The 72,089-nt window shown below is 41.6% G+C and overlaps 1 protein-coding gene across 2 annotated transcripts; it reads left to right on the forward strand.

Annotated features, from left to right (window-relative positions):
* The first annotated feature begins 343 nt into the window (after nt 1-343).
* LOC140204121 (chloride intracellular channel protein 2-like) lies at nt 344-60,038 on the forward strand. Of its 2 annotated transcripts, none has more exons than XM_072270492.1 (7): nt 344-413; nt 20,228-20,311; nt 24,103-24,212; nt 38,036-38,161; nt 39,637-39,743; nt 44,193-44,374; nt 57,147-60,038. In XM_072270492.1, the coding sequence occupies exons 2-7, from the start codon at nt 20,258-20,260 to the stop codon at nt 57,306-57,308; spliced, it is 741 nt and encodes a 246-aa protein (XP_072126593.1). In that variant the 5' UTR covers nt 344-413; nt 20,228-20,257; the 3' UTR covers nt 57,309-60,038. The 2 variants fall into 2 exon arrangements, with proteins under 2 accessions (XP_072126593.1, XP_072126592.1); XM_072270491.1 differs by lacking the exon at nt 344-413 and adding an exon at nt 20,040-20,135.
* The last annotated feature ends 12,051 nt before the right edge of the window (nt 60,039-72,089 follow it).

The raw sequence follows: 72,089 nt of genomic DNA on the forward strand, positions 1-72,089 counted from the left end.
AGCCTTATCAGAAGGAAACACATTGCTCATTCAATTATGCTCAATTTCCATTACTTAGTGTTAGGATGATACGACCAACTTAAAACTATTAGCATGGTCATTTATGGTACCATTTAAGTAATTATAAACCTATTTGATACTTTTAATCAACATTATCTCATATTTGTTTGCAGTTTCCTGTCAGACATGAACAAAGCTTCATTAAGCAAATCACTTTCCTTTGATGCATTATATCTAATATGTGGAGCACAAGTGCTGAGTTTATTTTAGAAAAATGCCAATTCCTGATTCATTTCTGGGAAAAACTATTTCTGTGAAGTGGCTGATAAATAGAATATTATTTCCCAAATAGTGGCATTGACCCTGAGGACAGGAGAGTTTTCTCTGGTCAACAGCTGAGAAAAACAGCATCTGTAAGTTTATAGATCTGTTCTATTTTATTTGTGTAATGCCTTGGTTAAAATTTTTACTGCTGTGCTGTACGTATTTCATTTTAGCAGTTCTGTAAGAGCAGTCTTTTCTGCTTTCAGTTTATTTGGGTTTGAGCTAAGATAAGAGGCTTGTTATTCAACTTTGAATTGTGCTGTCAGCCAATTGGGAAAGTGGAATTGGGAGAAGGTTCTGGAGAATGCTGGGTCTTTGTCTTTGTCGGTGGGAGCTGAAAGAAGAGAGGAGAATGCTGTCCCTATTGCACAAAGTGCTCTCTACTGAATGGCTTCAAGAAGGAACAACCAATACTCCTGTGGGAGACCTGTTTGTTTGAGATGGATTTTGAGTGATATTCAGAAGGTGGTGTGTGCTTTCACACAGACCAAGGGTTCAGAGCGTGAGTGACAGACGTTCCCGAGAGCTCCAATTTAAGTGCATATTTGACTGTTCAAGAGTAGTGCGTCCTTTTTGATGTTCCTTTCTTTCATTTAATAACTGTTTGTTTAAACTAACATTCTTAAATATACTACTTTATAAACTGTATGCAGTGTATGATCTGTTTTTTCTTGCCGGGGGTAGTAAATCACAACATAATTTTGTATACTTCTATTAAATCTCACCTCAATTTTCTACATTCTAACCGATTCAAGCTTTTCCTATAACTGGTCCTCTAGTCTTGCCAACATCCTTGTAAATTTTTCTTAGCATTTTTTCAATCTCCTTTACATCTTCTCTGTAGGTAAGTGACCAAAACTGGATACAATTCTCCAAACTAGGCCTCATCATGTCCTATACAATCTCAACATAATATCCCAACGCTTGTACTTAATACATTGATTTATGAAGGCCAAATGTGCCAAATGCTTTCTTTACAACCCTATGACACCACCTTGAGGAATTATGGATCTGTATTCCTAGATCACTCTGTTCTTTGGCATTCCTCAGTGCCCTACTGCTCTCTTTGTAAGACCTGTTGTAGTCACTTCCCCAAAAGTGCGACACCTCACATTTGTCTGCATTAAGTTCCATCTGCTAAAGGCTTTGATAGTCTTCCATGCTACCCAATAAACCTCCGTTCTTGGTGTCATCCACAAACTTGTTGATTCAGTTTTTTGTTGGTCCAGATCATTGATATATACGAGGGGTAGTTGATAAGTTCGTGGCCTAAGGTAGAAGGACTCAATTTAAGAAAACCTAGCAGATTTATTTTTCCTACATTTACACACTTAGTCCAGCAGTCGTGGAGCATACAGATCCCTTCTTTGTAAAAGTCGGCGTCTTGGACCTCCAGGAAGTGGCCCACAACAGGGGTGATTGATAAGGTTGTGGCCTAAGGTAGAAGGAGTTGAGTTATTAACTTCAAAATTTCTGCATTGTCACTCAAAGAGTTGAACTGCACATGCATGTAACGAGAGCTGTATAACTCATCTCCTTCTACTCTGGGCCACGAACTTATCAATCACCCCTGCCGTAGACCACTTCTACGAAGAAGGGATCCATATGCTCCACGACTGCTGGAGTAAGTGTGTACATGTAGGAGGGGACTACGTTGAAAAATAACTGTGCTAGGTTTTCTAAAACTGACTCCTTTTACCCCAAGCCACAAACTTATCAATCACCCCTTGTATAATAAACAACAGACCCAGCACTGATCACTCTTCTGCACACCACTAGTCCAGGCCTCCAGTCAGAGAGGCAACCATCTACAATTACTCTCTGGCTTTTTCCACAAAGCCAATGCTAATTCAATTTACTACCTCATTTTGAATGCCAAGCAACTAAACCTTCTTGACCAAACTTCCCATGTAGATGCTTCTTGACACCACCCCCCTTGTTAAAGGCCTTGCAAATCTCCATGTAGACAACATCCACTGTCTTCCCTTCATCAACCTTCCTGGTAACTTCCTCAAAAAATTCTCTGAGATTGGTTAGACTCAACTTACCATGCACCAAGTCATGTTTGCTGCCCCTAACAACTCTCTCTCTATACAAACATTGGACTCCTTAGAATACCTTACAATAACTTTTGCACTACTGACATCAGGTTCACTGGTCTATAATTTCCTTACTTCCGCCTATCTCCATTCTTGAAGAGGGGAGTGACATTTGCAATTTTCTAGTCCTCCATAACCATTCCAGAATCTAGTGATTCTTGAAAGATCTTTACCAATGCCTACATAATCTTTTCAGCCACCTCTTTCAGGACCCGGGGGTGTAGACCATCTAGTCCTGTCATGGAAACACTAACTAAGAACATCAGAGTGACTTCAAGTTTTACTTTAAGAGTTTATTAACATGATATCATAGCGAGTCTGCTACAGACTCTACCACCACCAGAACTCTGATTTTAGGTTGTACAGAGTTCATATTTATACAGCAAGACAAACAACTTCACGTAACTTTGTTTGTTTTCCCACGGTCAGTACATGATCAATCATTTAAAAGACATGTCAATGATCTCTCAGTGCGAGTCTAACAGTTCTTCCTGCTTCCTGTTATCAGGACTCATAATTTACTACCAGACGCATCCTCCCTCCTGGTTCCAGGGGCCAAGTATCTTATTTATTGAAGTTCCTGGTACCGCACTTATCACCCAAGGTTACTCTCTACACGCATCAGCAGTCTGAAACTCAGCTGTTCCAGAATGGTCAAGTATCCCATCATGGACTACTTTTAACCTTTTATACCACAAGTTCAGGTGATTTATCTACCTTCAGACTTTCAATTTCTCCATAGTATTGGCAACTTCACTCACTTATGCCCCCTGACACTTTTGAACTTCTGGCATATGCTAGTGTCTTCCACAGTGAAGACTGATGCAAAATACTTATTTAGTTCATCTGCCATTTCCTTGTTGTCCATTACTACCTCTTCAGCATCATTTTCCAGCGATCCAATATCTACTCTCACCTATCTTTAATCCTTTATATATCTGAAAAACACTTTTGGTATCCTCTTTAATATTACTGGCTAACTTAGCTTCATATTCCATCTTTTACCTCTTTATGTCTTTTTAGTATCCTTCTGTTGTTTTTTAAAAGCTTCCCAAACTTCTAATTTCCCACAACTTTTGCTCTATTATATGCCTTCTCTGTGTTTTATGTTGGCTCTGACTTCCTTTGTCAATCATGGTTGCATCATCCTGGCAATTGAATATTTCTTCTTCTTTGGGATTTATCATTCCTGTGCCTTCTGAATCGCTCCCAGGAACTACACCCATTGCTGCTCTGCCATCATCCCTGCTAGTGTCCCCTTCCAATCAACATTGGCCAGCTCCTCTCTCATACCTCTGTAATTCCCTTTAGTCCACTGTAATACTGATACTTCTGAATGTAGCTTTTCCTTTTCAAATTGCAGGGTGAATTCTATCATTATTATCACTGTTTTCTAAGGATTCCTTTACCTTAAGCTCTCTAATCAATTCCAGATCATTAGACAAAAACCAGCCCAGAATTATTAATCCCCTACTGTGCTCAACCATGAGCTGCTCCAAAAGGCCATCATGTAGGCATTCTACAAATTTCTCCTTTTGGGACCAAGCAGCAACCTGATTTTTCCACTGTATCTACATATTGAAAATCCCCATGACTATGATAACATTGCTCTTTTGACATCTGTTTACTTTTTCCCATTGTAATTTGTAGCTCACATCTTTGCTACTTTGCTACTGTTTGGAGGTTAATATATAATTCCCATCGGGCCTTTTTACCCTTGCAGTTTCTTAGCTCTACCCACAACAATTCTACACCTTCTGATCCAATGTTACCTCTTTCTAAGCAACTGATTTCATTTTTTACCAGCAGAGCCACCCTATCCCATCTGCCTAACTGCCTGTCCTTTCAATACAATGTATCTCCTTGGAAGTTTAGCTCCTGGCTATAATCTTCTTTCAAACACGATTTAGTAATGCCCACAATGTCATACATGCCAATCTCCAACTGTGCTACAAGTTCATCTACCTTATTTCATATACTGTGTGATTCAAATATAACACCTTCAATCCTGTATTCATTACCCTTTCAATTTTGTTTCCATTTTACACAGTAACTCATCCCATTGACTGCAATTTTGCCCTGTCATTAGCCTGTCCTTGCCAGCAGTCTCACTGCACACAGCTACAGTTTGTAAACCTACAGCCCCACCCTCAACCCTATCACTCCAGTTCCCATCCCCCTGCCAAATTCGCTTAAACCCTCTCAAACAGCTCTAGAAAACCTGCTCACAAGAAAAATGAGGGAAGTGGAAGACAGATATATTCCAAATGAGAAGAAATTTTTGAATGGAAGAAGGACACTACCATGGTTGACAGGTGAAATCAGAGCCAAAGTAAAAGCAAAAGAGAGGGCAGACAAGGAGCCAAATCTAGTGGGAAGATAGAGCATTGGGAAGCTTTTAAAAACTTGTATTAGGAAGGAAAAGTTGCATTATGAAAGGAAGCTGGTGACTAATATCAAAGAAGATACCTAAAGCTTTTTTAAGTATACAAAGGGTAAAAGAGAGTTGAGGGTAGATATAGGACCAATAGAAAATGATGCTGGAGATATTATAATGAGGGACGCAGAGATGGCAGAGGAAATGTACGCATATTTTCCATCAGTCTTCACAATGGAAGACATCTGCAGTATACCAGACATTCAAGAGTGTCAGGGGAGTAAAGTTTGTGCAGTGAAAATTACGACTGAGAAGGTGCTCAGGAAGTTTAATGGTCTGAGGGTGGATAAATCTCCTGAACCTGGTGGAATGCACCCTTGGGTTCTGAAGGAAGTAGCTGGAGAGACTGCAGAGGCATTAACAATGATCTTTTAAGAATCAATAGACTCTGGCATTGTACTGGATGACTGGAATATTGCAAAGGTTACTCTGCTATTTAAGAAAGCTGGGAGGCAGCAGAAAGGAAACTATAAACCTGTTAGTCTGACATCAGTGGTTGGGAAATTGTTGAAATCCATTGTTAGGGATGAGATTACAGAGTACCTGGAGGCACATGACAAGATAGGCCAAAGCCAGCTTGGTTTCCTGAAAGGAAAATCCTGCTTGACTAACCTAATGTAATTTTTTGAGGAAAATACAAGCAGGGTAGACAAAGGAGATGCAGTGGATGTGGTGTACTTGGATTTTCAGAAAGCCCTTGACAAGGCACCACACATGAGGCTGCTTGGCAAGATAAGAGCCCATGGAATTACAAGGAAGTTACTGGTATGGGTGGAGCATTGGCTGATCAGCAGAAAACAGAGAGTGGGAATAAAGGGATCCTATTCCAGCTGGCTGCCGGTTTCCAGTGGAGTTCCACAGGGTCGGTGTTGGGACCACTGCTTTTTACAATGTATGTCAATGATTTGGACTATGGGAATTATGGATTTGTGGCTAAATTTGCCGATGATACAAGGATAGGTGGAGGAGCGGGTAGTGTTGAGGAAACAGAGAGACTTATGTACAAAGTAGTTTAGGGGAATGGGCAAAGAAGTGGCAAATAAAATACAATGTTAGAAAGTGCATAGTCATGCACTTTGCTGGAAGAAATAGACGGGCAGACTATATTTTAGATGGGGAGAGAATTCAAATTGCAGAGATGCAAAGGGACTTGGGAGTCTTTGTGCAGGACACCCAAAAGGTTAACCTCCAGAATGAATTGGTGGTGAAGAAGGCTAATGAAATATTGGCATTCATTTCTAGAAGTATAGAATATAAGAGCAAGGACGTGATGTTGAGGCTCCATATGGCACTTGTGAGACTACACTTGCAGTATTGTGTGCAGTTTTGGGCTCCTTATTTTAGAAAGGATTATACTGATATTGGAAAGAGAAGATTCACGAGAATGATTCCAGGAATGAAAGTGTTACTGTATGAGAAACATCTGGCAGCTCTTGGGCTGTATTCCCTGAAGTTCAGGAGAAGGGGGGAGGGGGGTGGAATCTCATAGAAACATTCTGAATGTTAAAAGGCCTGAATTGATTCGATATAGCAAAGTTATTTCCCATGGTAGGGGAGTCTAGGACAAGAGGGCAAGACTTCAGGATTGAAGGATATCCATTTAAAACAGAGATGTGGAGAAATTACTGTAGTCAGAGGGTGGTAAATCTATGGAATTTGTTGCCACGAGTGGCTGTGGAGGCCGAATCATTGGGTGTATTTAACCATATAACCATATAACAATTACAGCATGGAAACAGGCCATCTCGGCCTTCCTAGTCCGTGCCGAACTCCTACTCTCACCTAGTCCCACCAACCTGCACTTGGTCCATAACCCTCCATTCCCTTCCTGTCCATACATCTATCCAATTTAACTTTAAACGTCAACATCGAACCTGCCTCAACCACTTCTGCTGGAAGCTCATTCCACACTGCTACCACTCTCTGAATAAAAAAGTTCCCCCTCATTAACCCTAAAGGTAGAGATTTAAGGCAGAGATAGATAGGTTCTTGATTAACCAGGGCATCAAAGGGTATGGGGTGAAAGCAGGGCAGTGGAGGTGACTGGAAGAATTGGGTCAGCCTATGACTGAATGGTGGAGTAGACTCGATGGGCCAAATGGCCTACTTCTACTCCTATATGTTATAGTCTTATGGTCTGATGATATTATTCCCCCTCGGGTTCAGGTGAAATCCATCCCTTTTGTACCTCCCCCAGAAAATGTCTCGATGATCCAGAAATCTGAACACCTGCCCCTTGCACCAGTTTCTCAGCCTTGTAATCATCTGCCAAATGCTCTTAATCCTACCTTCACTGGTGCGTGGCTCGGGCAGCAATCCAGAGATTACTACCCTGGCAGTCCTGCTTTTCAGCTTTCTACCTAGCTTCCTAAAATCTCTCTTCAGAACTTCACCTTTCCTACCTATGTCATTGGTGCCAACACGTACCAAGACCTCTGGCTGCTCACCCTCCTCCTGTAGAATGCCATGGACCCGATCTGAGACATCTCTGACCCTGGCAACTGGGAGGCAACGTACCACCCGGGTTTCTCTTTCACATCCACAGAATCTCATCCCCATACCTCTAACTATGGAATATCCTATCACTACTGCAGTCCTCTTCACCTCTTCTCTCTCTGAGCCACAGCATCAAACTCAGTGCAGGAGGCCCCCTCGCCATGGGTCCCCTATTGGGAACATTTGACTGCAGCAGTGAGAGATTGAAGTTGTCCTTGAATACTCCCACCAGTTGTTTGGCACAGTTTTTCAGTGCCCTACCTGGTACAGCATCAGGGCCTGATACCTTGTGAGGGTTCACGCTCTTGAAAGGTGTTCTGACGCCGGCCTCTGCGATGGAAATCACAGGGTCACCAGATGCTGCAGGGATTTGCACAGGTACAGGTTTATTCTCCCCTTCAAAGCAGGTATAAAAGGTGTTTAGCTCATCTGGGAGTGAAATATCACAGCCGTTCATGATGTTAGGTTTCAGCTTGTAGGAAGTAATGACCTGCAAACCCTGTCAGAGCTGACATTCATCCGATTCCATCTCTAAATTCAATCGACTTTGTTTTCTTGCTCGTAAAATAGCCTTCCATTGGTTGTACCTGGACTTCTTGTATTGCTCTGGATTACTGGCCTTGAATGCACAGAACTAGGCCTCAGCAGACTATGAATCTCCTGGTTCATCTATGGCTTTTGGTTTGGGTATGTCCGGTATGTCCTCAAAAGCACACACTCATCCACACAGGTCTTGATGAAGGTGGTGACAACTGTGGTGTCTTCACTCAGATTCAAAGGTGAGTCCACCAACTCAAAGCAGTCCTCTGCCTCCCTTGGTCCTTACCACTGGTGCTGAGGTCTCTTGTCTCTGCTTGTACACTGGCAGTAGAAGTGCAGCCAAGTGATCAGACTTTCCAACGTGCAGGCATGGGATTGCACAGTAACCATTTGTCATGGTGGTATAACAGTGGTCAAGTGTTTTGGCTCCTCTGGTTCCACAGGTGATATATTGGTGGTAGTTGTTTGGAGACTTTTTCATGCCAGCCTGGCTGAAACCCCCTGCAGTGATGGGGAAGGCAACAGGGTGTGCTGTTTTGTGACGGCTGATCATGGTGCTCAGCTCCTCTGGTGCCTGCCTGACGTTGGCTTGAGGTAGAATGTACACCGCTACCGGAATGATGCCAAAAACAATGGATGACACTTGACCACTAGATGTTCCATGTCAGTGAGTGGGTTTGAGACAGAACCATCATGTCTGTACACCATGATGAGGTAATCGTGCAGCACACTCCACCTCTTCTATCTTTAAAAGACTCAGTTGTCCTGACTTTGTGGTGTTTGGTGAAGCCCTCGGGCTACAGTGCTGTGACCAGAATGGTGGGGGTGAGCCAGCTTTTTGTGAAGCAAAGTACACAGCAGTCCCTAATGTCCCTCTGGTACTGCAATCCTGCTCTGAGTCTTCAATTTTATTACCCAGAGAGTTCTAAACTTCTGGCCCGTATCCTTCTAAACATTTCTTGTTCACATACTGTACCTCTCCAAGTGCTTTTAAAATATTTTTAATGTACCTGCCTCAACTACTTCCCCGGCAGTTCATTCTATATATCGCATTTATTTCAGATTTCCAGCATCCATTATTTTTGTTTTTCTGTTTGACATAATTACCATCTTATCAGTGTGAACTTATAAATCTTGTAAATCTTGTAAGCTTATTTATAACACACACAAAAGTTGCTGGTGAACGCAGCAGGCCAGGCAGCATCTGTAGGAAGAGGTGCAGTCGACGTTTCAGGCCGAGACCCCTCGTCAGGACTAACTGAAGGAAGGGTGAGTAAGGGATTTGAAAGTTGGAGGGAGAGGGGGAGATCCAAAATGATAGGAGAAGACAGGAGGGGGAGGGATGGAGCCAAGAGCTGGACAGGTGATTGGCAAAAGGGGATACCAGAGGATCATGGGACAGGAGGCCCGGGGAGAAAGACAAGTGGGGGGGGACCCAGGGGATGAGCAAGGGGTATATTCAGAGGGACAGAGGGAGAAAAAGGAGAGTGAGCGAAAGAATGTATGTATAAAAATAAGTAACAGATGGGGTATGAGGGGGAGGTGGGGCATTAGTGGAAGTTAGAGAAGTCGACGTTCATGCCATCAGGTTGGAGGCTACCCAGACGGAATGTAAGGTGTTGTTCCTCCAGCCTGAGTGTGGCTTCATCTTTACAGTAGAGGAGGCCGTGGATAGACATGTCAAAATGGGAATGGGATGTGGAATTAAAATGTGTGGCCACTGGGAGATCCTTGCCCATCCTCTGGGTCCCCACCCCACTTGTCTTTCTTCCCGGACCTCTTGTCCCATGATCCTCTCGTATCCCTTTTGCCAATCACCTGTCCAGCTCTTGGCTCCATCCCTCCCCCTCCTGTCTTCTCCTATCATTTTGGATCTCCCCCTCCCCCTCCAACTTTCAAATCCCTTACTCACTCTTCCTTCAGTTAGTACTGATGAAGGGTCTCGGCCTGAAACGTCGACTGCACCTCTTCCTAGAGATGCTGCCTGGCCTGCTGCATTCACCAGCAACTTTTGTGTGTGTTGCTTGAATTTCCAGCATCTGCAGAATTCCTGTTGTTTAAGCTTATTTATAAGGTAACTTTTTTTATTCTTTCTTACTTCTCTTCTAATATTATATCTGTGCACATTTGACTGCAAGCTTCTCAGTCTCTATCTAGCTGTTCGCATTTTTGTTTCCTTGTGTAGGGGTGGCATTTCACAGCATTCGTTGACCACAAATCCCTTGTACACGTAAAGCCCAAAATATTAGACCCTTGGTCTGCGTGGCAGCAACGCTATCTGGCCTGCATATCTGAGTTTACAGTCGATATACAGCATATCTAGGGGAAGAATAATGCTGTGGCTGATTGCCTCTCACGGCCAGCCATTGAAGATGTACATATAGGGGGTTGACTATGCCGGCATGGCAGCTGACCCGGAGGTCTAGACTTACCGAACAGCAGTAATGGGTTGGTTGACATTAAGTTTGGGGAAGCTGGGGTTTCACCCCGTGCGATTTCTGAACTGGTTGCCTGTGCCCCATTATGCCCACAAACTGGGGATGGGCTGTTTTCAACTCCACACATGGCCTCTCACATCTGAGCTGGAACGTCTCACAGAAATTGGTTAAACTGAAATTTGTTTGGCATGTCCTCAGAAAGGATGTGCGTGATTGGACTGCAGCCTATGTGGAGTGCCAGCGGGAAAAAATTAAGCATCATGTTCAGGCGCCATTGGCACCCTTTGAGGTCCCTGAGCGACAGTTTGACCACCTCAATATGGACTTTGTTGGTCCTTTTCCCCCCTCCTGTGGTTTCACACACCTTCTTACCATGGTGGACCATACCACCAGGCGGCCAGAGGTCGTCCCTCTAACATCAGCAATGGCCGCAGACGTGGCTCGGGTGTTCATCAGCACCTGGGATGCACGGTTTGGCACCCCATCTGATATTTCCTCTGACTGTGGTCCCCAGTTCATTTCAGAACTCTTGCCTGTGATGGCCCAGAACCTTGGTATTAGGCTAAATCACACCACACCATATCACCTGTCGTCGAGTGGCGTATATGAGCGGTTTCACCATTCCTTAAAAACTGCTCTGCAGGCTTCCCTGACGGATGGGTGTTAGCATGTTCATCTGCCCTGGGTCCTGCTGGAGCTCAGAACTGTTTCAAAAAAGGACCTGCAGTCGTCTGCAGCTGAATTGATATATGGGCAGCCTTACGAGTGCCAGGTGATTTCATTCCTGATGCCACAACCACCTGGTCGGCCTCTCAACGGTATTTCACCATCCTCACTAAACTTGATTCCTCTTCACCTATTCCTACCTCACATCATGGTGTACAGCACTCTGGGTTCCTGTTGACCTACATTCTGCCTTGTTTGTTTTCGTCCACCATGGTGCACACCAACATCCCCTTAGGCCCTCTTACGATGACCTGTTCCATGTTATCATAGATAAGAGGAGTAAACTTGAATGTATTTCAGTGGATCGTCTTAAACTGGCCCATCAAGATTTGGAGTATTCTGCTACCAAGCCCCTGGCATCACAATGTGACCATGAGCGTATCAACGCCAGTCTGGATGAGGCTGAGACAGCTGCGATTCGCCCACTCCTGGAACACGAGCTGAGCCCCAGACAGGCTCACAATGCCAGTTTTAATGAATTCTGAGGGGGGCTGTGTAGGGTAACGTAATTGGGAGAAATGTACAAAATTTACAACCACTGACATTGAGTTGGGGTCTTGCTTTAAGAGGCCGGTCTGATCTGGTGACATTGTTAGCATAAGGGTTTTTAGTGCACTTTTGTGTTTAGGTTTCGGAGTTCAATAAGGTGTATTATCGGTTTCATTTCACATAAAATGCCCCATTTCATTTATATTTGTGAAAACCTACACATACAGTGTGTTGTGATTCTTTCATCATTGCTGGGTCAAAGCGAGAGTACTTTTATCAGAAGAAATGCAGTAAGTTCAAGAAAATGGTTATCATCACATTTGCAGGACAATTAGGGAAGAGTAATTTGCTGATCTTGCTGACAATGCTCATACCTGAAAAATAATTGAAAAGAAGAATGAGACTAAAGGATTTAGGAGTAATAAGTACATGTGGGAGAAAGGATAAATATGATGTACACATTTAGTGAGATTAAATTAAATGGGGAGGAGGCTTATGTAAAGCACAAATATCCATTTAATTCAATGAACAATGTTTTTTTTGTTCTGGAAGTGGGATAATTTATGAAACTAGGCATTTGACAGCAATGTTACCCACCCTTTTTTACAATCTTGGATTATATTGCCAATAGATCTTGCAGATTCTCAATTCTATGTAATTGTTTTCATAATTGTAAAGCTTCTGATATGAATGTTTTTCAAAACAGCCTTTGAATTACAGGAATCATACTTCCTGCAGCTTTCCAAGTTTTCTTCATTAGGATGCACATTTTCCAGTTGCTAATTCCCAAAGCCCCCAAGCACATTGTTTCATTGTTCATCGTCTGTGGAGAGAATTGGTGGGAGGAGCTACCATCCCGCTTGCATGTCATTGCTCCTCTGACAGTTATGATTTATATTTTTTTCATCATTAAAAAACCCTGAGTTCATAAAATTTGAAATTACTGAATGCAGTTTAAAAGAAATGATGCATAAGTATCAATATGTCTTGAGCAGGTGGAGTGAGCCTTGATCTTAAATCATGCACTGGAATTGGTCACAGTATCTTTCCAGGCATTCAGTGACATTGATCCAGTAACAATGAAGGAACAGTGAATGTATGGTGCAGACGCAGGAACAAGCGATTCACTATTTAATAAGGTTGTGGTTGATCTTTTACTTCAGTGCTCTTCAGAACATTTAGGAATGAGATCTACCAGTTAGTTGAGTGGTGACGCAGCAACAACATTCCACTCAGCTTCAGTAAGACCAAAGAAATGATTTTGGATGTTAGCGAGGGTAAGATGAGGGAACACACACCAGTCCTCATAGAGGGATGAGGAGTGGAAAGAGTGAGCAATTTCAGGTTCCTTGGTGTCAACATCTCTGAGGACCTAACCTAGATCCAACATATCAATGCAACTATAAAGAAGGCATGACTGCGGCTATATTTCATTGGAAGTTTCAGGAGATTTGGTACGCCACCAAAAACATTCGCAAATTTCTACATTTGTACAGTGCAGGGCATTCTAACTGGCTGCATCACTATCTGGGATAAGGGTGGGGGTCTACTGCACAGGATCGAAGTAAGCTACAGAGAGCTGTAAAATTTGTCAGCTCCTACTTGGGCACTAGCCTCTGTAGTATCCAGTACATCTTCAAGCAGCGTTGCTGCAGAAAGGTACACTCTCTCTTCTCATTGCTACCATCAGGAAGAAGGTAAAGAAGCCTGAAGGCACACACTCAATGATTTAGGAACAGCTTTTCCCCCTCTGCCATCTGATTTCTCAATGGACATTGAATCCATGAACATTACCTCACTTTTTTTAATACATATCATGTCTGTTTTGGCATTACGGGATCCATTGAATCACTGGGGCTTCTATTTGTCTTTTCTTGACACTGATCACCAGAAAATACTATTTTGTGTCAAAGTAAAAACAGATCTCTGCAAAGTGATCTAAATTAATTACAAATATAAAACACAAAATATTGCATAAGTATTCACCCCCTTTAATATAACACACCAAATCATCACTGGTGCAGCTAATTGGTTTTAAAAGTCACATAATTAGTTAAAAGGAGATCACCGTGTGCATTTGAAGTGTTTCAATTGATTGAAGCAAAAATACACCTGTATCTGAAATGTCCAACTGCTGGTGAATAAGTATCCTAGCAAAAATTACACCATGAAGACAAAAGAACACCCCAATCAACTCTGAAAAAAAGTTATTGAAAAGCATAAGTCATGAGATGGATACAAGAACATTTCCAAGACACTGAAAATCCCTTGGAGTACAATTAAGTCAATCTGTAAATCTGCCTTGAGCAGCCCGTCCTCAAAAACTGAGTGACCATGCAAGAAGGGAACTAGTGAGGGAGGCCACCATGAGACCTATGACAACTCTGGAGGAGTTACAAGCTTCAGTAGCTGATAGGAGAGACTGCATTTTGCATCCAAGCTGTTGTCTGAATATTTCACCAGTTGCAGGTTTATGGGAGAGTGGCAAAGAGAAAGCCACTTCTGAAAAAATGTCACATGAAATCACGGCTAGAGTTTGGCAGAAGGCATGTGGAGACTCTGAAGTCAGCTGGAAGAAGGTTCTATGGTCTAATGAAATGAAAACTGAGCTTTTTGGCCAGACCAAATGCTGTGTTTGGCATTAGCGAAACACTGCACATCATCAAAAACACACCATCCCTGCCATGAAGCATGGTGGTGGTTGCATCATGCTGTGGGGATGCTTCACCACAGCAGACCCTGGAAGGTTTGTGAAGGTAGAGGGTAAAGTGAATGCAGCAAAATACAGGGAAATCCTGGAGGAAAACTTGATGCAGTCTGCAAGAGAACCTCAACTTGGGAGAAGATTTGTTTTCCAGCAAGACAAGGAATAGCTTGAAATCAACAAAGTTGATGTCCTGGAGTGGCCAAGTCAGAGTCCAGACCTCAATCTAAATAGAATTTGTGGTGTGGCTGGACTTGAAAAGGGCTGTTCACTCATAATCCCCATGCAATCTGACAGAGCTTGAGCAGTTTTGTAAAGAAGAATGGGGAAAAATTGCAGGGTCCAGTTGTGTAAAGTTTATAGACACCCATCCACACAGGCTGTAATTGCTGCCAAAAGTGCGTCTAATAAATTATTTTGTGTTTTATATTTTTGTAATTAATTTAAATCATTTTGGAGAGATCTGTCTTCACTTCGACATGAAAGAGTATTTTTCTGTTGATCAGTACCATAAAAAGCCAAATTAAATCCACTGCGATTCAATGTTGTTGAAGAATAAAACATGAGAACGTCTGGGGGGCGGGGGGGGGCGGTGGTGAACACTCCATTTGGCTCAAGGCACTTCCCTGAAGTTTGTGGATTTCAGGAAATCTCAGCAGGGGGCAGAGTTGGGTCATTCACTTCCCATTTTTTGGTTGTATATTGTTCAAATTACTCTTCTTTTGCACACACATGCTGTTGCTGTTGAAAATGGGAATGCTCATGGAACTTTTCCTCCTGTTAGTATTTGGCACTGTTCACAACTGAATGCAGAAGGACTGCTGCACTTTGTTTGATCTTATTGGCTGGCGATCAGTTCATTGGCTGTTTCGTGTTACTTCCTCATGTCTGTTGCCTATTGTTGTAGATTCATCTAGGTGGCACGTTCTTTTGATGCGTACTTAGAGACCCTCCTGCATACCTTTCTTAAGTTCCTTATTGAAACACAACCCTTCATGTGTCATAATGTTATGGATAAAGACCATAAGACCATAAGACCATGAGACATAGGAGCAGAATTAGGCCATTCAGCCCTTTGAATCTACTCCACCATTCAATTATGGCTGATCCTGGATCCCACTCAACCCCATAAACCTGCCTTCTCACTATAACCTTTGATGCCCTAACCAATTAGGAAACTAGCAATTTTCACCTTACATATAACCACAGTCTTGGCCTCCACAGCTGTCTGTGGCAGAGCATTCCACAGATTCACTACTTTCTGGCTAAAAGAAATTCTCCTTACCTATGTTTTAAAGGGTCGTCCCTCAGTTTTGAGGCGGTGCTCTCCAGTTCTGGACACCCCTGCCATAGGAAACTAAAATCAACCTCATCTAGTCCTTTCAACATTTAGTGGGTTTCAATGGAATCCGCCCGCATTTTTCTAAATTCAGGTAAGTACAGGCCCAAAGCTGCCAAATGATCTTCATATGTTAACCCCTTTATTCCCAGAATCATCCTCGTGAACCTCCTCTGGACTCTCTCCAATGACAACACATCCTTTCTGAGATATGAGGCCCAAAACAGTTGACAAAACTCCAAGTGCAGCCTGACTAGTGTCTTATAAAGTCTCAGCATGATTCCGCTTGAAATGAATGCCAACATTGCATTTGCCTTCCAGTCTCAACCTGTAAATTAACCTTTTGTGAGTCTTGCATCAGGACTCCCAAATTCCATTGCACCTCCGATGTTTGAATTTTCTCCCCATTCAGATAATAGTCTGCAATTTTGTTCCTTTTATCTAAATGTATTATCATACATTTCCCAACACTGTAATCCATCTGGCACTTTTTAGCCCATTCTTCCAAATTGTCTCAGTACTTCTGCAATCACATTGCTTCCTCAGCACTACCTCACCCTCCACCTATTTTTGTATCATCTGCAGACTTTGCCACAAAGCTATCAATTCCATTATCTAAATCATTGACAAACAATGTGAAAAGTAATGGTCACAATACTGACCCCTGGGGAATACCACTAGTCACCAGCAGCCAATCAGAAAGAACCCCTTTATTCCCACTCACTTCCTCCTACCTAACAGCTATTCCTCTATCCATGCCAGTATCTTCCCTGCAATTCCATGGGATTTTATCTTGTTCAGAAGCCTCATGTGTGACACCTTATCAAAGACCTTCTGAAAATCCAAGTAAATGACATCCACTGCCTCTCCTTTGTTCACCCTGCTTGTTATTTCCTCAAAGAACTCCAACAAATTTGTCAGGCAAGATTTCCCTTCACAGAAACCATGCTGACTTTAACTTATTTTGTCTTTAGTCTCCAAGTATCCCGAAACCTCGTCCTTAGTAATGGACTCCATCCAGTGAGGTTAGGCTAACTAACTTATAATTCCCTTTCTTTTGCCTTCCTCCCTTCTTAAAGAGTGGAGTGACATTTGCAATTTTCCAGTCCTCCAGGACAATGCTAGAATCAAGTGATTCTTGAAAAATCATGACCAATGCATCTGCTCTCTTCAGCAACCTCTTTCAGGACACTTGGATGTAGTCTATCTGGTCCAGGTGACTTATCCATCTTAAGACTTTTGAGTTTGCTCAACACTTTTTCCTTTGTAATAGCAATGGTACTCACTCCTGCTCCCTGACACTCACAGACCTCTGGCACACTGCTAGTGTCTTCCACAGTAAAGACAAATGCAAAGTACCCATTAAGTTCATCTGCCATTTCTTTCTCTCTCATTACTATCTCACTAACATCATTTTCCAGTGGTCCAATATCAATGCCCTTTTACTCTTTATATAACAGAAAAAAATTTTGGTATCCTGCTTTATATTATTGGCTAGTTTCCTCTTGTATTTCATCTTTTCCCGTTCTATGGCTTTTTTAGCTGTCCTTTGTTTGATTTTAAGAACTTTCCAATCATCCAACTTCCCACTCACTTTTACTACATTATATGCCATTTCCTTGGCTTTTATGCATCCCTTAACTTCCCTTGCTAGCCACGGTTGCCGTTTGAGAACTTCTTCTGTGAAACATATCTATCCTGCGCCTTGTGAACTATTCCCAGAAACTTCAGCCACCTCTGCTCTGACGTCAACCTGCCAATATCCCTCTTCAATCCACCTAGTCAAGTTCCTTTCTCATGCCTCTGTAATCCCCTTTATTCCAGTGCAATACTAATACATCTGACTTATGCTTCTCTCTCGAATCGCAGTATGAATTCAAGCATACTATAATCACTGCCTCCTCAGGATTTCTTTACCTTAAGCTCCCTAATAAAATCTGGATTATTACAGAACACCCAATCTAAGATAGCCTTTCTTCTAAAAGGCTCAAGCACAAGCTGCTCTAAAAAGCCATTGCTTAAGCATTCAACAAATTCCCTCTCTTGCGATCTGACACCAACCTGATTTTCCCTATCCCCTTGCATATTAAAGTCCCCCATTACAATTGTTACATTATCTTATTACATTCCTTTTCCAGCTCTCTTTGCAATCACAACCCCACATCTTGGATATTACAGTATTCGGATGCCTAATATGATCCCCATAATTTGTTTTTTTTTACCCTTGCAGTTTTTTTAAACTCCACCCACGAAGATTCAACGTTCTTTGCCCCTCTGTCACCGCTTTCTAATGATGTAATTTCACCTCTTACCAACAGAGCCACACCGCTACCTATGGCTTTCTGCCTGTCCTTTCAAAACAAAGTATATTCTTTGATTTTCAGATCCCAACTATGGCCTTCTTTCAGCCACGACTCAGTCATGCCATGACATCATACCAACCAATCTATAATTGTGCCATGTCTTCATCCACTTTATTCCAAATACCACATGCATTTATATACAGCACCTTCAGACTTTGCCAGGTGAAGGGTCTTGCTCCAAAACGTCGACTGTACCTCTTCCTATAGATGCAGCCTTACCTGCTGCGTTCCACCAGCATTTTGTGAGTGTTGCTTGAATTTCCAGCATCTGCAGATTTCTTCATGTTTGCATCCTCAAATCTTTCTGTATTCTGTTTTCAGGAGCTTCTCCCTTTTTCGGCCTGTGTTGTTGGTATCAATATGTACCACGACTTCTGGCTGCTCGCACTCCCTTTTTAGGATACTGTGGATACTTTCAGAAACATTAAAGACCCTGGCACCTGGGAGGCAAACTACTATTTATGTTTCTTGTTTGCATCCACAGAATCGCCTAACTGTACCCCTAACTATAGCATCTCCTTTTACTGCTGCCATCCTCTTCTGTTCCCTACCCTTCTGAGCCACTGGGCCAGACTCAGTGTCAGAGGCATGTCCGCTATTGCTTCCCCCAGCAGCATTCAAAATTGAGTATTTATTGTTAAGGGGGAAGGCCATGGGGGTGCTCTCCACTATCCGATGTTTTCCCTTCCTTCTCTTGACAGTCACCCATTTGTCTATGTCCTGTAACTTTGTGGTGACTACCTCCCTGTAGTTCCTGTCTATCACCTCCTTACTTTCCTTACAAGCCGAAGGTCATTGAGCTGCAGGTCCAGTTCTCTAACATGGTCTCTAAGGAGCTGCATCTCGATGTAAGTCATGCAGATGTGGCCCTCAAGGAAGCTGGAAGTCTCCTGGAAATCACACATCTGATATCCAGATCAGAACACTAGCCCTGCAGGTATACCATCTAGATTAGAAAAAGAAATAAGAAATAAATTTACCTACTTACCTTGCCTCTACATGTTCTTGCTGAAGTGTGTTAAGCCAAAGCCTTACCACTCTGACTCAGACCACTCAGACGATGACCACTCCACTAGATGGTACCTCTCTTTTATGGAGGTTGGGTTTTTCAAACTCCAGTCTGGACCAGATTTATTGTGTCTGCGCTGCTGTCCAATCACAGGCTCCTGCTGAAAACTGTCTGCTTTTTCAAGCTCTGCTCTGGACCTGAGTTACTATTCAGGGTGAATACATTCCTGTTATTGCTGATGGTTTAATAAAGTCTTGGATACCCTGATTTGAGGCTTTAGACGTGTGTCTGTCCCATTTAACCCAAAGGTGGTGCCACAAATTGTTTTAAAGGGCATTCACAGTATTTCATCTTCATTTCTGTTCCACCAGCATGGTTGAGTTTCACTCCTGCCAATATCATCATAAACCTATGTGCTTATAAAGGTAGGTCAGTGAGGACAGGACCAGGTCCTTGTTTTATCAGTTCACTTATTATGTGCCAAAACCCCATTCTGGTGGTTGTACTTTAGGGTTCAGTCTTTGGCAGTGCCATCAAGTTACTCTTGGTCACTGAAGAGTACAACTCAATGCATTTTCAGTGTCTATGCTCTTCTCTAATCGGTGTTTTACATGCAGGGCTACTAATTCACCAGAAGTGTTAAACGTAACCATGTGATGGTTTCGCTGAATTTGTTTGATCTGTTGCCATGTCAATTTTGATCATTCCCAGGGGCATTTCTGTCTGGCTGCCTATTAGACTCCCACACCCTATGAGTCTGGGCTCGGCACACTCAACAGGAATGTAATAAAGTACAAATTTCTATTTTTAGTGTCATATTTCTCAAATAGAATATAATATAATTAGGCTTAATGTGCCTAGAGTTCATATGAGAGTTTCCATTCTAAATATTAATGGCTAGTTATGGTGATCCTGTAAGGTTAAATGGTATTAATAGAAAAACACATTAATTAAATGATTGTGCTTTTCCTAAACTGCTCTATTTGCTCTGTTACTTTACTGTAAGTGATGCTGATGTATTGCTGTGTCATAGTTGTTGTTTTCTTTCTTGTAAATTAGAGGCATTGGCCACCCTCTGATTACAACTGAGGGAAGTGTTAAGAGAGGCAGGATGTTACACCCCAGCGTATTGCTAGTTCTCTGTGATCTATACCTCAAGGAGAGCTCAAGGGTAACTGGCGTTATCCAGAAAGTCTGCTTTTACTTGTTCGGAACTTCTAATTTCTTTTGAAATTCATGAAAACTTTACTTACATTTGCACAGCTTGTTTGATATTCTATCTTCGTTCTGACAATGGCCAAACAAGGATCTGGCAATAAAGCCCCAAACGTTGAACTCTTCATTAAGGTAAAGAGCCGAAAATTCTTTTTTCCACAAATTTATTCAAAATCTTTGTCTGTTGGTTGAATCAAAAGTGGATTCATTTTTCTTAGTTTATGCAGTTAGTTTTTGTTTAATTTTAATGTTATTTATTCAGATGCATTAATATATTTTTTTTACTTTTATTGCCCCTAAATTTTACGATATATTTCAAAGGTTCTGCCTAATAATCAATAAAAAAAGAAATGCCATATTTACATTTTGGATCTGTACAGTGCCAAGCTTTAGATTTCTTTCACATTCTGTATGGATTGGGAAGCTGACAGCGACTGGTAGTGAGAGTGTGGTTTTAGATGATTAATGCAGTGATATTACACGAATATATGATTGCTCACCCTTATTTTCTTGTTGAAACAGAAGTCTTAAAAACAATTTGGACACTGGCAGAGATGGTTGAAAAACTGAAAGAAGTGATCGGGCAGGGTGAAAGCTGGATTGACTTTGTGAACCAGCCCATAACAAACAACAGAAAGTCTCATTATGGTTCATTACCACCATCGTGAATAAACTAGCTAAGCCAGGATTTTTCATTTCCCATTTCCTATTTTAATTTCAGTGTTCGTTGACCACACCCTGTTTTTTTCCGTACATTCCTTACAAGTTCCCTGAAGTTTTGAGTGCATAGCTGTTTATATTCAGGTTCCAACGGAACTGATCAGGTCTCTGATATTATTATTGATCTTCCCTGTCTGTAAATAATAGGGGTTTTAAAAAGCATCACTGCTGAGGCCAGAGCTTCAAATGATTCAATTACTCACGTCATCACAAAGACGTTAAATAAGTGCTGAAAATTGTAGCTCCTGCGTGCAGTATTAAACAATATTGAGAAGTTATAGTGGATCTTACAGTGGATTCCAGAAAATGCTCTTCCTGTAGGAATCTGAACAAATAAACTCTGAGAACAAATTATTGTCATTTTATTCTGGTAAAGTCTGCAAGTGCCCATGTTTATGTAAGTTATATTACTTATCAATAACTCAACTATTCTATTTTATATTTACTTAATGTGTACCTCCATTTAATGGTGATCATATCCAGTTTAAGCTCAATGTAATGTTTTAAAGCAATAAGTGTCAAAATGCTGTGAAGGCTTTAGATACAACTAAGACTAAGATTGTGAAAATCTGCGCATGAATTAAGTAGCAATGAGACCCTGGGAGGTGTTCAATAAAAAGAACTTACAGTTACACAGTACACATTCATTACATCCTCAGAGGGCATGAGCCTTACTTGCCAAATTAACTGTCTCGGTCAGAGAAGGGGATAAAGGACAACATAAAAAGAAATTTCAAAAAGACAAGCTACTGCACATCTTTGTGAATGAGAGGGATGGAGAACAAAAAAAAAGCAGCAGAGTAAGTTACCAAGGAGAATATTCAAAGAAAGCTCACAACTTAATATTTTAAATTACTTTGGAAAGACAATATTAGTCAGCAACATGGACTTACAAATATGGGCGATGGCGACACGGGAAATGAAGGGACGAACATTCGAATAGTAACAATCATAGAATTAGATGCTAATCAATTACACTGCATCGATATTCACAATTGAGAAGGCAGGATAACATTCCTGTCAATTCATTGAAACTAATGCTTCAAAACAGACTTCCATACAAATTAATGTAACTAAATTCAGGGTGATCCTGAAAAAAATTACACCACATCCTCAGGATTCCATAGTTTTAAGGAAGTAGATGAAAACAATGAAATTGTTCAAATAATAATTTTCTAGTGTTCTCAATTCCCACTTGGATTGGAAAATAGTGAAAGCTAAGAGAGGGTAAAAGGGGTGCCTTCAGTATTATTGGAAGCCATAAATAAGATTAGATTGAATAAATGCTTTGAAAGTTTTCAGTATAAAATTGTTTAGTGTAAAATGTTGCATTTATAAATTTGACGTCATGCTTGCCAAGTCTTTTTTTGAAAAAAAAAGTGCTAGAATTTTTGGCAACAGAACATAAATGAATGTCTTACATAAGCACTTCCAGAATGAATCTTTTGAGGAGCCCTCTGAAAAAGACTTAGTGAAAGTTGAAACTTATGCAAATGAAGACAAATATTTTAATGAGTTAAGGAGTTGGCTGAGGTTGATGAGACAGAAAACAGAGTATCTTTAATACTAATACAGTGTCTTTAATAATAATTTGTATGCTCTAAAATCCTTGTTTTACCAGGATGATAGCTGGACATTTTTATGAGGAGATTACACAATACTACACAATAATACTAATAAGAATAATAATAATAGATTGTAGTCAATGTAACTGAAAAAAATGTAAGGATGACTGAACTGAAATTCCCAAAACAGACAGATTTGATAGGGTAGATTGGAGTAAATTATTTCTGATGGAGGAGGAACATAGTCGAGCATACATGATCCGAACTTAGAGCCAAGGCTTTCAGTGCAGTGGGGTAATACTTTTGCATACAGAAAGAGCAGAGACTTTGGAATCCTATTTCAGAACGGAAACCAATGGTAGATCAATTGTTACATTTTAACCTCTGACACAAAATTAAGGAGTTGAAGTATATAGCAAAACTAAAGCAGAGAATTTGTTCACGTATCAGCCATGATCCCGTTGAGTAAAGAACTGATGTGACAGGCTAAATAATCTATTTTTAAAATATATTTCTATATTCTAAGATTTTTTTGCCCATTCTCTTAAAATTCCTATTCTTATTTCCAATGATCCATGGGGGAAAAATGGCTTTTAACCTGCACTGAGTGCAAAGTTAGACAACTTGATGTGTACATTATGATGGTGAGTACCACTTTCTCCTAAATGACAGCCAAGCAGCAGGATGCACTATCCGACGTAGAATTAATCAATAAATGTACTATCATTGTTCTTCGGAGTGCTGACAACAAAAATAGCTTAATCTTGCCCCCACTGGATACATGGCTTCCCATACTTTGAAAAGTCATTAGTGAATTTTATCAGCTTTTCCTGATGGTCTTTTGGCAGTTCCTCTTTGACACATACAGTACCTTATCTTGCAAGCCAGAGTGTCAGAATGTAAAACTCCAAGACCTTGTTATTTCAGATATACCTTCTCATGCCAAATGATAAAAAATTAATTCCAATGGTAAATTCTAGAATATGGAACATTATTTTTACTGTGTTAAGAAAAAGACATTTAAAATATCTGGTCTGTTGCGAGCCTTGATTATTAATACAATTGGAGCACCAGAAATAATTTCTACCTCTTTTGACTGGAATATTACTAGACGATTTTTATGTCAGTGAATTCGAAATTCCTATTAGGCCTAGCATTGTAAGAGAATGAAGTTTTATATATTTTGCATTTTGGTGAAGTTTCATGTATGGCATCTTCAGGCCTGGTTCTTTGAGTGAAGGCAATTTGAAGCCATTTTTATACCTTCCATACTCTGGCCAATTGACTCATTTAAATAACTAATTTTTTTAAGAAACAATAAGATTTCATGCTCTTGCAAATTTACCTTATATAGAGAACATTTCGCTGTAATAAACACAAATGCTATTTGTGTTTCATTGTGAAACACTTTAAGATATCTGAGTGTAATGGAAATTGCCAGTTCATCGTCCTTTCCTGTTGGACCTGTTGGTAACTACAAAGGAAGTTTGGCTGTTCCTGATGTTGAGTGATCATCACAGTTTTCACTTCAGTGAGTGGAATATTACTGACCATATTGCATTAACTGCTGAATTATAATACAGTGTAATACTTTACTGAGAACATGAACTTCATGTTTTCTTTTTCTCTTCCCATTAGGCTAGTTTTGATGGAGAGAACATTGGAAACTGTCCATTTTGCCAACGCTTATTCATGGTTTTGTGGCTGAAAGGGGTTAAATTCAACGTAACAACAGTGGATATGAAAAAGTAAGTGCAGGATGGGGGCAACTTTGATTCAGAAATTTACTACACAGAAGAAGACTATGCAACGTGACTGGTGATGGCATTCTGTTACATCCTGGTCATGACAGTACAATTTAAACTCACTTCCTTGGTCTTGGCCTTTTGGTTTTTAGACTATGACTCTTTAAGTGGTCTTTTGAACGCATTTAATGCAATGGGGCTTTCTGCTTCAATTAGAATTTCAGATGGTGAGTTTCAGTCTGCCTTTCATTGCTTTGGAGGGTGTTTCTTCTATTCTCCTCTTATTCTTTCATTAATTAAGATAGATTTATTACTCCTAATTATTTATCTGTCTGTGAAAGAAATAGGTCTGTCCTTCTTCTTCATCCGGTCCAGGCTTCTTAAGATTTTAAATGATTTCATCAAACCTCCCTCAAGCTTCCTCATTTCAAAGAAATCAACCTCAGCACCCAGCCTGTCCTCAGAACCAGAATTCTCCAACATCCTCACCACATTCTTGCATGGAATAACTGTGTGCAGAAATGTAGATTTGGCCTCATATTCCAGCATCACAGAAACACTGAAATCTGGAGCCTAAAAGGAAACTGCTGGAGGAATTCAACAGGTCAAGAAGCATTGGTGATAGTAGACTGGGTTATAACACTGCATCATGACCAAGAGTGTGGAGGGAAGATCACCGGTATAAAGAGGTGAAAGGGTGGGGTCAAGCATGAGATGGTAGCTAATAGGTGGAGCCTGGTAAGGAGGGAGGTGATAAGAAGATGGAGTCTGTGGAAGGAGGAGGAACTTGAAGGTTAAAAACAGAAGCCTTTAGTGAATAAATAGAAACATATAATAATAAAAACACAGAGCAAATGAAGCCAGGTGGAGGGAGGGAAGGGGAAAGATAGAGAAGTAGGCTGGAAGGTGATGTCAAAGTAGATAAGGGAAGGATGGCGGGCAGGTGGAATCACATGGTGGAGGGGATAGGGAGGGTAGGTAAGGGAAAGAAATTCAGGTGGATAGATGTGCCAGTGATGGAGAGATGGAAAACAAAAAGGCAAATAAAGGGAGAGAGAATCAAGGTGGAATGGTAAGAGCAGAAAAGGAACACAGGAGGTAGGTGTTACTTGAGATTGGAAAATTAAATGTTCGTATCACTTGGCATGGGCTACCCAAGCAGAATAATGAGGTATTGTTCCTCTAGTTTGTGTTTGGCCTCACCATGACAATGGAGAAGGTCAAGGACATACAGGATGGTGTAAGAATGGAAATGAGTTGAAGTGACATACAACCAGAAGCTCAAGATGGCTCTTGTGGACAGAACAGTTGCCTTGTCTGTCTTTGGTCCTGTTGATGTAGAGGAAGCTGCCTTGAGAAGAGTTGTTTTGACCCCTGAAGTGTGTTAAGGGATGTGGTGTAGGAGTAAGTGCCAGGGGATGGGTAGGGATATGTAGGAGGTTGAGAGGACCAGAGAACTATGGGGAGAGTGGTCACTGTAGAATGCAGATGTGGAGTTGCCAAGGAGGAGACATGATGGTTGATGGGATCACATTGTGCTAGCATCATCACCTGCCTTTTAATGTTTCAGTCAGTACAGAAAAATTATCTTGTATTGGTTCTTAGCCACATTACCTACCTGTTCTTCTAGTGATCTATCGATCTGCATTCTAGGATTCTCTGTTTCTCTGTAGTTGTGAATAACCCACCTTTTTTTGTTACTCTTTTGTCTTATTTCATCTCCTAAAGTGTATTTCACACGCTTCTCCAAATAAAGTGGCTACTTTTATGCCACCATGCATAGTTTCAATGACCAGTAATAACAATTGACCATGTTTTAAATCAAATATATTTTACTTACATGTCTTCAAAGACATTTATTGACCCCTAGAGATTGTGGGCAAGAAACAGAAGGTTAACATCGACATGTTGTGCCATTCCACCCTGAAAATGATTAGCAGATGTCACATTCTTTGTAAAGTTGCTCAGCACTGATAAAAGGCTGAGCAACTTTTCAAAGAACTCAGGCACTAAAGCGCATTTACTTTTGGCAGCCCGGCAAGCTACAATTAAAATAAATGTCTTTGAATTTCCACCAAATTCCTGCTCTGCAGCTTGTTTACCTGCACAGCCGATGTTCTCAGTATACTGAGATATGCTACTCCTTAGGATACTGTATGAACTGTATATGTGGTTTCAAACATCAAGGAAGGACACCCGAACTGAGTGAGGCATTAGCTGATGACTCCCTATTGAGTAGCATCAGTCCAGAGCAAAGCATAAACTTCAATTATAAAATGTCCTTGTGTTTCCAAATGCAAATGCTGGAAATCTGAAACAGAAACAGGAACATCTGGAAATGCTCAACAAACCAGGCAGCACTTGAGAAAGAGTCAAAATTTTTAGTTCAGCATTTACAGTTTATTATTTTGATAAATAAAACTCTCAATGTTAATTAACAAATATTTAAATCTGAGTACAAACTCGCAAACTGTCCCACTGGAATCAGAACTCACTGTTGGATAATTCGTACATTACATAGTATTGCTGATTGAATAACAAACATCAATTGATTCATAATTTTCACATTTTGTGAGTTCCCTATCCAATTTCTCATGTTTATCGTATATCCAGTGTTGGACAAGCAGTAACTTCCTCTAACTGGGTATTGGAAAGATCAAGGCCACCACCTATGCTCCCCGTCAGAAATAGTGTTCCCTAGCCATCTCGTTCCCTGACAATCTCTGAAAGTGATCCAAACTGTTCATAGCTTTGGTACCATATCTGAGATGAGCTTTGAAATTCATTTTCTTGCCATGACTAAGTCTGCCAGTTTCCACCCTGACAGAATAGTCTGGTGCTGCCTCAACATGAGACAGGGACAGACCTGTGTATAGGAGCAGAAATCAGAAGCAGTAGACTGACCTTTCAGTAGGAAAATGGTTAAGGAACAGAGATCATTACTCCATAAGTTTTAGATAAGGATAAGTATGGAGTTTGCAGGAGAATATTAATTTGGAGCAGGGTAATTACGAGAATTATTAGGGCTGAATTAGGGACAGTTAATAGGAAACAGCTATCTCTGAGGAAGTCCACATCTGATATGTGTAGAGCACTTAAAGACCACATGTAAAGAGTACAGGACAGGCATGTTTCATTAAGAAGGAAGAACAAAGATAGCAGGTAAAGGAAACCAGGATGTTGAGAGGTGATGAATTTAATCAAGAAGAGGAAGGATTTTTAGAGACCTAAAATCAAACAGAGCTCTTGAGGATTATAAAGACCAATAAAGCAACAGCATCAGCATAAAGCACGAGGATGCATCAGCAAGGGAGATGAGGCTGAGTACAGGGCTACGGTAGGAAACTTTGTCACATGGTGTGAGCAGAATTATCTGCAGCTTAATGTGAAAAAGACTAAGGAGCTGGTGGTAGACTTGAGGAGAGCAAAGGTACCGGCGACCCCTGTTTCCATCCACGGTGTCAGTGTGAACATGGTGGAAGATTACTAATACATGGGGATACGAATTGACAATAAACTGGACTGGTCAAAGAACACTGAGGCTGTATACAAGAGAGGTCAGAGCCGTCTCTATTTCTTGAGGAGACTGAGGTCCTTTAACATCTGCCGGACGATGCTGAGGATGTTCTACGAGTCTGTGGTGGCCAGTGCGATCATGTTTGCTGTTGTGTGCTGGGGCAGCAGGCTGAGGGTAGCAGACACCAATAGAATCAACAAACTCATTCGTAAGGCCAGTGATGTTTGGGGAAGGAGCTGGGCTCTCTCACGGTGGTGTCTGAAAAGAGAATGCTGTCCAAGTTGCATGCTACCTTGGACAATGTCTCCCATCCATTACATAATGTACTGGTTGGGCACAGGAGTACATTCAGCCACAGACTCATTCCACCGAGATGCAACACTGAACATCATAGGAAGCCATTCCTGCCTGTGGCCATCAAACTTTACAAGTCCTCCCTTGGAGGGTCAGACACCCTGAGCCAATAGGCTGGTCCTGATCTTATTTCCTGGCATAGTTTACATATTACTATTTAACTATTTATGGTTTTATTACTAGTTATTATTTATGGTGCAACTGTAACGAAAACCAGTTTCCCCTGGGATCAATAAAATATGACAATGACTATGACTAAAGAACTAAGAGAATTAGGAAAAACAGGAGGGGCCATGAAAAGTCCTTGCAAGTAGAATTAAAGAGAATCCCAAGGCATTCAATAAGTACATCTAGAGCAAGACGGTAATACAGGAGTGAGTGAAACCACTCGAGATAAAGGAGGGAACAAGTGTTTAGTGGTGGATGATGTGAGTGAAGTTCTAAATGAATATTTTGCATCGTATTTACCAAGGAGAAAGATGTGTAAATAGGGAGATTAGTGTGGACCATGCTAATTTGGTAGGACATTTCGAGTTAAAGAAAGAGGTAGTGTTGGATCACTTAAAGCACATGAAGGTGGATAAGACCTCAGGGCTGATCAGATATACGTCAGGTTATTTAGAGCGGTAAGAAATGAGATTGCTGGTGCCATGACCGATATCTTCATGTCCTCTCTAGCCACAGATGAGGTCCTTCAGGACTGGTGAATAGTCAATGTTGTTCCTTTTTCCAAGAAAAGATATAGGGATAATCATAGAAATTTTAGACTTGTAAGCCTCATTTCAGTGATAGGTAAGTTACTGGGGAGGATTCTTAAGGATGGAATTTTGAGCATTTGGAAAGCCATGGCATAATTATGGGGAATCAGCTTGGGTTTGTGCAGGGCAAGTTATGTCTTACAAATTGATGGAGTTTTTTGAGGAGCTGATGAAAATGATTGATGAAGGTAGAGCTGTGGAAGTTGTTTACATGGATTTTACTAAGACATTTTACAAGATCCCTCATGGGATACTCATCCTGAAGATTAAGATGCATGGGATCCATGGTGAATTGGCTATTTGGATTCAGAATTGGCTTCCCCATAGAAGACAGAGGGTAATGGTCAATGGGACTTATTCTGGCTGGAGGTCCACGGAAATCTGTACCAGGACCTCTGCTGTTTGTGACACATAAATAAATAACCTGTATTTTAGTAAGTTTGCAGATGATACAAAGGTTGCTAGTGTTGTGGATTGTGTATAAGGCTGCCACAGGATACAGCAAGATACAGTATACATCCGTTGCAGATATGGGCAGAGATATGGCAGATGGAGTTCAACCTGGCCAATTGTGAAGTGTTGTACTTTAGGAGATCAAATATAAAATAACAGCACACTGTTAATAGCAGGACTCTTAACAGTGTTGATGAGCACAGTGATCATGGGATCTAGGTATCCACTCCTTGAACGTGGCTGCACAGATTGATAGCATGGTAAAGAAGACATGCGATAAGCTTGCCTTTATTATTAAAGAAACTGAGATCAAGAGTCATGAAGTTAGGCTGGATTTGGAGTACTGTATTGAACTCTGGCTGCCCTGTTATCAGAAGGATGTCAAGACTTTAGAGGGGGTGTAGAAGAGGTTTACCAGATGCTGCCTGGACTAGAGGGCATACACTATAAGGAGAGACCGGACATTTATTGGTTGTTTTCTCTAGAGTGGTGGAGGAAGAGCAGAGATCTGATAGAGGTTCAAAAGTTCAAAGTAAATTTTTAACAAAATGCATATATGTCGCCATATACAACCCTGAGATTCATTTTCTTGTGGGCGTACTCAATAAATCCAAAAACCATAATGGAATCAATGAAAGACCACGCCAACAGGATGGACAATCAGTGTGCAAAAGACAACCAACTGCATTATATGCTGCGGGTTGCATTGAGACTAATTCAAAAGAGGTATATTTAGAAGTGCAGAACATTGCCTTGGTTCACTGGCACCATCTTGGAAGCAGTTGATACGAGTACAGGAGTCACAGATAAAGTAGACAGCCAGTATCTTTTTCCCACAGTTGAATTGTCTAACACTAGAGGACATGTATTTAAAGTGAAATGGGGTAAGCTCAAAGGAGATCTGTGGGGCAAGTTTTTTGACAGAGTTGTGGGCATCTGGAACGTGCTGCCTCGGTGATGGTGGAGGCAAATAGAGACGTTCAAGAGGCTCTGGGAGAGGCACATGTATGTGCAGAAAATAGAATGATATGAACATTGTGCTGGCAGGGTGGATTAGTTTAGTTGGGCATTGACTACTAATGTCATTAATTTGGCATAACATTGTGGGCTGATGGGTCTGTTCCTGCGCTGTATTGTTCTACCCTAACATCATCTGAAGAGGGCTGGTGTCAATCTTAGTTTGCTTGTGGTCCTGTGAAGCCCTTTGGTGCTTCTGCTATATTAAAGGATTTTTCTGAGGTCTCCCCGATCCTACCTGATCTAATCTAGATTTGACACATAAATATATGGGGTTCTTATCTGCTTCTCTTGAAGAAGTCTAGCATGTTGCTCATTTGAACTGAACTCCTATTGTGGTTTTGAAAAATGCATCACCATCTTCTTAAAGCAACCAAGGCTAGTTGCTTAATGTCGTTATTGATTGCCACTTCTACAAAAGGCAAACTTGATGGTTAAGATTAACCAGCTAGAAAAGATTTCTCCCACCCCCCAGAATGATAATTCAGTAACCAGTATAAATTAGCAACCATCTGGTGAGTTGCTGGGCTCAGATACAGATACACACAGCAGATTGCATATATTCTTTACTGGCTGTGAATACTCAGATACAAAATACTAACATTGAAAGTCAGTCAGAACTTTTTTGTTAAAAAACAGAATTCCATAAGGCAGTTAAGTGCTAAAGTGATTAGAGTGGGGTCTCAGTGCATTCACATCTATTGGTTACCATTTCCCCTCTACCCCCAGCCCATTCACTACCGCCCACTGCTGACAAAAGATTTCAGTTGGAGAGCTGGTTACAATCTGTTAAGGATCCGGCCTGAACACTGGGTCGAAGGGCCTCTGCTGGTAGCTCTGGATCACAACAGTCTTTAATTTTTGCTTTCTTTCACCTGGCCATGTGGGTTCTGGCCCAGCCCCTTTCCTTTTTGGACTTCCTCTAATTACCTGCTTGTCTCCTCATTTGCACTCACCTGTTTCTAATTTTCACTCATTACCCTGTCCATTTAAACCCTGCCTTGACAAGCATTCTCTTCCAGTTTGTCTCAGTTCTGACCTGTGTTGTTGTAGCCTGTCATTGCACTTCTGCCAACTGATTTTGCCCGTTCTTGGACCTGATTTTTGCCTGTGCACTCTGGATTGTTTGCCCTCGCCTGGCAACCTTTCCTGGTAAGACCTCTGCCTGCCATTTTGGATTCGTGCCTGCCTTCTGTTTTTGAAAGATTGTTGCTTTTGTGCTCCGTAATAAATCCTGGTGAAAGAGTATTCATTGGTCTGCACTTGAGTCCCACTGAAACCTGACAGAACCCGACAACAATCACCCAAAGTTATAAGAGCTATATTAATGAGACCAACAATGTAAAACCCCTAAACCTCGCATCTATCATGATAAGCTAAGTCTGCCATTGATTTCCAGTAATGAAACCAGGAAATGTTGGGAGGTAGAACAGGCAAAACTTAAGAATGTTTAATAAAAAACCTAAAGATAGGTCATTGACCTGAATAATTTTTCTCTTTTCTATATTGTCTGCAATATTGAGCATTCCCAGAATTTTCTATTTTCCTTTAGATTTCCAGTGAAAAAACTTTTTTTCTGTATAGGTCTCCCAGTTCTGCACTCAAGAGAAACAGTGTGTTATACATTTTAGGCTGCATTGAGGCTTGCAACCAGAATATTCTAAGGTTGGAGGAAATTGTCAGAACATGGAGTTAAGGACGACACGTAGCATCCATCTGTCAGTTGCTCTTGAGTCAAATGAAAATCAAGTGATCACTTCATTAAGTTGTTGGCAATGAAGGATAATCTCAGAGACTGATCTTGAAACCGTCTTTCTAAATAGTCTTTAACCATTCTCACATCAGAAATACTGGCCTTGATGACATTCCTGGTGGGAATCAGTAAGAAATGCTGGGCCAATTAACCATGAGGAGAGGATGAGCTGATTAGCTTGTGGCATGATCAGCCAGTTTGTGATAAGTAGGAACATAGTTCCATTGTCTCTTCTGGGTTCACCGCCTGATATGTTGAATCCTATTATGTACATGAACATAGAATATCCTTGTTTCATTAAATATATAATCAAACACAGCCTTACTATTGGTTTAAAAAAAAACTTGATCTCATTTATTTCCGTGTCCAGTTCTTTGGTTATCTTTGCCATCTCAACTACTAGAACAGCAGCATACAGTTCAAGTATTGGTATGTTGAGATCTGGTTTGGGAACAAGATTTGTCTTGCTAGGATGAATCCAACTTCATTATATCCATCAGTATAATCTTCAGTGTGATCTTCAGGTATCCAACAGCAACAGTTTTAATTGGTGTGTCAAAGAAGATGCAGACCTCTTTCCTTCAGGCTGCAGGTAGCAGAATTGCTGTATAGGTTCTTGGAATCTTCAAATCTGAAGGGAAGAACATCAGTGCTGCCACTTTTCATGTTTCTCTTTAGGGAATGAAACATCCCAACCACAAGTGGCTCAGGTCAACTCTCTTAACATGAAGTGTCTGGACAAGCAAATCCAAAAGAGTAAAGTAGGGCGTGGGTAGTTGATAGCACATCATGACACACAAAGGGTCTTTCGGCATCAGCAACTTGGAAAGTGAGGGTGTCGGTAATGAAACCCCACATAAGGCCCAGACTGTGCTGCATAGCAGGGAGGTCCTGTCCAAGATCAAGATCCTGTAGGCTGAGGGATTAGTTGATTCAGGTTCTGCTCTCTGTTATTTGGTAGAAGTTATCATAGAGAGCTACCCAACTGTTTAACTCATCTTTGCTAAATACTTTCTTCATGATTTAAAGGAAGATCTCATCTTCAATGGAAGGTGCTAATTTATAACCAACTTCCGAGTGACAGAAGACCAGGTTGCATTAATCTGGTTGAGCAGAAGTAAGTATGCCCGGGCATTTAGTTTGCTTGCCTACAATCTTTTCTTTCCTACATATTCTACTCTCACAGGGTCTGAAATGGTTTGGGCATCATTCTCCAGGACATTAGTCTCAAATGTGCTGACAGTGGGCCAATGAGCACCATCAAGTCAGACTTCATCCACTATGACCCAACCCAGGTCCAATCGTTGGGCATAAGGTGCATTGTGCTAATCATTGTCTTTCCTGATCTGGACTGACCACCAGAACTTCATATCCATTCAACAGACCCACCAACTCAACCCACATCGGGCTTGCTAGGCCCTCATCTTCTCACAAATCATCTTTAGCATCTCTTAACAACCCAGCTCCTGGAACACTAAGATGGACACCTTGTCATGACAGTTCAACCAAGCTGAAATGGTGATGGACCTTCAACCCATCATTCCATCCTTGCAGATTCTTGTTTTGATCATCTGGGATCTTGAGAACCAGATCTGCCAGTCCTTACAGCATTTTCCTGTTCCAGCCAACACACTAGAGAACTGCACGTACATGCCACCAGCCATGGATTCCGAGGCACTGCAGTGGGCTGACTCTTCATCCCTCTCTGGACATTTAGGAGCATGACTCTAGATTTTCTGCGATGCAGGGTTTAGTGGCCCAACATGATTGCTGATGTTCGTCAGTTTGTTGCTATGTGCCCAGTCCAATTCTTCCAACCATCTGACCCAGGCTTCTCTGGTCTCTACTGGTCCCTAAGTGCCCATAGTCCCATATTGCCATGGATATCATCATTGGTTTCCCTCCTTCTGATGGGGCCATGATGATCACGACAGTGGTGGACCAACTCTACAAGGCAACCCATTTCATTGCCCTCCCCAAATGTCTGTCAGCCGCTGAGACGGTAGAACAGTTCTCCAATGTGTAGTTCACCTCCATGGTTTTCCTCAGGACATTGTGTCGAACTGCAGCCCACAATTTGCCACTCGCTTTTGCTCCCTTCTCCATGTTTCAGCAAGTTTGTTCTCTCTGACATGCAGACCTATGGTCTGTCAGAAAAAAAAACAGTCAGCACGTTAAGAAGTTTCTGCAATGCTTTGTCACCACAAATCTTTCGATATGGAAGAAGTATTTTCCCTGGGCCAAACTGTCCCACAATCTACACATTTCCTCTGCCATGATATGTTACCCTTTGAAGTGCTTCATGGCTACCAGCCCCCATTGTTCTCCATAAGGAAACAGTGATGGAGGGCCCATCACCAGGGCCTGGTTCGCCACTGCTGTAATGCTTGGAAGAGAGCATGGAGGGCCATCCTAGTTGCCAACTGCACCTACTGCCACCAGGCCAACTGCTGGCAGTGCCCAGTCAGATTACCTCGACCTGGGGAATGAGATCTGTAACTGCACATCGACCCCGGCAAGCTCTTGCCCTGGTTTATTGGTCCCTTCAAGATCACCAATTTGCATCAATCCAGTCAGTTACCATCTCCATATGTCACCATCCCTCAGGATCACACCTCCCTTCCATGTACCCCACCTCGAGCCTGTTAGTCACAGACCTGCTAACCCACCTGAGCCTGCACCTTTGATACCTTGGATGGTGGAGAGTGGTCCAATGTGCAAGATACACCGGGTGATGGATTTATGTTGTCATGGATGGGGGGTGCAGTATCTGGTTGACTGGGAAGGACGTGGCCTGAAGGAGAGATCTTGGGTGCCATCTAGTTCGGGTCCATCACTCATGAAGATTTCAATCAGACCCACCTGGATTGTCCTGGGCCATCAAGTGCTAGCCATAGGAGGAGGTATCCTGTCAGGCCTGCACAGGCAGATACCTCCCAGTGTCCACATAGCTTACAGGAGTCACCTGCCACTCATTTCCAACTTGTCACCTGTAGCTCATCCACTCAGCTCTCATCCACAGTCCTTATTCACCCATCAAACCAGCCAGCCTCCTAGCCTTCTTATATCTTGTTGCCATGTCATGTTGAGTATCCATCCTCTCCTGTTTTGTGACTCCTCATGGTTTGTTATTTTGCAGTTTATTATTAAAGTTATTGCTCAACACTAAAGCATCTCTACTTCTCTGCGTCTGGGTCAAGCCACCTCAGCAGTTCCTGACAGGATAGGGGACATAATGCTTTATTTAATATTTGAAACCTTCAGTTATCCACTGCTGTGCATATTGTTCAGTAGCTTCTCCACTATGGGATTTATTCCTCTTGCTGTGTCCAAGAAACTCAGTACTTGTAGGTAACCCTTGTTTTTGCAGCTTGCTCTTCTGCAACAGATCCGTGAGCTCCTCTAACTTCTACAGTTTCTTGAGTGAGAGCTTTGGAAAATTATCGAGTCTACTGAAGAGAGATTCTTTGATTGCCTATGAAGAGCATTTGTCCAGTCTCTGCCACAGCATTTGTAAACCTGCAGCTGGATTACTAATGTGAACTGCCCTCGCCCTTCCTGTGTGTTGCAGTGACTCCCCATCAAGCCACCTACAGAGAAGATCTAGCTCTTCACTAGGCTTGATACTTGGTCCTTGGACAGCATTGCAAAAACTTGACTTCCAGGACAGATTGCTAGCAGACTGATTGATGAACACTTTCACTTCTGCTGTGACTAGGTCTCAACGAGCCAGATACCAAGACAAATCTAAAGCACCTGCATTCCTGAATGAGAGCATTGTGGAGACTGGTTTGCCAAATGTGTGTCCTGGGATGGATAAAAGTTCAGCCTATCCATGAGGTTGGCATCAGTAGCAACTCTTGTCTGAGGTCTTTGTTGTGGTGAAACTCCAGAAGGGGGTGCTGTGGCCTTTGCTGCTGTAGGCCTTGACTGTCAATACCTGGCCTATGTGAAAGGCATATCGGCCTCCTGCTGTGGACAGCTACTCCATGCAAAGCTGGAGCACTTTTTTCTAGCCAAAAAGCATTTGAACATATTCTTTACTAAGATGATTTGGCTGCTGTGATGGCAAAGCATAAATGATTCCAGGTACAGGCTCATCGTGGTCTAAATCAGCAGCTGCTGCTTCATACACTTTTGCTTCTGCTGAGGTGACCTCAGCTTTATGCTCTTCCTTGAGCACAGTTAATATACCCTCTACACTTGCTGTCTCCATCTCTAATCAATCTTTCTCCATTTCTATACATGCTTTCTCGATTTTGCATCTGAACTTTGTGCTTAGCATACGCTGCTTTCATTTAGCTGCTTCAGTGTGAGCTTCTGCTGCAATTATACAAATTGTGGTTTTGTTATGCAAATTGTGGTTGAAACGTTCAAAGATCAAGTTTAATGTCAGAGAAATGTATACAATATACATCCTGAAATGCTTTTCCTTCGCGAAACATCCACAAAAACAGAGAAATGTCCCAAAGAATGAATGACAGTTAAACATGAGAACCCCAACCCGCCCCCCAGCTCCCCGCCCCGCACGTAAGCGGAAGTGAGTAACGATCCCCCTCCCCCCACCAGCAAAAATAAACGCGCATCAGTACAATCACCGAGCCCAAGCGTGTGCTAAGCAATAGCAAAGACACAGACCAAAGTTACCCCAAAAGCTTCACATTTCATCTGAAATTTGACAACCCACAGGTTCTCTCCCACCCTGGCAAGGGAGAGGGAGGTGTCTCCCATTTTCACAGCGAGCGGGAGACATAACAACAACCCGCTGGTTTACGATCTTAAAAATCCGTTTCATTGCTTTTTTTGAGCTCTGTGTCGAAGGTTGCAAAGACCTTGGATCTTTGGGCCCACAGTGAAAGATTTTCTGGCCTCCCTGATGACACATGAGTCTCCTGCCATGACACCGATCCTCAATCCGCCCGTCTCCAGAGCTCCGAGATCTTAAACTGCCGAATATGATCGAGATTTTCAGGCCAAATCCTCGGCATGTTGAATAGCGGCCAGACATGGAACCCTGAGAACAGGTCCCATTCCCGCAAAGAACCAAAACCTGCATGTAACTCCAGGTCAGGGTCTTCAAAAGAAGCCTGAAAAGCAAAAATAAAGATATTAAAGGTAGAAATAGAGCTGTTAGGTGCCACCATCCCTCCTAAGCTCAAGCTTTGTTCAAGCTTTCCAAAGACGTGATCAATGAGCCACATTCTTTCCTGATTTCCAGATCTTGGTGATCAATATTGATTGTGTAGGAAGGTGACATTATCACCTGTGACATTCAGACGCATCTCCAGTCCATGGGTGACACCTTTGAAGATGAGTTATCTTTCCAGTCTACTGCCCTTATAGTGATTATGTACAGAACTATGCTGAGAGAGAAGTTTTCTTCAGGGTTTTTAACGGAACTTTTAACCTGTGATAAGATATTGCTGTTTCAAGGGCGTATAAAGAGGATGGAGATGAATGTCTTCCCAACGTGTGGCTTCAAGTCAAATCATCAAGAAATTATATTAAAACCTTTTTATAAACAGGAAGTGATGCTGATATAAAATGAGCTGTCCCACAGGAGGCTAGAACAACCTATGATTAACAATGTTAATTTAAGGCTAACCTGACATATGGGCTCTGCTTCTCTTTCTTTTGTTGCCACTTTTCTGTTTCAAGTTACCATGTTAGTTTAAGGGTGTCTGTAGCTTAGCACTTCTGGCCTCCTCAGGAGAGAAACTAACATTGAATATTAACTTCAATGTTAGTTCTCTTGCTTATACGGCATTTGGAACCACATGGATTGAGTATAAGTTGTACAATGTAGCACAGCATTTTGAAACTTGGCGCCTCAGAATATCGAATAAAATTTGTCACTGGCAATTAGCAGTGAGTAGGGACTTTTGTTCATATCTGAGGTATTTTGCATTCTTACCTTCACTCCTTACAGGAGTCACATATTTCAATCAACTTACACCTGTTCTAATTCTCATAGGAGACCTGCAGAATTGCTTCATCTAGCTCCAGGCACCAATCCACCATTTCTTATTTTCAATGGGGAATTAAAAACTGATTTCATCAAGATTGAAGAGTTTCTTGAAGAGACATTGGCTCCACCCAGGTATAAAATATAGAATATAATATAAATAAAGCTGTAAATAATAATAATAATACTTTAACTCAGTTAGATACTCTTGAAATTTGCTAGCAGTAGTAGTTTAGGGAATCACTAGAATATGGGATAAGAAATGGATTAATTTAGAACACATTTGGCACGTGGCCAAGTGGTTATGGCATTCGTCTAGTGATCTGAAGGTTGCTAGTTCGAGGCTTGGCTGAGGCAATGTGTGTGTCCTTGAGCAAGGCACTTAATCACACATTGCTCTACGACAACACTGGTGCCAAGCTGTATGGGTCCTAATGCCCTTCCCTTGGACAACGGTGGCGTGGAGAGGGGAGACTTGCAGCATGGGCAACTGCCAGTCTTCCATACAACCTTGCCTAGGCCTGCGCCCTGGAAACCTTCCAAGGCGCAAATCCATGGTCTCACGAGACTAACGGATGCCTATTAATTTAGAATTCATTTAAACTGTTATTTGGACCTGGCAGGCTGAAGGGCTTGTTTCTATTTTGTATTCCTCTGTGACTTTCACAAGGTTTCATCAGATAAAGCATAAAAATGTGAATGGAGTACAGCTATTATGATAATATGATATTCTGATGATATGCTATCTGATTATTTGGAAATTATGACAGTGTTAAGCTAGCTATTTTCTTATCCATTTTCCAAAATTACAAGTTTACTTTTCCTACTTTCCATGTTTTTGACTTTGGATTAACTTGGATTACATGGAATTTTGGCCAAAACTATTATCCAAAATGGCCTGATTGATATGAGAAAGGTAGAGATGAACAATGCCATCCATTTTCCTTTAACCTTTGTATCTAGTGAGTTCCCTACCATAGCCTCAAATCCAAACTGCAAGACTCTTCCGTCTTACATGGAGCTAGCTGAACTGTAATAGATAGTTAGAAAAAGCATCAGTTTTATGTAATTGCATTGTTTTCTATTGTATAAACATACTGAGTCTGTCAGGGTGTTGCATGAGATTCCTCAATAATGTAGAGTGAGATATCAATTATCCACCAACAAAGTTAACAGTGAGGAATACAGTTGTCTTCTTGACCCATTTGCTCATTTAACCTCAGCCAAACTGGTCCAGTTCTGAAGGAAGTTCTAGCAAATCCCCTTTTGCTAATGACAGGTTGAGCTACCAATTTACGACTACAGGGAGATAGCAAATATCTCTTCATTCATGATCAATTGCCATATGAGCTAAATTCTAGAGCAACCAGAAAAAAAAGAGTTTTCAAGTTTTCTAAATTACTTGTCAAAAGGATTTGTTTTCTGGATTAATAGGCGAGAAAGCATTTGGCTACTTACGTTGTCAATTGAATTACATAATTTTGGAACTGTGGCAAGTTTGAGCAAAATAACAAAGACTTTGCAAATAGGTACAGAATCTTTGAAATATATCATTCCAATTTTGATGTAAGATGAATTGTTAGTAACAATGAACTATTGTTTTCCATCAGATACCCACATCTCACACCACGTCAACCAGAATCGTATCATGCTGGCAGTGATGTCTTTGCCAAGTTTTCAGCATACATCAAGAACACAAGTAAAGTCGCCAATGAAAGTAAGATTCACTAGTGCAATTAATTAAGTTGAAACTCAGTTTGGATCATGAGGAATAGTTGCAGATTGTGTGCAACATACTGTATATTAACTCTTGAGAGTTTAACTTATGAAAACAGAAAGTTAAAATTTTCCTGTTAATCACATTTTTGAGGCTGAGTACTAAAGGAACATATAATCAAAGTAGGAATAGATGTAGGCCACAGCTCCTTGAAGTTGTTCTGCTGTTCAATAAAATTTTGTTTGATCCGACTGTAGCATCCATTCCAGATGCCCACTTATTCTCAATGCACTAGAACCCTTCAGCCTCCTCTTCATCAATCTTGGCCTGAAAAGTATCGAAAAGCTCCATTTCATCTATTCTTTAAGGAAGCAAACTCCAAAGATTCGCAACCATTTGGGAGAGAAAACATAAAATGTCCAACTCTGCTGCCAGTGGGCCATTGCTTAACAGGGACAGCTAATTCAATTCTGCCTTGAGAGACTGCTTATGAGGAAGAAATCAATGGGGGGAAGTGTCCTTAGTGTGCATACATACATTATATAAAAAAAAAATTCTAATCAAAATCAAACTCTCTAAAGATTAGCAGCAGAACTGAATAAAGAAAATACTTGAAAGCAGCCATCGGGGTAATGAAAGATAATACCTTCGGTGAAGACTGTAACCAGCTTGGTTCTATCTGTTGCAGGCTCACAATATTGCACCCACCTGCATTTATTGGATAAGGTCCATCAACTAGGCCATCGTGCTGTTGCCATAACTACATCCGCTTGCTGCACTACCCACAGGATGGGTTGCTATACAGTCATAGAGCAATATGGCACATGTACCCATGTTGACTACAGTGGCGACTTGGCCAGTTGCAATGTCTTACATTCAGCCCATATCCCTCCAAACCCCACACCTCCATGTACCTTTCCATGTGCTTCTTTAATGATACTACAGTATCTGCCTCAAACACTTCTTCTGGCAGCATATTCCATAAACTTACCACCTTCTGAATGAAAAGTTGTCCCTCAGTGCCCTTTTAAGTCTTTCCCCTCTCATAGTAAATTATTGTCTCCAAGTTTCAGTCGTATATCTTGGGGAAATGACTATTACCACCTCCCTTATTTATGTCTCTCATCATTTTAAGCACTTCTATAATGTCACCCCTCAATCTCCTACATTCCAGGGAATAAACATAGAAACATAGAAACATAGAAAATAGGTGCAGGAGTAGGCCATTCGGCCCTTCGAGCCTGCACCGCCATTTATTATGATCATGGCTGATCATCCAACTCAGAATCCCGCCCCAGCCTTCCCTCCATACCCCCTGATCCCCCTAGCCACAAGGGCCATATCTAACTCCCTCTTAAATATAGCCAATGAACTGGCCTCAACTGTTTCCTGTGGCAGAGAATTCCACAGATTCACCACTCTCTGAGTGAAGAAGTTTTTCCTAATCTCGGTCCTAAAAGGCTTCCCCTTTATCCTCAAACTGTGATCCCTTGTTCTGGACTTCCCCAACATCGGGAACAATCTTCCTGCATCTAGCCTGTCCAATCCCTTTAGGATTTTATACGTTTCAATCAGATCCCCCCTCAATCTTCTAAATTCCAACGAGTACAAGCCCAGTTCATCCAGTCTTTCTTCATATGAAAGTCCTGCCATCCCAGGAATCAATCTGGTGAACCTTCTTTGTACTCCCTCTATGGCAAGGGTGTCTTTCCTCAGATTAGGGGACCAAAACTGCACACAATACTCCAGGAGTGGTCTCACCAAGGCCTTGTACAACTGCAGTAGTACCTCCCTGCTCCTGTACTCGAATCCTCTCGCTATAAATGCCAGCATACCATTCGCCTTTTTCACCGCCTGCTGTACCTGCATGCCCACTTTCAATGACTGGTGTATAATGACACCCAGGTTTCGTTGCACCTCCCTTTTTCCTAATCGGTCACCATAATCAATTCACCTGTTTCTGTCTGTAGGGGACCTACATTTGTCTTTGCCAGTCTTTTCCTTTTTACATATCTATAAAAGCTTTTACAGTCAGTTTTTATGTTCCCTGCCAGTTTTCTCTCATAATCTTTTTTCCCCTTCCTAATTAAGCCCTTTGTCCTCCTCTGCTGAACTCTGAATTTCTCCCAGTCCTCAGGTGAGCCACTTTCTCTGGCTAATTTGTATGCTTCTTCTTTGGAATTGATACTATCCCTAATTTCCCTTGTCAGCCACGGGTGCACTACCTTCCTTGATTTATTCTTTTGCCAAACTGGGATGAACAATTGTTGTAGTTCATCCATGCAACCTTTAAATGCTTGCCATTGCATATCCACCGTCAATCCTTTAAGTGTCATTTGCCAGTCTATCTTAGCTAATTCACGTCTCATACCTTCAAAGTTACCCCTCTTTAAGTTCAGAACCTTTGTTTCTGAATTAACTATGTCACTCTCCATCTTAATGAAGAATTCCACCATATTATGGTCACTCTTACCCAAGGGGCCTCTCACGACAAGATTGCTAATTAACCCTTCCTCATTGCTCAAGACCCAGTCCAGAATAGCCTGCTCTCTGGTTGGTTCCTCGACATGTTGGTTCAAAAAACCATCCCGCATACATTCCAAGAAATCCTCTTCCTCAGCACCTTTACCAATTTGGTTCACCCAATCTACATGTAGATTGAAGTCACCCATTATAACTGCTGTTCCTTTATTGTACACATTTCTAATTTCCTGTTTAATACCATCTCTGACCTCACTACTACTGTTAGGTGGCCTGTACACAACTCCCACCAGCGTCTTCTGCCCCTTAGTGTTACGCAGCTCTACCCATATCGATTCCACATCTTCCCGGCTTATGTCCTTCCTTTCTATTGCGTTAATCTCTTCTTTAACCAGCAACGCCACCCCACCTCCCCTTCCTTCATGTCTATCCCTCCTGAATATTGAATATCCCTGAACGTTGAGCTCCCAGCCTTGGTCACCCTGGAGCCATGTCTCTGTGATCCCAATTATATCATAATCATTAATAACAATCTGCACTTTCAATTCATCCACCTTATTACGAATGCTCCTTGCATTGACACACAAAGCCTTCAGGCGCTCTTTTACAACTCTCTTAGCCCTTATGCAATTATGCTGAAAAGTGGCCCTTTTTAATGCTTGCCCTGGATTTGTCGGCCTGCCACTTTTACTTTTCTGCTTAGTACTTTTTGCTTCTACCCTCACTTTACACCCCTAACATGGCCAACTTCTCCCTATAACTCAGACCTTCTAGTCCTGTCAACATACTCGGAATTCTTCTCACACTCTTTCTGGTGTAACTATGCTTTTCTATAATAAGGAGACTAATACTGAACACAGTACTCCAAGTGCAGTCTACATAATGTTCCAGCTTCTATACTTGGTGTTCTAACATGGCCAGCCTCTCCCCACAACTCAGGCTGATGAAGGCCAGTATGCTAAGCACTCGTTTCACCACCTTCTCTACTATAATGCCACTTTCAATGAGCTGGAGACTTGTTTTACTGGGTCGCTCTGTTCCATTATACTGCCAAGTGCCCCACTATTCCGGTATAAGTCCTACATTGTTTTGACTTTCTAAAATACATCGCTATCTGCATTGAAATCCACCTCCACTCCCTGGCCCACCTCCCCAACTGATCAAGGTCCCACCGTAATCTACGATAACCTTCTTCATTATCAACACCACCTCCTAATTCCACATCATCTGTATACTTTTTGAATCAAGCTTTGCACATTTGCATCTGAATTATTTATGTAAACAATGAATAGCGACATTCCCTACAACAATCTGTGCCAAGGTCATTGTCCTGCGCCCTCTCACAAGGCAAGGCAGAATGCGAGCGGCTACCAGGCCACAGCCTGAAGCCCCAGAAACAGCAACACCCTGAGAGATTTTGACAACACACTGGGATCAAAATATCCTTCACTGACCTCAATTCATCTGGTATTTTGAAACATTTAGAAAACTGAAATGGAATAAGTTTGAAAATAATTTTTAAAAATAAATGATTTTAGTTAAAATCGTATTACAACACTGTTAATTAAAAGAATAAATATGTTGCAAAATAAAAAAAGAAGCAGCTAAAATGACACTTTAAAGAAAGTCCACAACCGTGTTCAACTGATTGGGGTTGTCATTGATTCATCAGCCATCTATGACTATGACTTTTTTCTAATCTCTCAACTCTATTCATTTCCAAACTACTATGGGGCACAGGAGGTCTAATGTGTCAGCAGCAAACATCAAGCACGTTCCTTATTACTCTATTGTAGTGCCCAGACACAGAAGTGGAAGTTACATTGAACAGCAGTGGCTATTCCCTGCAGAACCATTGCCCACCTACTACTGCCCAATCCATTATTAACATGCCCTGACTTGGATAAGTACAGCAGTTTTTAACAGCATACCCTCACATAGCTAACTCTCATCCTTGGCTCACTGTAGAATTCGAAACTGCTTTGCTGAAGGAGCTGAAAAGATTGGACAACTACCTGAAAGAACCTCTTCCTGATGAAATTGATGCCAACAGCACAGAGACGGTTCTTGTCTCCAAAAGAAAATACCTCGATGGAAATGAGCTCACACTGGCCGACTGCAACCTGCTACCTAAGCTTCATATTATCAAGGTAACATTTCAAATATCATTCTTGAATGAAGTAATGAGGGTTTTTTCTCTTTAATGTACAAATGGAATTACAGAATACAATAGATTCAATTTATTGCATAATACAATACCCACTTGCATAGTTTAAGAATCAATGTTTTCAAGGAACCTGTCAAAGGTATTTAATTTGTTAAATTTCTTCAAAAGCTACAAGTCATTATTCTATCTGTTTACAAAATTTTCATTCCTGTAAATATCCGAGATTGTTCAATAAAGCATTTATGGGTTAAACTCTATCTGGACTCACTGTGCTGAAGAAAGAAAAAACGTGGAAGCAGCTTCACACTACAGACATCCAGCTACTCGTCCTACAGGCACTATCATGGGTCAGCTGTCGAAGGGTCTCGGCCTGAAATGTCGACTGTACTTCTTCCTATTGATGCTGCCTGGCCTGCTGCGTTCCACCAGCATTTTATGTGTGTTGCATAAAAACATGCTCCATCATTTTCTTCATAGCTGTAACTGAAGATATATTAACAGCTTTCAAACCACAAGCCTCTCTCAACAACATCAGTTAGTGTTTGATAATTGCAAATGTTCAGTCAGATTTTGCAGCTCTGGACAAAATTGAAACGTATTTCCAAATTAAGAACAAAAGATGAACATCCTAAGGCACCACACAATGCGATTAGAGTAGATTATGAGGACACTTAGTCCTTGTTTATTGTCATCTAGAAATACATGCATTAAGAAATAATATAATGTTCCTCCAGTATGATATCACAGAAACACAGGACAGACCAAGACTAAAACTGACAAAAAACACATAATTATAACATATAGTTACAACAGTGCAAAGCAATTCTGTAATTTGATAAAGAGCAGTCCATGGGCATGGTAGAAAATCTCTCAAAGTCCCGATAGACTCATCATCTCATGCAGACGGTAGAATGGAGGAACTCTCCCTGCCACGAACCTCCAGCGCCACAAACTTGCCGATGCAGCACCATTGGAAGCACCCGACCGCAGCCGACTCTGAGTCCGTCCGAAAACTTCGAGCCTCCGACCAGCCCTCCGACGCCGAGCACCAAACATCATCTCTGCCGAACGCTTCGACCCCGCCCCGGCCGCCAAGCAACAAGCAAAGCCGAGGATCGGGGCCTTCCCCTCTGGAGATTCTGGATCACACAATAGCAGCGGCAGTGAAGCAGGCATTTCAGAAGTTTCACCAGATGTTCCTCCGTTCTCTCGCATCTGTCTCCATCAAATCAGGATTGTGCATGGCACCCTATTTGACAGATAACAGATATTCATCACTGGAGAGGCCGCTGCGCGCTGCGTCGTGCTGCCATCTTCTCCACTGCCATTACCTGCAACAAATGCTGAGGATTGACTGCTCAGTGTGACAGCAAGCATGGTCGTAAGGTCTTCTTGAAGAGGCCAGAATTCCTTACCGAAGGAACCTATCGGAAAGCCAGTGTGGATTGAAAGCAGGTTGCTCCGTGACCTTCTTTCACATCACACTCGCCGCATGGTAAAAAAGAAGTCATAAACAGACTCCTGTTTACGTAACCGTTGTTGGTTTCACTGAAAAGTTATGACACCGGCAGATATTTGGTCTATCGTATTCGTGCCAGCTAAAAGCAGAGCTACACAATTTGATCTGCAGCAATTGTTTTAAAATATAGGGATTTAAATTTTGCTTCCACTGCCCTTTTTGGAGTGAGATCCAGACCCCTACCTAGTCCAAATAAAACAAAAATCAACTTTCCCCTCCAATCCAATTACTTATAATCCTACAATTTATCCTATATCCCCCAATTTTTGATCTCTCAGCTAAGGTTAATAAATCTCTCCTTTTCACCTTATCCGACATTGATAATTTTAGACACCTCAGCCTTAACATAAGAACATAGAGCATAAGAAATAGGAGCAGGAATAGGCCATCCGGCCCATCGAACCTGCCCCGCCATTCAATAAGATTGTGGCTGATCTGTCCGTAAACTCAGCTCCATCTACCTGCCTTTCCCCCATAGCCCTTAATTCCCTTACCATGTAAAAACCTATCTAACTATATCTTAAATATATTTGTGTTGTTCATCCATCGTTGACGTCGATGAGGACCTCGACACCATAATGATAGTGTCGAGACTAGCGTGTGATTTGAATTTAAGTGAGGGAGAGTTGCGCAGCGTCAGCCTCACTCTCTCTTCCCAATTCCCATCTGGGTCCAGTGGCAAGACAGAGTCGAGACGGCTGGAGATGGGACTAGGTGCAGTGGATGACCAGGATGTCTTCTGTGTCTTGTCCTGCTCTACACGTTCCACGACGCTTGCAGAGACCGCCTCTTGACCGTTGGACCTTCCATTGGTCTTGTCCGCTCAATCCGCCAGAGTCTGTCTTCACATGCTGGGATAGACAACTCCCTATCTCACCGAGGGTTTGAGACCCGTCGGCTACCCTCACCTGGTTTAGCCGGCTTGTCGAAGCTGTTGCCCGGGGTGTGGCCGCTGTCGCATGCAAACAGCTACGAGGAGCCACAGGTGAGAAAGCCTCAGCTGCTTCCCTGGGCAGAGAATTCCACAGATTCACCACTCTGTGGGAAAAACAGTTTCTCCTCATCTCCATCCTAAATCTTCTCCCCTGAATCTTGAGGCAATATCCCCTAGTTCTAGTCTCACCTACCAATGGAAACAACTTTCCTACTTCTATCTTATCTATCCCTTTCAAAATTTTGTATGTTTCTGTAAGATCACCTCTAATTCTTCTGAATTCCAGAGAGTATAGTCCCAAGCGACTATACTCCTCATAGGTTAACCCCTTCATCTCTGGAATCAACCTGGTGAACCTCCTCTGCATTGCCTCCAAAGCCAGTATATCCTTCCTCAAGTAAAGAGACCACACAGTACTCCAGGTGCGGCCTCAGCAGTACCCTGTATAGTCGCAGCATGACCCCCCTGCTCTTGAATTCAATCCCTCTAACAATGAAGGCTTACATTCCGTTGCTTTCTTAATAACCTGTTGTACCTGCGAGCCAACTTTTGCAATTCATGAACAAGCACTCCCAAGTCTCTCTGCACAACAGCATGCTGCAATCTTTCACCATTTAAATAATAATCTGCTCTTCTATTATTCCTTCCAAAGTGGATGATCTCACATTTACCAATGTTGTATTCCATCGGCCAGACCTTGGCCGACTCACTTAGCCTATCTATATCCCTCTGCAGACTCTCCACATCCTCTGTACAATTTGCTTTTCCACTCAGTTTAATGTCATCAGCAAATTTTGCCACGCTACACTCAGTCCCCTCCTCCGAATCATTGATGTAAATGGTAAACAGCTGTGGGCTCAGCACCGATCCCTGCGGCACCCCACTCACCACTGACTGCCAACCGGAGAAACACCCATTTATGCCAACTCTCTGCCTTCTATTGGTTAACCAATCCACTATCCATGCCAATACACTTCCGCCGACTCCATGCATCCATATATTATTTTTAAGTCTCTTCTACATCACCTTATCGAACGCCTTCTGGAAATCCAAGTATACAACATCCACCTGTTCCACTCTATCCACTGCACTCATTATGTCCTCAAAGAACTCCAGTAAGTTTGTCAAACAGGACCTGCTCTTTCTGAATCCATGCTGTGTCTGTCTAATGGAACCACTCCTTTCTAAATGTTTCGCTATTTCTTCCTCAATGACAGCTTCAAGCATTTTACCGACTACTGTTGTTAAGCTAACTGGCCTATAGTTGCCCATCTTTTGCCTAATCCTTTTTAAAAAATTGGTGTGACATTTGCTGTCTTCCAATCTGTCAGGACCTGCCCAGAGTCTAGAGAGTTTTGATAAATGTTTACCAACACGTCAACCATAACCTCCGCCAATTCTTTCAGCACCCTGGGATGCATCTCATCAGGACCAGGGGACTTACCTATCTTCAGGCCCTCTAGTTTGCTCATCACTATCTCTTTAGTGACAGTGATTTTATAGGGGTCCTCACCCCCCACTTCATCCATAACATCCTTCTTTGGCATATTAGACATGTCCTCTACCGCGAAGACCGACACAAAATAGTTGTTCAATGCCTTAGCCATTTCCTTATCACCCAATATCAATTTCCCCTTCTCGTCTTCCAAGGGACCTACGTTGACTTTAGCCACCCTCTTCCGCTTTTGCTATCTGTTTTTATATTTTGTGCTAATTTACTTTCATCTCTATCTTCCCTTTCCTTGTTTCTTGTTTAGTTGTCCTCTGTTGCTTTTTAAAGTTTTCCCAATCCTCCAGTCTCCCACTACTCTTTGCGTCTTTGTACACGAGCTTTTAATTTGATACTATTTTTTATTTCCTTAGTTATCCAAGGCTGGTTCTCCCCACACTTACTGTCCTTACTTTTGACTGGAATATACTTTTATTGAGCACTGTGAAAAATCTCTTTGAAAGTATTCCACTGTTCCTCAACTGTCCTACCAAATAGCCTGTACTCCCAATCATGTTAACCAACTCCTCCCTCATCCCCTTGTAGTCTCCCTTGTTCAAGCATAATACACTAGTTCTCCATCTGTATGCAAAATTCAATCATACCATGATCACTCTTTTCAAGAGGATCCCTGACTACAAGATCGTTAATCTTACCTGTCTCATTGCACAGGACTAGACCTAAGATAGTATTTTCCCTTGTAAGTTCACTAACAAGCTGCTCAAGAAAGCCATCACGGATGCATTCTATGAAGACCTCCTCAAGACTTCCTTGACCAACCTGATTCACCCAAGTTATGTGGAAGTTGAAATCCCCCATGACAACTGCTGTTCCATTCTCACAAGCCTCAGTTATTTCTTGGTTAATCGCCTCCGCCACTGCAATATTTTTATTAGGCGGCCGATAGACAACTCCCACCAGTGATTTTTTTTCCCCTTTACTATTCTTAATCTCTACCCAGATGGACTCAACATTCTGCTCTGCAGATTTTATATCGTCTCTCACAATTGCCCTGAGCTCATCCTAATCAAGAGCGCCACCTCACCTCTGCCTTCCTGCCTATCTTTCCGTATGACCTGATACCCTTGGATATTTAATTGCCAGTCATCTCCAACTTGTAACCAGGTTTCTGTAAAGGCCACTAAATCATATGCCTTGATACTGATCTGTGCCACAATTTCATTAACCTTGTTTCCGATACTACAGGCATTTAGATAAAGCGCCCTTGTACTCATTGTCCTTTTAGAATCCAGTGACCTATGAGATTTTTGCTTTTTACTTTTATGCACTCCACTCTTACTTTTTTCTTCACTAGCTCTAGCTTTGGCCTCTGCATCACTTCCCTCTTTTTTGTGTGGGTTCCCATTCCCCTGCCATATTAAGAAAGAAAGATGGCGCCGGTAACTGGTGACTTTGCGTGTGCTCTCCCAAGCAAACTGCCCTCTCCGCTATCCTATACCCAAGAAACTCTTTTAAACCTCCAATCTAGCAAGATCAAGATCAACAACACCCTGGCGAAGCTACTGGCACAGCTGGAGGTCACCGCGCCAGAATTGCTTCTTAAACTCCGGACCACACCTGGACTCGACCAGCGAGGCCCACCACGTTCCCGGAGACCCGCGGTCTGCTACCGTGCCGGAGCGCTTGGAGACACGGCCCATTCCGACCAGCACCTCTCCGGAGCAGATGACCACACAGAAGTGACGGCGGAGACCTCAAGATGCCCCAGATGCTTCGCCGGAGCGACCACTGTAAAGCCCCGTTGGTGGCCATCCACAGCCGCCGGAAATGAGGCCTCCGCCGCCGACCTCAGAAATCGAGCCTGAGGCTCGACTGGAGCGGAGGCCTCCGCAACTGTGACTCGGCTTAAGGACTTGTTTCAGCAAGGAGCATGGCCATCCGGGATTAAGTGTCAGCTTTGGGGCCTGACCCAATCGACAGCCCGGGCCCCCGGCAGCTAGAAGTGGCAGCGGAGCCTCCCCCGTTACTTGGCCCCACCCGGAGCGCACGACGATGCGATCCGCCGATCGATCCCTGCGGGATGCGTCCATCAACCTCAAAGAGCTGACAACAACACACTGCATCGATGGAAACCTGGAAAGATGCACTACCTACTGAGGAAGTGTGGGAAAAGAGCTGGGCTGCTGGTCAGATTGAAGCTGAGGGGCTTCAGGGTCCCTCTGCCCACCATCCTACTAGAGAATGTGCAAGCCATAGAGAACAAGGTGGATGATCTTAAAGGGAGACTCACCTACTGCAGGGAGATGCAGAACTGCTGTGTATTCTGTTTCACCGAGACCTGGCTCTCCTCTGCCACGCCCGACTGTGCCATCCAACCGGGGGGATTTTCGATCCATCGGATGGACCGCACAGCGTCTTCGGGCAAGACAAGGGGAAGTAGTGTCTGCCTACTGATCAACACTGCGTGGTGCTCGGACACAGTGGCACTGACAAGCTCCTGCAGCCCGGACCTGGAACACCTGTAGGTGAAGTGTCGTCCCTACTATCTGCCATGGGAATTCACCTGGGTCATACTGACAGCGGTCTACATTCCCCCACAGGCGGACGTGGAGTGTGCTCTGAACATACTGTATGCCAACATCAGTGAATTTGAGGCCAGATATCCGGAGGTTTTGCTCATTACAGCCGGGGACTTTAACCAGACCAACCTCAGAAAGGTGCTGCCAAACTTATATCAACATGTCTCCTGCCCCACTAGAGGCCCGACTATACTTGACCACTGCTACACAGCAGTCAAGGATGCCTACCGTTCCGTCCCATGATCTCACTTCGGAAAATCGGACCATCAGGCTGTACTCCTCCTCTTGGCTTACAAACTGAAACTGAAGTGGGAGATCACGGTGTCAAGAGTAGTGTTGCGTTGGACGGAGGAAACGGATGAGGTCCTCGGTGACTGCTTTGGATCGGTGGACTGGTTAGTATTCAAGCACATGGCAGCTAACCTTGATGAGTATGCCTCAGCTGTCACAGGCTTTATCTGGAAATGCATGGAGGACTGTGTGTCTCGCAAGACGATCCGGGTATTCCCTCACCGGAAACCTTGGATGAATTATGAGGTCAAGTCCCTTTTAAAGGCTAGAGCTGCAGTTTTTAGGTCCAGGGATACCAGTCGCTACACGGAATCCAGGCGTGAACTCCGGAAAGCCATTAAGGATGCCAAGAGGCAATATCAAGCCAAATTGGAAGCCCAGGCTAACCAGAGGGATGCCAGTAGACTAAGGCAGGGTTTAAATGAGATCACGGGGTGCAAAGAAAAGGCTGGGAATATCAATAACTGTGGCACTTCTCTTCCTGACGAACTTAACGTATTCTACGCGAGATTTGAACAGAAGAGGAGCGTCCCGCCCCCTCCGGATGAACCGGACCTGGTGCCATTGAGATTCATCGTCACCGAGGAGGACGTTAGAAGGACCTTCCTGAAGGTAAATCCAAGGAAGGCGACTGGCCCAGAAGGTGTCCCGGGACGAGTTCTCCGGGCCTGAGCAAGCGAGCTAGCTGGAGTGTTTGCTGACATCTTCAACTGCTCCTTGCTTCAGTCTAAGATCCCCTCGTGTTTTAAGAAGGCAACAATAATCCCAGTGCTGAAGAAGAGCAAGGTGGCATGCCTAAATGACTATCGACCTGTGGCTTTGACATCAATTGCTATGAAGTGCTTCGAGAGATTGGTTATGGCACACATCAACCACAACCAACCAGTCAACCTCGATGCTTTGCAATTCCCCTACTGGAGCAACAGGTCAATGGCAGATGCCATCTCTCTGGTCCTACATTCCTCCTTAGAACACCTGGAGAATAAAGAAGCATACATAAGGCTCCTTTTCATTGACTACAGCTCTGCCTTTAATACCGTCATTTCAAATAAACTGATTCCTAAGCTCCGGAACCTGGGTCTTAGCACTCAGATCTGCAGCTGGATCTTCGACTTCCTCACAGACAGGACCCAGGCTGTTAAAATAGGGGACAAGCTCTCCTCTACAATCACTCTGAGCACCGGTGCCCCACAAGGCTGTGTATTTAGCCCCCTGCTGTACTCACTGTACACCCATGATTGTGTAGCCAAGTTTCCATCAAACTCAATATATAAGTTTGCTGATGACACAACAAATTGTAGGTCGTATCTCGGGTAATGATGAGTTTGAGTACAGAGAGAAAATTAAGAACCTGGTGGCATGGTGCGAAGGCAATAACCTATCCTTCAACGTCAGCAAGACGAAGGAATTGGTTGTTGACTTCAGAAGGAGTAGCGGACTGCACGACCCAATCGGTGGTGCTCAAGTGGAACAGGTCAAAAGCTTTAAGTTCCTCGGGGTCAATATCACAAATGACCTGACTTGGTCCAACCAAGCAGAGTTCACTGCCAAGAAGGCCCACCAGTGCCTTTACTTGCTGAGAAAACTAAAGAAATTTGGCCTGTCCCCTAAAACCCTCACTAATTTTTATAGATGCACCGTAGAAAGCATTCTTCTAGGGTGCATCACAACCTGGTATGGAAGTTGTCCTGTCCAAGACCGGAAGCTGCAGAAGATCGTGAACACAGCCCAGTACATCACGCAAACCAATCTTCCATCCTTGGAATCACTTTACACCGCACACTGTTGGAGCAGTGCTGCCAGGATAATCAAGGACTCTACCCACCCAGCGAACACACTTTTCCTCCCTCTTCCCTCCAGGAGAAGGCTCAGAAGCTTGAAGACTCATACGGCCAGATTTGGGAACAGCTTCTTTCCAACTGTGATAAGACTGCTGAACGGATCCTGACCCGGATCTGGGCCGTACCCTCCAAATATCCGGACCTGCCTCTCATTTTTTTTGCACTACCTTACTTTCCATTTTTCTATTTTCTATTTATGATTTATAATTTAAATTTTTAATATTTATTTTTACTATTTTTAATATTTAATATTTGTAATCCAGGGAGCGGGAGGCGCAGAATCAAATATCGCTGTGATGATTGTACTTTCTAGTATCAATTGTTTGGCGACAATAAAGTATAAAGTATATTAATTTAAAGCCTCCCCAACAGCACTAGCAAACAATCTCCCAAGGACATTGATCCTGGCCCTGCCCAGATGTAGACCATCCAGACGGTACTGGTCCCATTTAGCCCAGAAGCGGTTCTAATGCCCTAAGAATCTGAAACCCTCCCTCCTGCACCACCACTCAAGCCACATATTCATTCTAGCTATTCTGCTATTTTAACTCTGGCTAGCACATGGCATCGATAGTAATCCTGAGATGATTACCTTTGAGGTCCTACTCTTTAATTTATCACCTAGCTCCCTAAATTCAGCTTGTAGGACCTCATCTTGCTTTCTTCCTATATTGTTAGTACCTACATGCACCATGACAGCTGACTGCTCACCCTCCCCTTTCAGAATGCCCTGCAGCCTCTCTGAGACATCTCCGACCCTTGCACCTGGGAGGCAACACACCCTACAGGAGTCCTGTTTGTGGCCACAGGAGCTTCTCTGTTGCAAAACAAAATTAATTATTCCAATCATAAACACAAGAGATTCTGCAGATGCTAGAAATCCAGAGTAACACACAAAAAATGCTGGTGGAACTCAAAAGGTCAGGCAGCCTTTAAGGAAAGAAATAAAGAGTCAATGTTTTGGGCTGAGAGACTTCATCAGGGGTGTGTGTGTGTGTGTGTGTGTGTGTGTGTGTGTGTGTGTGTGTGTGTGTGTGTGTGTGTGTGTGTGTGAGATTGATCATTATATTTAGCCACAATCCCAGTTAACTTGCAAAATTCCTTCGACACGGGTGGCCGGCATTACATCTACAGGATCTTTCTGAAAATCTGTTTCCCAGAAGAAGTTCTCTGCTCATTACAGGAGGTCCAAGAGGAAGTGAAGGCAACAATCCAGGATCCAAAACATGATCTGAGTTCAAAATTGTTTCTGGGAGGAAGCAAAGCTACAATTGATGATGGTTATCATCTTAATCATTATGTTCTGTGAAATATGACATGGGCAATCATGGTCTTCTATCTGTCTTTAATCTGAGAATTTCTAAGGAGCTATTCAAAACTTTAGCCTGTCCTTCCCTTGATGTATCTGATGAATGTCATGCGCTGTCAACCGCGACCTTGTTTCCATAAATTTTTCCCTTCGCTATATAGAAAGCTAAGTTAGCATTGATAACTTTGTCATCTTCTGCATAGGTATTCGTTTCAAAATAAAAAGGCAGCAGCCTCTTCAACTGCAGACAATTTCAGAGCTAAGGACATATCAGTTTTCTGGGTCTGTCCTTCACAAAATGCACTGCAAGCTCTCTTGGAATTACCTGATGAATTCAGATCTTGATGAACAGGTTCCCTGATAGACATAAAAATATAGAAAACCTACAGCACAATACAGACCCTTCGGCCACAAAGCTGTGCCGAACATGTCTTTACCTTAGAAATTACCTAGGGTTACCCATAGTCCTCTATTTTCTGAAGCTAATTTATCTGCAAATTATCATGATGCTCAGAAACAAAACACCGGGATATCAAGAATACACACAAAATCTGTGTCCATTATAAAATTATGGTCAACAGGAATTTCTTACTGCTAATTTGGCTCTGTTGTGTATGTGGCCTGGTTACACAGCAATGCTGTTAATAAAAACGCTGGAGATGGGAGCTAAGGTTCATGGTTCCTTACTGGCAGAAACCTAACTCAGCACACACGAACAGATCAATACGCGCCTAATAGCGCATGCTCAATATGGGGCTAATAGCACATTCAACGACATGTTACTAAAACGTAAAGTAGTCCCTTATTATACTGTAGGCTATACAGCACAGGCTCAAACCTTTCTTACCAGTTCATTCGGTCTAGGTAGGCATGATGTGAAAATTGGCAAAAACATTTTAGTCTTCTGCAATTTCCTATAGTATTATGGGGCACAGAAACAGGCCTTTCAGCCCATGAAGTCCATACTGACTTTTTGCCCACATGCACTAATCCCATTTGCTGATATTATATCCATATGCTTGCATGCCTTGCCTATTTAGGTGTTTGTCTACAGGCCTCTTGCAACATGATCTAGATGTCAACCACCATCTGCATGAAAAACCTTACCTCTTAATTCCTCTTTAAAACTCATTAGTCTCACCTTAAAACTGTACTCTCTTGTTTTGGATACCACCACCATGGGAAAAAGATTCTGACTGTTTACCCTATCTGTGCCCCTCATAATCTATATACTTCTATCAGGTCACATCTCAGCCTCCTTTGTTCCAGGAAAAGAAACCTAGCCTATCCAATCTCCTCCCCCAACTCTACTCTGCATTTCTGAAACAACAAGCTGGTAATGCGATATAGGAGGATGACCACACATCAGGCTTGTTGCATTCCATTTCTTTATAGCTGCTTTCCACCTTCGCTGTCTCATAAAACAAGTTTTCAGACTATTTGAAGTTTCATGGAATTAATGAATCGCCATCAGTGAGACCCTTGAGTTACCTAGCCTGCATTCTATGCAGGCCACACTGGATAATATGAAGGGTTTCTTCCTGGGACATGTCTGGAGCTTACATCACATTCATGTGTGGAAGACTGTTTGCCACAATCAACTCAACTGCCCAGGGCACAGAGGAAAGGGGAAGCTTTCATGTTGTGACTTTGCCAGCCAGGTTTTTAAGAAATTCATGATCCAGAAGTCTGGAAAAGCTGGGTCACCATGGAGCTGACCTGACAGCCCAGGATGTGGCATACAGGCAAGTTAGGAAGCAGAATGTGCTGTAGCTTCCATCAGGTGGATCTGTGGTTACCATGGAAGGCTCCCTACTCACAGATTACACTGATAACCCACTTCACAGAGTCTCAGACGTTTATTGTGTTTCTCAAGATACCTGTTGCCTTCATCATGTGGTATGGCAATTCTGTCTGCTTAAAACAAGATAATTTGCTAACAACGCAACTGATCTGAGAGCGAATATGTTAAAGTACTGAATGGATTCTGACGTTAACACACATTTGATTTTTAAAAAACATGGATTTTCATTTTTTTTTTCCTTTTTAATTCCACCTGACAAAAATTAGTTGGCAAAAATTAGATGTCTGACCCAAAATCAGGCATACTGTTCCTTACATACATTCAGTGTTCACTTTATTAGGAACCTCCTGTACCTAAAAAAAGTGGCCATTTTGAGTATGTTTGTGGTCTTCTGCACATGTAGCCCATCCACTTCAAGTTTGGACATGTTGCATGTTCAGAAATGCTCTTCTACGCACCACCATGGTTATTTCAGTTATTGTTGCCTTCCCGTCAGCTTGAACTAGTCTGGGCATTTTCCTCTGACCTCCCTCATTAACAAGGCATTCTCTCCCTCAGAACTACCACTCATTGGATGTTTCTTTTTTATATACCTTTCTCTGTAAACTCCTAAGACTGTTGTGCATGAAAATCCAAGGAGATCAGCAGTTTCCAAGATACTCAAAACACCCTGTCTGGCACCAACAAACATTCTATGGTCAAAGTCACTGAGATCACAGTTCTTCCCCATTCTGATGTTTGGACTGAACAACAACTGAACCTCTTGAGCATGTCTGCATGCTATTATGTATTGAGTTGCTGCCACATACTGGGCTGATCAAATATTAGCATGAACAAGCAGGTGTACCTAATAAAATGGCCACTGAGTGTATGTCCAGGACATTTTATATTTAGTACTGTTGACCAGATGAGGATTCATGGTAACCGTAAGCGTCCAAGCTGCACTAGCGTTATCAATATTCCTCACTGCAGTCATTTACTTCCTTCAGTGCTAAAGTAACATTGGATTTGTCTGGGCTCTTCTGCAGGTGGCTGCCAAGAAATACCGGAATTTTGAGATTCCTAAAGAAATGTCTTCTCTCTGGCGTTATCTGAAAAATGCATATGAGCGAAGCGAGTTCAAGTGTACCTGTCCATCCATTGAAGAGATTGAAAGAGCCTATGCCGATATTGCCAAAGAAATGCAATGACAATAACTGACTCACATTGTACAGCAAAATCCCAGTGTATGGAAGTACCCAATTGTATTCTTTGAATAGAGAAGTATGATAGAAATCTGTTTCGCTTTCAAGCGTTGATAGCCCACTTCTAGCGAGATGCCTGTTAAATGCAGCTTGGTCACTTTAATGTTAAAAGCACTTATCCTATACCCTGGATCGTCTACTTATAAAACTATATTTTGGAGGAACATATTAAATTTATTTTGTTACAAATGCAGAATATTTAAAAAACAAAAACATAGAAAGAGGAACAGCTATTGACCTGAGTCTGATACCAGCCTGAAATGTCCCTCACTAAATATATTTATCCTTGAGGTTTATCTGTTTTCCTGCAGTTAGATCTTTTGGTCTTAAGACCACATAGTTCTCCTTTAACATTAGTATAATACAATTTTACTACACAGTATGTGCCTGCAATCATAATACATACTGTACCTATCTATTTAACTATAAACAACCTATATGGGGTTAATAGTTTGGCTTGGACAAAGTAAAATAAAATTGTATCACTTACAGCTAATTTCAGACAAAGTTGCACATTATTAATTCACTGGAATCTATAGCTGCAATTGCGGGAGGCTGATCTGAGACCCTCTAACTCTCAAGGATACCTTCTTATGCATTGGAGAAGTCTAATCCCCATTCCTTTTTTTATTTTCATTGGATGGGGGTTTAACTGTCAATGTCAGCATTTACTGTCCATCCTTATTAGGAATGACTTAATGAATTTAAATTCCTCACGTGCTATATCAGAACTTAAAATCACAACTATAGATTTCTGGTCCAAAATTAGTTTCCTTTCCAGTAACTTAACTGCTACACCCTTTAGCCAATACACACAATGCTATTATTATATTTTTGCTTGTCAGTAGCTTCAAAATACTTCAACAACCAGCATGAGCAGGATATCTTTACACAACACAGTAATGAAAATGTCTATACTAAGATTTAATCGTAATTTTTTCACTGTGACAGTCCCTCAAACTGACTGTTTAATTCATGCACTTAAAATTAATTATCATGTTGGAAAAAGGATCAGTCATGAGAAATTGAAGTAGGAAATGTTAAAAATGTCTCTTTATTAATGTAAACTGGTTAAACATCTTTGTCCGCTCTTTGTTTCCTCGGTGTCTATTCTAAAGGTTGATCAAGGCAGAGTTGCTAATGAACCATGCACTTCAAAATACCACCCAGGAGTATCAGTGGACAACCATGCAATATTCTCCCCTGAAGAATACAGTTTTCCTATCCCCGTATCTCCAAATCAGTGCTCTATAATGTGGGATGATGAGATCATTGTTGAATACTAACTGGTCTTTATTGGCTATGCCAGCCTTTGTCCCTCCTACCTAACCAATCTTTCTGCAAAGCAATAAATTTCACAACTGATATAATGACAATAAACCCTATTCTTATTCTGATTCTGAAATCCCCGCTCGACACTCATGATGTCCAAACAGGCAAGATCTGTTTGAACATCATGAGTGTCGAGTGGGGATTTCAGAATCAGAGTAAGAATCGGGCACAAAATAGGAAGAGAAATTAAAGACTTCAATTTATAATATTTTTGAATTTTCATTTTGCGTTTTTGACATTCACAGTTACTTTAGAATGTGATTGTTTGATCTCAAATGCAGGAAAGAATTTATTGAAGGATTATGAGTATTGCAATAATGATTATTTGGGTTTATATGTTGTCAGATTAGTAATGCTATTTTCATAAATATTAAGAAATCATGAACAAATACTATCTTAATGACATGAATATGAAAGTCCCACATTTTTCTGCACATGTCCATTAATACTGTACATTCCAAAAAATTATTTCTTTCAATGTTTTGTTATATGCTTTTGTTACGCCTCTTTGTTGTGATATTTATCTTGTATCCGATTATAGTCTCATTTTCTTCTGAAGTAAATATTTCCCAATTCCATTTTTAGTAAACAATCAAGCATTAATGTCAAAAGCCTGAGGATCTGAATACATGATATTTCCTCAGCTCCTGCTTCTCCTGTTGTTAATTAGCTTCTCGCTGAGTGACAGGGAGTAACAGACAGCGTGAGAGAAAGTGGAACGTAACAGTGTGAAGGTGGGTGTGCGAATGAGAATGAATGTGTATATATATGCAGTGTGTTGCTAACCAGATTCAGCAACATTGATACAGTTTTCTTTCACAGCAGCAAAAGCTTCCCAGTAATACTATAGGTTGAATTTAGTACAAGGTTAGCACAGGTTAAGCCACAAGTTCTTGAGAAATATTTTCCTGTCTTGTACAGTTTACTGCAAAACAGATTTGTGAGGGTGTAATATGAGTCCCAAGACTAGTAACCCATTCTTTTGCTCCATCATACAGTTGAGGAGCTATATCTACAAGTAACTGTATTATATTTCACTTATAAATGAAAATTAAGATTTTCATTTTTTAAACACAAGGAAGTCTACAGATGCTGGAACTCTCACACACAATGCTGGAGGAACTCAACAGGTCAGGCAGCGTCCATGGAAATGAATAAACAGTTGATATTTTGAGCTGAGACCCTTCCTCAGGTCTGAGAAGGAAGGGGGAAGGCGCCAGAATAAAAAAAGGTGGGGGGATGGGAAGGAGGCTAGCTGGAAGGTGACAGGTGAAACCAGGTGGGTGGGAAATGTCAGGGGCTGGAGAAGAAAGAATCTGGTAGGAGAGGAGAGTGGACCATAGGAGAAAGGGAAGGGGGTGGGGACCCAGGGGGTAGTGATAGGCAGGTGAGAAGAGGTAAAAATTCAGCGTGGGGAGAAGAGGAAAAGGGGAGGGGAGGAGAACTAATTTTACCGAAAGGAGAAATTGGAAGCTACCCAGTCAGAATATAAGATATTGCTGCTCCATCCTGAGGGTGTCCTCACCTTGACACAAGAGGAGGCCATGGACTGACATGTTGGAACAGGAGTGGAGATCGTGATTAAAATCTGGAAAGTTCCACTTATGGCGGATTGAGCAGAGCTGCTCAACAAGGTGGTCTCCCAATTTATGTCGTCATCTTTTAAATCTGTGTTTTACAGCCATACCCCAATGGAAGAACATCGTATTCAAGTTGACACTCTCAAATTAGAGTACACAGTAATTTTCAGAAACTAAATGTAGTCCTTTATTGGCACTTAGATTTTATTATATGAATACTTTCTTTATCCTGCAAGGTGATGATCCATACTGTACTTATGATTAACAAACAATACAGCTCTGTTCTATTTCATAAGGAACAACAAAACTGATTTCTGTACAAAATTATTACTTATTGACATTTTGTTTGCAATACTTGATTACAAAAGTATTTACACATCCTCCAGCCGCAGCTTCTCATTGGATAAGGTCAGGTTTGATTAAACAGAAATCTTATTGAGAGATTAACTCTGACACTGTGCTTAACTGATGATCATGCTGTTGGATGTTTCAGTGAACATATCGTCAGTCGGTAACACAGTACTTCCAGAAACAGGCTGATGGGGGAGAAAAAAATAGGAGAAACCACAATCATTACTGCTCACAATTGTGAACTTACATAGGAATAGGAGCATTCTATCCAGATACTTAAACTGTTAAACTATGCATAATAATTGGTAATTGAAGTCATACCAATTAATATTTATATACAAGTCTAGATACAATTAAAGAGTGATTAAGATATCAATGTGAATTAAAACAAAAAAATGATGATAATACTCAACAGGTCACGATTTATGAAGGTGGGAAAAAATAAAGAGATAAATATTTTAGACTAATGGCTTTTCAGCAGAAAAGCTGGAGATAAAGTGTAAGGATGCGAGAGAGAATAAAGCAGTGGAGAAATCACGGAGGAATGTCCTCAATAGAATGAAAGGGCAAATATTTTCACTAGGAAACTATGGCAAGCAAAATAATTTTAAAATGTTGATACTTTTAAAAAATCAATAAAAGAATTTTTTTCTCTAATAATCAAACAGATTGAAGGAATCACAACTATTCTTATGTAAAAGTAACTTTACATTTTCTCCTTTTAAACATCCACAGCCTTGCAATTCACATTCATATAAACAGGCTGACAGACAAAGTCTCTGGGAACAAATGCCCAAGTACCCACAAGTCCAGTGGTGGGGCACAGCTGGGATTGGTCAGTAGAACTCAGTTAGTGACCTCTTTCTGGGACACCATAAACCATTTCCAATAAATGTTGGTAGTTTTCTCAGAAACCACTAGCAAAACCCTGGTAATTATTTGTACCTTGCATGATTAAAAGGATTGTCAAGTATATGAACATTAATTTTGTTGAAAATATCAAAAACAAAACTTATCTTTCATGAAGTGCCTTGAGAGTAAAATAAGGCACCAAGTCACATTATAGACTATTAGGACAAGTAATTAAAAACATGGTCAGAGAATAAAGTTTTAAGGAAGATCTTAAAGAGTATGATGGACATAAGGAGGCAACAAGTTTTACCAAAAGAACTCCAGAGCTAAGAAATAAGAGCAAGAGAGAACCATATATTCCTTCAAGCATGCATTAACCTTCATCAAAATAACATCTGAACATCTATCTCTTCCATTTCTGGTTATTCAACATATATATGATTTACCATGTACAAAAATCTTTTCATCTCATTTTTGACTATGTTCAATAACATTATCCATTATCTCCTGACAACTAGTTAAGTTGATTGAGGTTCCCTTATTCGCAATGTTAAATTTATTGCAAACACATCTTCACTTTATTTCCTTCAACATCAAATTTTTCGGTCACATTTGCTGGCGTCTAAAACCCACAGATGATTACAACTCTCCTTGGCAATGCATTAAGTTTTTCTTTCACTTTAATACTATCTGTAACCTCTTTAGACAGCTGTAAATAGATTACTTTTCTCACACACTGCAAATATTAAATACCAACTGACACAACCGATTGACAGATGACGCAATAGCCACTGCTCTACATACCATCCTTACACATCTGGAGAAGAAAGATGCTTATGTGAGAATGTTATTCTTGGATTACAGTTCAGTATTCAACACCATTAATTCCCTCCAGGCTTGACAAGAAGCTCAGAGACCTCGGCCTTGACCCTGCCTTGTGCAGCAGGATCCTGGACATCCTGTCAGATCACCAGCAGGTTGTAAGAGTTGGCTCCCTCACCTCCAACCCTCTGACTCTCAATACAGGAGCCCCTCAGGGCTGTGTACTGAGTCCCCTTCTTTACTCCTTGTATACCCATGACTGTGTCCACACCCACAGCTCCAATCTGCTAATTAAATTTGCCGATGACACTATATTGATTAGCCTTATCTCAAACAATAATGAGGTGGCTTACAGGGAAGAAGTCATCTCTCTGACACAGTGGTGTCAAGAAAACAACCTCTTCCTCAATGTTGCAAAAACGAAGCTGTTTGTGGATTACAAGAGGAATGGAGATGGGCTATCCCCTATTGGCATCAATGGATCTGGGGTTGAGAGGGTAAACAGCTTCAAGTTCCTCAGCATCCACATCACCGAGGATCTTACGTGGTCTGTGCACACCAGCTGTGTGGTGAAAAAGGCACAACAACACCTCCTTCACCTGAGATGGTTCAGGAAGTTTGGTACGGGCCCCCAGGTCCTAACAGCTTTCTACAGGGGCACAATTGAGAGCATCCTGACTGGCTGCATCACTGCCTGGTATGGGAACTGTACCTCCCTTAATCATAGAACTCTGCAGAAAGTGGTGTGGACAGTCCAGCACATCTGTAGTTGTGAACTTCCCATGATTCAGGACATTTACAAGGACAGGTGTTTAGAAAGGGCCTGTAGGATCATTGGGGACCTGAGACATCCCAACTACAATCTATTCCAACTGCTACCATCCGGGAAGCAGTACCGCAGCATAAAAGCCAGGACCAACAGGCTCTGGGACAGCTTCTTCCACCAGGCCATCAGACTGATGAACTCATGCTGACTTGAGTGCACTCTATATTACAATGACTGCTCTATTTATTATAAATTATAAATTACTATGATTGCACATTGTGCATTTAAATGGAGCCGTAACGTAAAGATTTTTACTCCTCATGTATGTGAAGGATGTAAGAAATAAAGTCAATTCAATTCAATTCAATACCATTGCTCACCTAGCATTTGAAATTAATCAAATTTCCCAGTCGATATAACCAAAGCCTCATGCCTTATTCAAGGCTAATTTTTTGATTGTATGTTTGCACTCCTTCTCAAGATATACAGTATATTATGTAAAATATTATATCAGTTCATGATTAGAAAATTTTACACCTTAACATAAATTAGTACAGAACTCAATATTTAAGAATGAGCTTGGCTCTGCTGGTTGTTAAAAAGGTCTTGTGGAAATTCTAAGAACTCACCCCCATTTTATGTTAAAAATTTGCCTTGACCAATTTGTTGTAAATTGCCCATGGTTGTTATCTTTATTGAAACTTTCCAATTTCTTGAGCAACTCTAAATCAAATAATATGGGTTCCTTATTAATTGATATAAACTCTTCATACCAATGGATTCCTGTCCCTTGTTAATACACACCCAATTTCACAAACTGATGATAGGACTATAGCCTTCACAACACAATAATTGCTATTTTTTTCCTACTCTTGGAATGTTCCTAGCCATAACAATTATGCACTCATGAATCTGTAAGGGTATATGATAAAATCAGTCACGCAATTATTTTGTCAGTTTGTTACAAATGCTTTAGCTATCTGTGTGAAACATTTTGCTCTGAGAATTCAACTGACAAATAGTTGCATTTAATATGCTTTGAGATCAAATGGAAATGTGAAATCCTCCGTGAAAAAAATGGGAATCTTTAATGGAGCATAGTACAGGACATGAAATTGGATGGCATCTTCCGCACAGAAGCCATCGGATGCTGTGACGGTAGGGGACAGTATAAAAGGAAGCAGTGTGGATGTCAATGTGGAAAGCAGCGTTAAAGATCGGGGCCTGCCTTTGCCTGAGCTAAGCTCAGCTTGGACGAGAACACTGATCAAATTTCCACTGCACACTTTACAGATAAAGCTCCTGCTTCTTTTGTGACAGGCACCTTTGACTGGTCTCATTTTATTCTTGAGTTTCCACCGCAATGACTGATCATGCATCAGGAAAAGAAGTGCTTAAGTATGTGCTTTTCATACCACTCTTTGAGCACAGTCAGCCGCTCCATGTCCAGAACAAGTACTAGTGATTCTCTTTGAAATGGCACTTTATGAAATCCCATCATAGTGGCAGAACAGAGAGATGAATGGTGCTTCTTTTGTAAAAGTTGAAATTAGGTTTAGTTAGAGTCTAACCATGTCTTGTGTTTAACTCGTTCAACACTGTTATGTAATGAACTAGATTTGACTATTGAGCTGAAGGTAAAGGAACATTTGAGATGCGTGATCATAATATGACAGAATTCACCCTGCGGTTTGAAAGGGAGTAAATGGAACTGCAGAGGCATGAGTGAGGAGCTGCCAGAATTGATTGTAATGGTCACTAGCAGGGCTAACAACAGAAAAGGCATTTCTGGGAGCAACTTGGAATGTGCAGGATAGATACATCCTAAAGAAGAAGTATTCTAAAGGGAGGATGAGCAACCATGGCTGACAAAGGAAGTCAAAGACAGCATAAAAGCAAAAGTGAGGGCATATAATATTGCAAGAATTAGTGGGAAGTCAGAGAATTGGGAAGCTTTTAAAAACTAACAGAAGGTAACTAAAAAGCATTACGGAGAGAAAACATTAACTATGAAGGTAAGCTAGCTAATAATATAAAGGAGGATACCAAAATTTATTCAGATCTGTAAAGGGTAAAAGAGAGGCAAGAATTGATATCAGATTGCTGGAAAATGATGTTTGAGAGGTAGGAATGGCGGGGGGGCAAGGGAATAGTAGATGAAGATATGAATCTATTACCACAGACAGCTTTGGAGACCAGGTGATTTGGTATACTTAAGGCAGAGCTTGGTAGGTTCTTGATTGGACACAGCATCAAATGTTATGGGAAAAAGGCCAGGAAGTGGGGCTGAAGACGGAAAAAAAAAGATCAGCCATGATTGAATGGTAGAACAGACTCGATGGGTCGAATGGACTAATTCTGCTCCTATATCTTACAGTTTTATGGACTAAGATAGATGAATCATCTGGACCAGATAGACTCCATCCCAGTGTACTGAAAGAGGTAGCTGAAGGGATTATGGAGGCATTAGTAATGATAACCAAATGGCTCCACTTTTTAAGAAGGGAGGAAGGTAAAAGATGGGAAATTATAGGCCAGTTAGCCTGACTTCATTTGTTGGAGAGATGTTGGAGTCCATTATTAAGGATGAAGATTTGGGGTACTTGGAGGCACATGATAAAATCAGCCAGAGTCACCATGGCCCTTAAAGGGAAATCTTGCCTGACAAATCTGTTGGAATTCATTGAGGAAATAATAGGCAGGATAGACAAAGGAGAGTCAGTGGATGTTGTTTACTTGGATTTTCAGAAGGCCTTTGACAAAGGTGCTGCACATGAGACAATGAAACAAGATAAGAGTCCATGGTATTACAGGGAAGATATCAGCATGAATAACAGGCTGGCTGACTGGCAATAGACAATGAGTGGGAATAAAGGGGTTTTCTGGTTTGCTGCTGCTGACTAGTGGCATTCCACAGGCTTTGATAACAGATTTGATGGCTTTGTGACTAAGTTTGCAAACAATACAAAGACGGGTGGAAGGTGGAAGGGTGGTGACAAGATATGAGAATGGGGTTGAGAGGGGATAATATATCAGCCATTATGGAAAGGCCTAAAGACTCGATGGGCCAAATAGCCTAATTCTGCTCCTATGACTCCTGGTGTTATGGAGTTACGGTATGGGCTATCAAATCCCCCAAGTTTGACAGCCTTGGAAGATGCAGGCAAGACTCTCCCACAGAATGCCACATTAGTATATTTCCAAGCACCACACCCTTCCTGCCCTTTAATTATCACTTATTTTCCAACAGGATTCAATATTCACAGATGGACTATACCAATCTCTCCCTTTCTGATGAAATCTCATCATAAACTAAATCACCACAGCCTTGATATTTCTCTTTTACATAATGAACTATCCCCACTATGTTTTATTTGCAGATTAGACTTCTACCAGTATTGTGCTGATTAACTGATAAGCTCGAGATAGAGGTGAGAACTCAGAGATTTGCAAAGTTAAGTGAAGTTTTGAAAGAAAGGAAATTCATCTTTGGTTTTTCTTTAAAAATTTTATTTAGAAAAGGTAAAAGAGGTTTCCTTGAAGATTTGATGAATTGTGAGGTTGGATCAGAAGAATGATAAGCAGCACACACAAAATTCTTGAGGAGCTCAGCAGGCCAGGCAGCATCTATAGAAAAAAGTACAGTCGACGTTTCAGCCTGAAACCCTTCGTCAGTCCTACCGAGGGATTTCAGCCTGAAATGTCCACTGTACTTTTTTCTGTGGATGCTGCCTGGCCTGCTGAGATCCTCAAGCATTTTGAGTAGGTTGCTTGGATTTCCAGCATCTGCAGATTTTCTCTTGTTTGTGATCAGAAGAAAACACTTCCCTTTGCTCAGACACTGACCTCTCTTGCTGAACTTCGGAGCAGGTGGGTCTAACTTCGAGAACCTGGGCTGTTGGAGACGTTGAATGGTAGTGAGCTTCCACAATAGCAGCTTCATATTATCAACCTGCATGAGTGATTTACAACAGAGAAAACAAGACAATCATTGAAAAACACAACCCTGTGGCATTACTTTACAGTGTCCTGGGTGATCTGATAAGACTGCTGAACTGACAAAATGTTTCATCAGCATTGAAGGATGAAAATGCCAAATACAGAGCAAAAGAGTTCACGTTTGAATTGTGTCTTATCAAATTCTCAAGCTGTTGCAAGGCACTCTTCATCCATTTATTCTCTTGACAGTCACTGTCCGTTAGTATTTGAAATTTCCCTCAGTCAAATGTTGCATATGAAGACTGAATATGCAGGGATATGATAAATATTGCAGGTTAACCCAGTGTGGACAGCATGAATGATGTCAAGTGAACAAAATGGATATAGAAATGGAAAATGTTGACAAGACTCATCTAGTCTTATGGTTTTATAAGCTACCTAGTCTCAGGTGGCATATTTAGAGGGAGAAACTGTTACCATTCCAAGTCAATGACGCTCTTCACAAAGACCTGCTGAATATTTCCACCATTTTCTGCTAAATTTCTGCTTTCCAGCATTGGTCATCCAGCCCACCTGGCTTCACCTATCGCCTTCCAGCTAGCCTCCTTCCCTTCCTCGCACATTTTTATTCTGGCATCTTCCCCCTTCCTTTTCAGTCCTGTTGAAAAGTCTCAGCCCGAAACGTTTGCCTAAGCTGCTGAGTTCCTCCAGCATTTTGTGTCTGTCTCTTTGGTAATATTTTGCTTTTGGAACTAAACAGAAACACTGGAGGTACGGAGGGCTTGGTGATCGTCAGGGACAGCAGGACTGAGACACAAATGTTACACAGAACATTCAAGCATTTGGTCACATTTTAGTTCCATGCTGATCTGATGTGCAGCATTTCCCTTACAAGAGGCAGCTCTAGGTCTTTCTGGACAATAAAACGATTGATTCCGTGCAGTGTTATTATGATTAAGCACACTCCCATGGTGAGGAAATGGAAGTCAGGAAAGAAAGCTGTGTCATAGCACCATCTACTGGTCATCCTGGGAAAGACTGTGATAATCTAAAACAAGCCATGTTTCATTGGATGCATAACTGAAAGAGAAGCTAATTAGGAAGCTAATTTCAACACCCAGTTTCCTTGAGCTTTTCAACGAGCATTTCTACAAATGTTTGCTCCAAGCCATATCAGGAGATCCTAAGGTTAGATCAATGATGTAGTTTAGGGAATGAATTTTGGAAATTAGTCTGAAGTAGCTGAATCTATGCCTTAATGCCTTAATGACAAACCCTTAAAAGACATACCCTTAATGAAAAAGGTAACACAGTAAAGGGGAAAAAAAGCGATCCAAATTTAGTGAACACATCCTGACACTTACCAGATTGGTATTGACTCCAGGTTTGTTCATAGTACCTGTGAAATATTAAGAGTTATTGAGCAAAGTTTCACTCTAGCAATCATGAAATCACATTCCTGGATTGTAGTTCATAACAGTTTTCAAAACTGTACTTGTGAATCTAATCTAATTATACATTAAGTAGTTTTCAACAGAATCGTTATTTTGCCAAATTAACGAATGGAAAATGCAGAAACTTGGTGTCAGAGATAGATCTAGTTCAGGTATTCCCATATAACCAATCATTTTCTACTGATATACTTCCTTGCTAGTTTCAACCCATTTGTGCAACAAGACTTAATTGTACAAGAACTGTATGCAGCAAAATAACAGGACATATTCCTTTAAAACAAGCAATGCAAAGTGACTCGGAAAGTAGTTCTCTTACCTTCTTGCAGATCAGTCAACACCTTGTCTTGCTTTGGAAGCACAGAATAGAATTCAGCTGCCTTCCTTTCTCCAATGGGTGGAATATTGTTGGACAGAAAGCCCATTGCATCCATATCCATTCTAGAGTTAAATTCTGTTAAATATTAATCAAATATGAATCAACTGTTCTGTGACAATAATCACCCAATACCAAAACTGGTTTGCATAAGAGATATGTTAAAGACATATCTTGTAACTGTGGAGAAGGTGCTATGTGCCATTCCATTAACTTCATCACCAAAATAATTAATATGCCATTGACGAGTGTGTGACCAAATCAGACTTGCAGAATCATCCATACCACCACTAGTCCAAGGCTTTGTTCTGGAGCAAGGATTGTGTTGCTGATCTTTGCCCAGATTTGTAAAAATAAGTCTTCAGTATCACTTAGCAAGGAAGTTGTAAATCTTCTTGCACTCTTAAGCCCTCTTGCTGTACAACAAAACCTTTCGACGTCATAGTAGGGAACACACTTCAAAAGTACTTCAGTGGATAGACAGCCCTTTGGGGTATTGTGAGGTTGCAAAAGTTACCACAGAGGTGCAAGACTTTATTTTCATTTGCCCCCATGAAACAGCCCCTGACTAGTCACTAAATCTGCAGGTGAACAATGTTACTTGGGAAAGTACAAGAGCTGCCTGCAAACGTAATGCTGTACCACAAAATGAGGTTGTCCTTTTGAAGGAAGGAAGGAAATGAAGGAGGAAAATGATTGGGCTTGAAAATTGATTAATTAATTTCAAGCAGGTTTATTATTTATTTAGAGATACAGCGAGGATCAAGCCCTCCGGCCCAGCACCCACCTATTTAACCCACCTGTTGAATTTGTCCCACTGCAGCATAGCATTCAGTGAAACCCTATCACAGTTCAGGGCAGTCTGGAGTTTGGAGTTCGATTCCAGTGCTGTTTTTTTTTAGGAGTTTGTACATTCTCTTAGGTGAACCACTTAGGTTTCCTCCAGGCACTTTGGTTTCCTCCCACAGTCCAAAGATTGATTGGTTAGTAGCTTAATGGTCATTATAAGTTGTCCTGTGTTTAGACTATTGTTAAATAAGTAGGCTGCTGGATGGTGCAGCTTGATGGGCTGGAAGAGCCTGTACCATGCTCTATCTTTAAATAAATAAAATAAAATAACCCTAACCTAATCCCAGGACAATTTATAATGACCACTTAACCTACTAACCAGTCTGGCTGGGTGCAGGGAATCCCAAGCACAGGCTGAATGCAGCCCTCCGCTCCTGGTGAGTTCCGGCCCCAGGGCACTGGTTGTACTGATTAACGCTTCACTGAGTCCAGAGGGGCGGTGGATAAAGTCAGGTAGCACAGACCCAGGCTGTTCATCCTGGCGCACCCATGCCAATTGTTAAGTACTAATCCCATTTACCAGCACATAGACCGTAACTTACTTTGGTGATTCAAGTGCTCATCCAAGTGGTTGTGCGAGTATGAGCCCTCACTGCCCACTAACTCTGTGCATTCCGGATTCTAATCTCTCGTTGGGTGAAAATGCTCTTTAAGCTTCCTATTCCTCACCTTAAACCAAGTCACTCTGGCACTAGGCGCCTCTGCAAGGGGAAAGGTTTCTTGTTATCTCCCATATTTATGCCTTCTGCACTTTTGTGTATCTTTATCAGGTCCCTCCCAGTGTAGGCCAATCTCAGGAAAACAAACCTACTCTATCCATTTCTGTCACAATTGAGATCTTCAATCCCAGGCAGCATCTTGATGACTCATCGTTGCACCCTCTTTGGTGCAATCTCATCCTGCCTAACATGTGGTAGTCAGAACTACACATAATATTCCGGCTGTGGCTTAACTGATATTTCCAAAGTTGTACTGAGACCTCCCTGCTCCTTCTGATGAATGGAAACAACCTATAGACCATCAAATGATTTAACTGTGCTTCTGTTTTCAGGGATCTTGGGACTCGTAGACCCAACTTCCTTAAATCCTCAATATTCCTTGGGGCCCGACTATTCATTAGTGCAGATTTTACCCTGATTTGACACCCACCCCTCATAAAAAAGTGACAACTTACTCTAAATCTCATTTATCCCTCTGAACTTATCAGCTGATCAGTCTTATCATCTTCCCAATTAATCAGCTGATCAAATTATTCTACAGCCCAGGACTACCCTCTTCATTGTCAACAGCATCAATTTTCATGCCATATGTAAATTTATTAATCACACACCTGCTACAGTCATATCTGTCACTAATATGTACATAACAAATAGCAATTAATCACTCAGATACACAAGCTAATTATAAATTTCCAATCATAAAAATAACCATCTACCATTATCATTTGTCTCCTGTCACTGAGCATTCAACGCTCCTCCCAATTTGCCAATTTGCATTGGATTCCATGGCCGATTAGTTTACCTTTTTCACATATACTAAGTTAACAGTGAAAAGATTTTGTATCCTATCCAGACAGATCATTCCAAACACAAGTACATTGAAGAGTACAAAAGGTTTAAAAAATGAATGCAGAATATTGTATTACAGCAACAGTTAAAGAGAAAATATGATACAGTTAAGTAAGTATCAGGTCCATGACAAATAAAATTTGTACGTGTGAAGACACCATCACTGTCAACCATAAATGCTCTCCTGTATATCAGTTGTGCTCTGCTGTTTGGTTTCTCTTGGGCAGCAGCTTGCGGCGTGAGCTTTTGATTTCAGCCTAATAAAAATTGGAAAAGTGCAATATTTCCATTGCAGAAAGTGAGGACTTGAAATAGATATTTGCCCATTGGAGTTAACTACTCTTGATTTTGCCTGTAGTGTAATGCTGCAATAATAATCAGACAGAAATCTGAGATGGAAGAAATTATGAATTGCCTCTAAGTTTTGAGAATAATTATTCTAAAATAACAACCAAACCTTTGTAAATGAGACAACTCTTGGATAGTTCAGTCAGAGAGCTGGCAAGGCATGATTGGCTTTGCCTGTACTACAGTATCTCTGAATCTCTGAAGATCGGATACACTGAGGTACCTCAGAGATTTTCCAGGGAAAAAAAACAAGCACCTTTGACAGCTTTACCCTTTTTTAGAGAAAGAATTTGAGCTTGATCCCATGACTTTCTCTAGTCGCTACTGAACTCCAACTACAAGTGATTACAAATATCGGTTCTTTTCCATCATGAGATAACATAACAACACTAGTCAAAGGAAGTGAGTAAAATTTTTTATCTCAGAAAAGGTATCATGAGCTGTAAATAAAATTAGACATTGCTGGCCACACTCATTAGGTCAGGAAGCATCT

Source organism: Mobula birostris, chromosome 10 (genome assembly GCF_030028105.1).
Source record: "Mobula birostris isolate sMobBir1 chromosome 10, sMobBir1.hap1, whole genome shotgun sequence".
NCBI lineage: Eukaryota > Metazoa > Chordata > Chondrichthyes > Myliobatiformes > Myliobatidae > Mobula > Mobula birostris.

Bases quoted from the DNA above. Each gene is read 5' to 3' on its own strand.
- LOC140204121 (XM_072270492.1), top strand. From the start codon at position 20,258: ATGGCCAAACAAGGATCTGGCAATAAAGCCCCAAACGTTGAACTCTTC. The intron at 24,213-38,035 runs GTAAGTGCAGGA...TAATTCTCATAG, and splicing joins ACAACAGTGGATATGAAAAA to GAGACCTGCAGAATTGCTTC. The intron at 39,744-44,192 runs GTAAGATTCACT...GGCTCACTGTAG, and splicing joins AAGTAAAGTCGCCAATGAAA to AATTCGAAACTGCTTTGCTG.